This window comes from Salminus brasiliensis, chromosome 3 (genome assembly GCF_030463535.1).
Source record: "Salminus brasiliensis chromosome 3, fSalBra1.hap2, whole genome shotgun sequence".
In the NCBI taxonomy this organism is placed as follows: Eukaryota; Metazoa; Chordata; class Actinopteri; order Characiformes; family Bryconidae; genus Salminus; species Salminus brasiliensis.
Window position 1 is genome coordinate 21,675,074 of NC_132880.1, and position 63,250 is coordinate 21,738,323.

Genomic DNA, 63,250 nt, shown 5'->3' on the forward strand with positions numbered 1-63,250 from the left:
GCTGCTTGTTGAAATTACAGTTGGTTTTAACATATTATTCTTACCCCAAGTTGTGAAACCAACTGGTGGTGTTTTCTGGGCAATGCTGTATTTTACGATCTCTAAGTTTAAGGAATGAACCAGGGACTCCATAGTCAATACCCCAAAGTACTGGGTAAGTTGGGTATCATGATGGTAAATTCTTAGGAAATGTAACTAAATTAAACTGAAATCCCCAACAGGTACTAGATACTAAGCTGATAAGGGACATAGTAGTCAAGTCAAGTCAGATTTATTTGTATAGCGCTTTTTACAACTGTTGTCGTCACAAAGCAGCTTTACATAATTAGTAATTAATAAAAGACAGAGACAAAAAGAAGAAATAACGTAAGACATGAAGGATCAAAGACCCCCAGTGAGCAAGCCAACGGCAAAGTGGCAAGGAAAAACTCCCTCTTCCTCTGGTCAGAACTATTTAAACATTATTGATAAAAAATACCAAACCAGATACAACAGATAGTTAAAAGTGGTTAACATAGTAAAGGATATCATAATTTAATAATTAGAGATACAAAGTGTAATATTCAAACAAACTTGAAAGTACAAGTTGAAAGTACATCAGAAAAATCTCTACTGATCAGTAAGAACGTTACAGAACACTGAACATTAGTTTGAATTTGTTTGTATTTTTGGTTTGTATTGTTAAATAATTATCTATTCATGGGGTATTTTAGTTCATCCTAATGCCTAAAATTGCTGTAATACTGTTTAACTGTCTTAGCACAGTTCGTTTTGTTTCACTCAAAACAATTACACAGTTAGGAGTTTGTACCTGAATTTCAGTGCAATTGATGAATGACTGTGATTAAATGAATTGATCAACTGCTGCCAGTGTGTTACACTAAATACAAATGTATGTATTTAGATGAATATTGTGTGAATATGATTATATGATAAGTAATGCCCCTAAAATTATACTTAATGGCAGATAAATCTAGTGTACCTTTGCAATTCTTGTAGCTCCTTCTGAGTCATAATTTTGCTTCCCAGTATTTTTTCAGTACAGATCTTTCTCAGATTTTCCAACTTTCTGTGATAATCACAGAGACAAAAAGCTAGTAAGCACTGAAAAAGCATTAATTACATTGTGTTAACATTAAAGAGCATGCACTGTGATCTGCCTAAAAAGAACAAATAGAACATTTTCAGGTTAGTCAAGTTCATTTTAAGCAGTGTTGTAAGTAGATATCATTAAATGTCAGTTTTTGAATGTTTATACTGCATCCTTTTATAAAAGAATTTGTGTACAACAGAAACTATTCTTTTGTTTTTGTTTTTGTTTCATTAATTTTACAGCAACACATTTATTCAATGCTTTTAATTCTTGTAACATCTAGCTAACTAACCTGTAAATTTGTTCCGAGATGTTTGTGATTTTACTTACTTTGCAAGTTGTTGTTCATAACTATCATCAATATTTTGACTGATTAGTTGGTTTGAGTAGTTTGCCAGCAACCTCACACTGGCCCTGGTAATAAAAAGATTAAAGTTTAATCAACTTGAAACATCAGAGCTGTGAAAACAGTAGGTTTCTACAAGATTTTAGCTACCATGTAACATCTTACCTCACTTGTGGAAGCAAGAATATTGTTGTGTTCTCTCTCTCTTCTTTTATCACTCTATATGCCTCTTCCCTAAAAGGTCTCCAGTGTTTCATAACTTCTTTTCTGTAAGACAAAAAAGAATGACAATTTGTCTTTGATGTATAATAACATGTACATGTTGTGATGCTTTTAAAGATGGTGCAAAATGTCTTTTTTGTTTGTCACATTTATTGTCAATCTACATTATTAAATTAATGCTAAGAAAATAAAAAAGCATATGACCATTCAGTGGATGTGATTTATTAATTTATTTAATCATTTTTCAATGCTTGGCAGCTGTAACCTGTTTTACAACTCTGTGTGTACTTGTATTAAAAGACCACCTTAGCTGTCCATTAGGGATTGCTCCTTTTTTCTTTTTAGATTTGGACTTGAAATGTTTCCTTGTGTTAACATCTTTTACTTGCGGTTAATGTGCAGAATAAAAAGGCTAATGTTCTTGTATACTTATATTCTTTTGGAACTGTCAGGTAGCCAATCTTTGTTTTTTTAACTCTTAATGTTTGTTATTTTGTGCCTTGGTCTCCTGCAAGGCATTTTTCCTAAAAGTCTTGTCATTTTAACATTTTACTCATTATTGTTTTTAAAGGTTGATAAATGCTGATTCAGATTTTTTAAAAGACTGGAACTGTCATACCTGAATGCTTCAAACTCTTCTTCTCCGATAAAGACATATGCCATGTCCATAGATCTTAAAAACAATCTTTTGATTGTAGGAAACACATTCATTTCAAACAGCACTTTCCAAATAGGTGCGAAAACAAGAATGGCTACATTACTTAAAGCCCTGTAGAAGGAAAATAAATACATGAATACATGTTGTTGCATTTAGCGTTTTGCAATTCAAAGACATAACCAGGAAAATTAAGGGTTACAACTTTCCATAATATTCCAAAATGAGATTAATACTTTTCTCTCTCTACTGCAGCAACATCCAACACATTTAACATCTAGTTTTTTTTTATTCAGATACTTCAAAAACTTACTAGATTTAAACTGACTGCTTTGCCAGTGTAAATTTCAAGCCATGTCATTTATTATTGTCTTTTTCTGGGCTTATTAATGCAAACACTGGAAGGTCCAGCACTAACAATGTGTGAATCGTCATTAAAAACAATAGTTTCCCATTTTTGGATGTTGCACAATGCAACAGATCTGATTTGAGATGTACTTTAGTCTTACAGGCCAGGCTTTTACCTACTGTCAGAGTGTGTTTAGTTTTGTCACTCAACATTAGCCAAGAACTGCTGACTTTGACTGGAAACAGCCTTTTGACTCTCACACAAAACAAGCAATAACAGACCAGTGCTTTTGCAAATGAATGTCAAAATAGTGCTCACAAGAGCACTACAAACACAAAATCAGAGCAAGCAGAAGCACTATACACATGGACAGTGCAAATGTATAACCAATGAGGGGTAACTGATAAAATTGTTGAACCTTTTTTGTAACTTTTTTGAATACAATGTATAGTTTTGGTCTGCCTATGTGCATCTGTGGTGAGAGTGCTTGAGGCTGAGACCACCTAAGAAGCCCTAGTGATGCCACATTTGTGAACAGACAAAGCATGGGGTCAGCACCAGCTGAAGGCGGAATGGATAATAGCCCTGGGCATCGACATTGCTTTGCATCAGCAAAAAGAGTAAATGAGAATTCATTTTTATTGGATACATTGGTTAGTAATGTAGGCCACAACCTCTTCATGTATAAAGGCACCTACAGAATGGGGACATAGAGTAAGGAGCTGCACATCAAAAAGCTGCAAATGGTGAAAATATCAAAGATATTCTTTCTATTTTGGATCAGCTTTGAGTATGATAAAAACAGGACATATAATTGTAGCATGGTCTTGTTTTCATGACCAGAGCATGATTAGAATTAATAATTAGAATAAATACAAGCTTTGCAAAACCTTGTCTTACCTTTGAGTTTTCCATCTCCTCTCCTGACCAATAAACATAGTCTGTCGATCTGCCATATGTAAAACAGCCACGTAAATGTCTTCAAAATAATCCAAATGTAACCTTAAAAGAAATTCCAATATTATGGAAGAACAGGTGAGCACCATACTTTAACAGAATATTTAACAATATTGATGAGCAAGCAAATCACATGTATTTGAGAGGATTTTATTTTAAAACATATAAAAAATCCTTAAATTCTCATTAGAAACAATACTGAAAAACTACTGGTATTATATTTGTACACCAATGTCTTAAAAATTCCACACAACAGAATGTTTATTTTTTTTACAGGAAAGCTGTTATAAGTAGAGTGTTTTAGTAAAGAACTGTGTCATTGTTAAGAATCAGGCCATAAGACACAAAGTGAAACAGGCCCTTAAAAATGGCTATCGATCAGTTAACTTAAGTTTAAATGATTTACTAACAAAGCAAACACTAACTATTTGCATGTCTCCCTCACAGGTCACAAACTGTGAAAATCAAAGGGCATTCTGTACTACACTGAATAAGATATGTCAGAGAAAACAGAAAGAATTGCTATTTCTTTTGATGAAAAATAAATAAATAAATAAATCATTGGGTATGAACATATAAACTGTGCAATGAAAGATTCATCTTTTGCATAGTAACACAGATTTCACAATAAAACATATATTGTAGCTTTTGCAGAAAACAAAAGAAAACAATTTTGATCCAAACCAAGAAAATTTTAAATAATACTATATTTTGTTTAGAAATGTTAAGGTACTTACAATCTTATACAACAAAAGTGAATCATAAAAAAAACATTGATAAATTCTGTAAAGCACTTCTGACAACTTGGCAATGGTGCAAATGGTTTTAAAAAATATCACAGTTGTGGTTTTAAAAAGTTTTACTTCCATCAGATAAAGACAGGCTCAAAATCTGTGGCAACTTCCATAAGATATCAGACTGTTTGTCTAATAGAAGGCACTGTCCAAGGTTGAGACTACAGCTGTGTCCAAAAACACATGCTGTCGTGCTGAATAGTATGTGATATGCCCGTTTGTTTCCTTTGTTAGTTTCAGTGTTTGGTTTATTCCCTAGTTTGTAACTCTTTATTTTCTGTTTGATTGGTTTAGTTTTAACTATAATAAAAGCCTGTGTTTACATCCGCCTCCACTTCCAAGCTTCACTCTACCATGACAGTATGTAAAAGTAGTACACTACCATTTACATGTTTAGTTCAAAAATGGTAGTTATGGCAGACTGGATGTTGAGTGTAATTTCTTAATAATGTCTATTACATTGTGGTGTTTTTTTGTTCCCTCAATGTTTTATGCATAATTGTTTGTTTGTTTGTTTTTTTGAACCTGCAAGATCACTTAGTGTTTGAAACATGCACAAATTCAGGAATTCAGATTGGGGTACACTTTCAACATACTATATTTGAGAAGTCCTTACTGAACAGTTTCTCTAATGAAATCTGATTCCTGAAATGGCCGAATGATGCTTTGCATTCCACCCAATATTTCTGAAAATGATTCACCATCAAATGCCCTGTAAAAAGGAAAAGTTGTTAAACCAACATTTGGCATTAATGCATTTCTGAAAGAAGAGCAAAACATAAAATGCATTTTGTTCTAGGTACACCAATCATCCAATACATTTTATGGTCTTACTGGCTGTAGGCTCATGAAACTCATATAAATATAACTCTCTTCAGTGAGCAATACATACTTACCCATGCACCCTGTTCTACAACTGCTAAATGACAACTCAAGGTTCCCCATGAGAGAAAGGCCTTTTGCTGGTCTGCTTGATAAAGTTATTGTTCAGTGTTGGTTACCGCCACATAATCCCTCCATGCATTACTGGAACATCCTCTATATGAAACTACCATGAAATATTGCAATATTATGAATAATGTGAATTATGCTGTGCTGTATTTAAGAATAGATTTCAGTTGGTAATATGATATGTGGAAATGGTAGGAGAACAGGAATATTTATTCTTTTGTCATTTTGTAAATAAAAATATATTGACAAAAAAGAAAATAAACAGCCTGTCCCATAGTCTGCTGGCAAACGACTAGAGGATGTTTGAAAACTTGTGCATGGAGAAAAATTTGCTACAGCCTCTAATTTAAGGTGTACCAATACAAATTTGGTTCTTGTCTGCTGTTGTGCCTGATGCCTGGTTCAGTAGTTATAGTTAGTAACAGTAAACAAAGTTAGTTTAGATGTATGTATAATATTAGATGTAGAGTGTTATTTTGTACATTTACATTTAAAATGCATAAATCCACAAAATAGGAAATTAAGCATGTAAAAACATAATTAATTAACTTTACCACAATTGAATAGGATTTGAAGGTTGGTCAAAACTTGACTTTAAAAACTTTTGCAGGAGAAGATTTCAGTTAATTTAGGGTTAGCAGGAATTTAATCATCTGCATTCATGGAGGCAAAGGCTTTATACTGCAGCTGCTGTGAGAAATAAAAAATGTGAGTTTTACAGAGTTACCAGATTCATGGATTTTAATAGTTAGGGTTCAATTAACCCCTGACCCTGGCAATCCACACCCCATGGTTATAAGTGATCCCTAATTCAACACACCTAAACCAGCTCGTCAGCTGATTGTGGAGCCTTGTGATCTGGATCAGGTTTGGTGGGAGCAGAGAATATTGAAACTCCTGCTCTGCATCACCCAGAGCAAGTTTAAGAACACTGGCCTGAAGTACAATTAAACTTACCTCTCGGCCTGCCTAAGTTTTTGGAGAAACTCGGGTGATTGTGTGTATTCCAAGAATCTATCCCAGTAAAAAATACACACTTTGGCAGCAACTCTTAAAAAGAGAACACAATAATGAGTGAAATGCATGTGTTTGATAGCATTTCAAATAATATGTTATTATGCAAAAATAAAATACTGTTTAGCAGTACTCGGAAGTCTACATTACAGTACTAAAACAATGTAGACAGGGTTATCTTGATTCATTTTTATTGTGTATCTCACAGTGCTGGATCGCCATGTGAGTTATAACTTGGTAGGTGACAGAACACCAAATGAACTAGTAAGTCAGTAACAATTCCCTACTGTTGGCAGAAATGTGCACTTTGATATTTGGTTTCAGTTAATGGCATTTCACATGCTGTCAGTTGCATTCATTGTTCTAGTACCTAAAATATCTAGTTTATCTAATAACAAAAAATACAAATATTTGGAAAGAGGCTGGCTAGAGTATTTAAATCCTGTATTTACAGGAGAAATTATTAATACAATATTAGCAGTGACACAACCCCATCATATGGCCACAATTAAATGAAAAAAAAAAAAGTATTTATAGCTTCAAAGTATTCAAATGGAAAGATTGATCCCTTGTTTTTACTATAAACTGAGGATATTTGCGTTTGAGATCCAAAGATAACTATCAGATTCAGAATGGTCAATACATATTGGTCAATGACAAACACCTCTCACCTCATTAACACAAGTGAATCATCTTGTTCCTTTTTCTGTCTCTCCAAAGATTCAAATTCAGTTGCCTTTTCTCTTACTGAATCCACAGCACTCTGTAGCCTTAAAAAACATAAACATGTCTGATAGCATATTGTAAACTAAATTTTATTCATGGGGGATAGAGCAAACACATGGACTGTCTCAAGGTCCTTGAGGGCCAGTTTGAAAACCACTGCTCTGGGGAATCTATTCTCCCTGTCCACATCATTCTCACAAAATTCTTCTACAACTTGCTACAATGTCCAGTCTGTCCCTTCTTCACCCTAGCTTCAAATCAACCAAAACTACCACATTCTTTTTTCTTTTGATTTCCTAGATGACATCATTTAGTGACTGACATCCAGCAATCTTACCAGCTGACTTATAGACCCCATTTTATCTGCAATGCTATCACCCATGATCTGCTCTATTCATTATCCAATAACTACCTAAATAACCACTTATTTACTCTTGCCTTCAATTAATCCTCTCTGCCCTTTCTCCTCCACATGAAAATAGTCATCCACCTGGCAGATGCAACAACAGGAGAGAAGTAAACAAAGCTAGTCACAATCTAAAAATTCACACACATGCCTGCACAAAAACCTGCTAGACGCCCAGCAACAGTGGCTCTTCATCCTTCTCCATCAAATTAACATCAAATCATGTACTGTCCACTTATAAGACCAGTTGAGTGGTGCAAGTTGGGAAGCTTATGGTAGACAAGGTGCAGCTACATTAGTACTTACTACACTAGTCTAACTAGTATCTCATTTCAGTATCATCAGCTTGACCCACCATCATTCAAGTACAGAAGACAAGCATCATTCTCTGTACCATGTGGTGCAATGAACTTGCCCTGAAATTCCTTTGAATAATGACATATCACTTCAAATAAACATTCTAGTCTTATTTGCAGCTGCTCTGGATAAGAAGACGCTTTGGATAAGAACAATTGCTATATACTGAAAATGTTGTCATAATTACATAAAACAGTATGCATGCAGTTATCGTCAAACGGCTCTGAATACCACAAACACAGTTCATGAATATGCAATATGTTTCAGCCCGTACACATGTTCTCTTAGAAGATAGAAGCTGTTGGTTTAACTGTAAAACCATTTTTAACAAATGGATTTTTCTTCATTATGAATGGTTATATTTACAATTTAAATAGTGGTCTTACCTTTCTTGCAGTTTTTGAAAATCTGAATTTATAATTTCGGAAGTCACATTTGTGCCAATTTTAAGAATGTTCACAATGAATGTCTCCACAGTGCTAATGTAAAAAAAAAAAAATCATGAATAAAAATCATGTTAATACAACAAATACAATTACAAAATCTGATTATTGCAATCAAGCAAACACAAAAGTAGAATTTTATAATTAACTATTCATTATCTCATCAAACATTACATTACACATTACTAACATTTAATTTGGTTTTTGCCAATTTCCACTGTGAATTACTGTGTGCCAGTGTTTCACAAAATTAAGCTAGCCAAAATCTTTCAAAATGGGCATTACACTTTGTCTGAGCCCCAGCTCATTATTCAATGTTACAGAGGCCAACTACCAGTAAATACACATCTTAAATAAAGTCATATGAAAAAGCTAGGATACTCTAACCCACAGTCTTTTTTAACATATTTAACCTCTCTGCATTGCTCCGTTACACATCAGGGTTGTATGACTTGTTAGCTTTGTTACCATGTTGTGAAGGGGGTGAAAGGCACTGTCCAGAATTGCTAGTAGTTTTGTTAGCATTTTGTCCTCTACTACCTCCATCACTGTAAACAACTTGGATCCAATAGTAGACTCAGCCTTCTTTGCTCAGTCTTTTGCTTGTGATGCCTACTCCCCATCACACAGCATAACAGATGGTACTCAACAACAGACTGAGAATACATGTGGAGCATCTTGTTAAATACATAGAAGGATCTCCAAACTCCAATATTTTTTCCTCAATTTGAAATCAAGGCTGTGCAAAGGAGCAGCAATAAAATTAACTAAACTAAATCAATTTAATCAGTTTTCCCATAATATTTTCAGGTCACAAAAAAAGAAAAAGGGAGACAAATGTAAGACAAATGTAATTTTAGCTTTCAGTTTAAAAGTATTTTGTATTACTGCTTTGTTTAGTGGCCATATGTGGCCCAATGTGGTTTGAGTAATCCGATCAATCCGATGGATATCTTGACACAGTCTGTTTGTTACACATTAAAAACATTTTGTCGAATGGCTTAATCCACACACTCCATTCATGTGACACATGGCAGTTCAGTCTGTACAGTATGCACTGCAGATGTACAGTCATGCCCGAAAGTATTCATACCCCTGGCAAAGTTTGACTTAAATTTACTTTTATTTAACCAGAAGTTATATTTTTGCCTTGAAACGACACAGGCATCTCCCAGGAGATAACACGATGATGTACAAGAGGCATCATTGTGGGAAAAAGTATTTCTCAGCTTTTATACACATTTGAACAAAAAGTGGCATGTCCAAAATTATTCATACCCTTTGAAAACTGTCACAGTATATGGGAAAATCCAAAGTTCTATACCAAATAGTCCAAGCTGTTTTAAAGCATCCTAATTACCCTGATTCATTGGGAACAGCTGTTTTAATCAACTCAACAGGAGAAAAACAGCAGCTCTCTGCAGTTGGTTTGTGGACAGTCATGGCTAAGACAAAGGAGCTCACTAAGGACCTGCGGCTGTGCATTGTGGCCGCTCACAAGTCAGGAAAGGGCTATAAAGCCATATCAAAATGTTTTCAAGTTCCAGTGGCTACAGTGCAAAGTATTATTAAAAAATACAAGAAGTTCCGCACTGTGGAAAATCTCAGAAGATGTGGTCGGAAGCCAAAAGTGACACCTGTGCTGGCCAGGAGAATAGTGAGAGAGGTGAAGAAAAATCCAAGGATCACCACCAAGGCCATCCTGGTGAATCTGGACTCTGCTGGTGGCGACATCTCAAGGCAGACAGTTCAACGGACACTGCACACTGCTGGGTTCCACGGACGCAGGCCAAGGAGGACACCACTTCTCCAGAAAAGGCACACAAAAGCCCGCTTGACCTTTGCAAATGCTCATCTGGACAAAGAAGAAGACTTCTGGTGTTCTGTTTTATGGTCAGATGAAACAAAAATTGAATTGTTTGGCCACAATGATGTGTGCACCATTTGGCGTAAAAAAGGAGAAGCCTTCAACCCTAAGAACACCATCCCAAATGTCAAACATGGTGGTGGGAACCTAATGTTTTGGGGGTGTTTTTCAGCCAATGGACCAGGGAACTTGATCGCAGTAAATGGCACCATGAAAAAAGAGCAATACATCAAGATTCTCAACAACAACATCAGGCAGTCTGCAGAGAAACTTGGCCTTGGGAACCGGTGGACATTTCAGCTCGACAACGACCCAAAACACACAGCCAAAGTGGTGAAGAAATGGTTAGCAGACAAAAACATTAATGTTTTGCAGTGGCCCAGCCAGAGTCCGGACTCGAATCCAATTGAGAATCTGTGGAGGGAGCTAAAGATCAGGGTGATGGCAAGGAGACCCTCGAACCTCAAAGAGTTGGAGCTCATCGCTAAAGATGAATGGGCAAAAATACCAGTGGAGACATGCAAAAAGCTGGTCAGCAATTACAGGAAGCGTTTGATTGCTGTAATAGCCAATAAAGGCTTTTCTATTAATTATTGAGAAGGGTATGAATAATTTTGGACATGCCACTTTTTGTTCAAATGTGTATAAAAGCTGAGAAATATTTTTTCCCACAATGATGCCTCTTGTACATCATCGTGTTATCTCCTGGGAGATGCCTGTGTCATTTCCAGGCAAAAATATAATTTCTGGTTAAATAAAAGTAAATTTAAGTCAAACTTTGACAGGGGTATGAATACTTTCGGGCATGACTGTAGATTTAGGGAATTATTACTGTAAACAGTAACAGCAGCAGTAAAACTGTATTCCACACTGTTGTGCTTAAACTTTGGTGGTTCACTTGTGCCCGGAATCGTTACTAGTTAGCTCAACATGTGTGATGAATAATTTGGTCTTTTAGTTGACTTAGTTGAACTGATGGCTTTACCCCGGCCACAATAGTTGATCATTGCAGGTAAATCAGCTGATGGCGCGTGTACATAAAAATGCTGATGCCGTCTAAACTTGCTAGCATGACCTGACCTGGCCAAGTTGGCAGTTGTTTTAAATATTCAGATTTTTTTAGTCTGAGGCAGTAAAATTGCTGATTTCTAATTGTTTAAAGATCTTTTTAAACCCTTTTCTCATTCTCAGACTCATTGTGTGACTTCCAGGGCAAAGAGAATACCAGGAAAGGCTGATCTGAGGGCAACATATTAAAATATACATCTACAACCTACTTTCTGAAGGTCCCAAAAAGCTCTTTGGGTCTCGCCATGGCGACATGACCTACTTCAACAATCAAGAGCAAACCAAAATAAATGTTTGAGGTTCAAATGACAAAATCCTTCAAAATCCCCTCCAATCATGTTCTAATCATCTGCATCTAATGTAGTGCAGCTGATTCTAATTTTAGAGAAAGAAATCAAAGAAAACACATAATATACCAACATAAGCCCAATGTGGTTTGAGTAATCCGATCATAATCCAATCACAATGCATTACATGAGTGTTTTTCTTTTAAAAGTGAATCCGACCACCAATGACACCAAATCGTTAATGTCAGATGTAAATGCTAAATTATTTCTTTGAACTGTTCTTTTTTCTGATGCAGAATCTGTGTACAAATTGCATCTTTAACAAATAAAAGAAACATTAACGAGGGTCACAAGTTTAATTTTTGACAGGTTAACCTTCCTCTAGTGTTAGGGTCGTGAGCGACCCATTTGTAAGTTTAAATGCATAAAAATACTACATAAATGTGTTTATTGCATCAGTTTTTTGTTACTTTGTCTAGAACCTTTATTTAAACAAAATAAATAAATATAAATGTATTTCACTAAATTACAAAGTGCTCTTGATAAAATTATGACCTTTCTGTTGTTAAGGTCAATTTTGACCCAGGTATAATTTAAGGTTAGAAAACAGTAATAAATTCCAAAACTGAAATCATTAACACACTGTAAATTAACAACCCACAGCCAGCTCTACCTCCAAACACTTGAGGTTGAGTTAGGAGCTTCTGGACAGACATGCCCAGTAAGCCAGGCAAATACGAAATAAAAGTCTGGGCAGCCTGTGACGCAAAAACTAGCTATGCATGGAATTTACAGATTTACACAGGCAAGTCTGCAAGTGGCATACCTAAAAAAAACAAGGAAAACGTGTAGTCCTCGATATGACTTCTGGACTGCAGGGTCACAACATTACTTGTGATAATATTTTTACCAGGACAAGAACTTCTCAAAAGGAAACTCACCATGGTTGGCACTGTAAAAAAGAATAAACCTGAGCTGCCCCCTGAAATGTAGGTGCACCAATGCAGGTGGAGGACAGGGCTCCACTACTGTCCAAAAAATGACGGAATGTGATTCTGACGTCCACTCTTCACAAAGATGCAGCTGTGTCATCAGGAAGTGACAAAAAGCCCATAATTATCCTGGACTACAACATAAACAAAGGAGGAGTGGACAACCTGGACAAGCTGACTGCCACCTACACTTGCCAGCGAATGACCAGGAGATGGCCAATGGTTGTATTTTACAACATCCTCAATGTGTCTGCATACAATGCATTTGTGTTGTGGAACCAAATTCACCAAGGGTGGAACTCAAACAAAAAAAAAAAAACAAGCGGTGGATGTTTCTTAAGGCGCTAGGAAGATCTGTTGTCAAGTGCCCCGAGACCCAGCCGCTGCAGCCTTGGTCAGACAGCTGCAGAGCTCACCAAGCACTCCATCCACACCCACAGCAACACGAAGAGTATCAGCACCAGCATCCTCCTCAACCAGCCCTGCCTCAACATCAACCACAACAGCCACAACCCCAGTGAGACCATCTGATTCGAAAAGAAAGAGGTGTCAGGTCTGCCCTAGCAATAAGGACAGAAAGACAAACACATTGTGCTTCACCTGCAAAAAATATCTCTGCAAAGAACACACAAAAAGCATCACTTTTTGCCACACATGCAGGGTTTGATTTGCTTGATTGGCTGTTTGTTTGTGTGACATTGAAAATCTACATATTATTATTATTATTATTATTATTATTATTTAATACTAGTTATTTATTGTTTATTACCGGTTCCTTTTATGTTGTATTTGTATTAAAGTTCTATTTAAATAAAATATCTTTTATTAATATTTTTTGCCTTCTTCTTGAAGTAATTATATATGGGTCAAAATTGACCCGTAACACCATAGATGTTACTATAGTTAATAATAAAAATATATACATTTAGGAAATGTGTTCTAATGTCCTTAGGTAATAGTCAGGTACTATAACAACCTTTTTTTAATTTATATTATTCTCTTGAGGTTCATTTGACTATATTTTTATATTGAAGATGAGGGGTATTCTCTCAAAAGAAAGGCTTTAAATATTTAAACCAATCATTTCATGGATGAGGAAGCCTAACAAGGTAACTAAGAGGTAAGAAACAAATTGTAGGATAAATAATTGTTTTTAGGGTATCTGAAGGGTGATTTAAGACACGGGTCAAAACCGACCCGTTAACATAAGAAAGAGTAACAGAAAGTTAACACTAGAGGATGGTTAAACACAGTTACCATTACAAATACAGGTTACAAAAACTTCATATATGCATAAATAAATCTGGTTGGATATTCAATTGGTTTCCTGGCACAAAATTTACTTCTAGGAACAGTCCACTTATGTTCCATAGGGCTCAGGTCAGGACTTTAGGAAGGTCATACCGAAAGCTTAATATGAGTCTATGACACATCCATCTTTGATGTGGATCATTTTCTTGTTGCAAAACCTTACTGTGTTCAAGATTCAACTGTCTAGTTGATGGTTTGAGATTATGCTAAAGAATTCTGAGTCAACCAACACACTCATTTGTAACTGTCTTAATCATTTCCTATTTAATACTTTACAGCAGGAGTGTCAAACTTCTGAGGTAACAGTAAAAAATAAAAAAAAACCCAGCAAAACAGTTGCAGAAGAAAGAATGAAACGTTTTTACTCACTTCACAGCTACAGAATTGTTTTTTTAATTATTAAAAATAAATTAGACTAGAGAAATTGATATCCTTGGCAAATTGTTTTTCTCATCTTCTTGCCTCTGATCAGGAAAGATAAGAGAACAGAGTTTCTCCTTTTGGGGCCAAAAGCTACTGTTTCTGTTAAGTCTGACTGATTATTTTGCCATAACCGGCATTGTGCCTTATGTTTTACACCCCCTGCTTTACAGGGACACATTATCTTTAATATTGTAATCTTTCTAGATGTGTAGTGAAGAGATTGTTTGGAGGATGTTGTTTATATTTGTCAGGGGACTGAAATGTATATTTTTGACTTGTCTTCATGAAATAATTCTCCTTAGATCTGCACTGAGCTCATGTTACTGTGTGTTTGTCGGTGCAATTATACCAACTGTACTCAATCATGAGAAGTTGCACAAAGTTAAATGACCATATTCCCACTTTAAGCAAGAATGGATTTATTATAGACTCATTTATCATTTCTGATTTCTTATTATGACAAAAACGGAATGAGCCTTGTTGTAAACTGATCTCACATCCAGTATGAATTTGGCATTGCTTGGCATATCCTAAAGACCTGTTCAGTTAGATTTTACTTACTTAGTGGATAGAAGGTAGCAGAGGAGCTCCAAGGGATCATTTCTGATTGAGGGAGCTACAGGAAAGTACCTTGATTCCATAACTCTGTGAGAAACAAAAATAAATTATGCTTCTAAACTGACTGCATATTGTAGATTGCTAAAGTTAAAATGTAGTACAAGAAGAGAAGGGGGATTTTACAAAATACAATCGTGCCTACTCTTAATTGTCAGATAGTCAGTAGACTGGCCAACTGCAGTTTAAAAAAATAATGGCAAGAGAAACAAAATACTTACCCCCAGAGCTTATTCAGATTTTCTTTTTGAATTATCCCCTGCACCATGTTCACAGCTCTGTCAAATTACACGTATGACAGAACTTTAGCTATAAACCTGTTAGATATGGGCATCCTTTGAAAGAATAATCTGCAGTCATTACTGGCAAGGGCAATATATCAGAGCTGATTTTGCATTCAGCATTACAACTTACTTGATTTATATATTATGCAACACACATTGGTTTATATACTCCCCAATACCCTTACACTCAACATTGCATGCAAGTCATTGGTTGGGTGTTTCAAAATTCAAAATTTAAAACTGATCAAGCAAATAGAAAATATGCAGCAGGTATACAATTCTAAAGATTGCTGAAATGCCAAAGCTGCATTCTTAAATAACCATAACCTAAGAGATTCTATGGAATTTACTTTTTTTACCAAGAAAGAAACAAAAACAATTTGGCATCTTTATGGAAACAAGTATTAATCACTTTTATACCTACACATAACCACTTCCATTAGTGGAAATGTTGCACTTGTTTGATTACAATCTCATTTGTTAGGCTTTGTCTTCACAGAAGGACCCGCTGTTTTTGTCAAGTAGAGCTGACATTAACCTAAAGAGTCAGAGTAACTGAACAGTAAGAAAAAGGTCTTACGGTATATACAGCTGAATACCAGGGAAGGGAGAATGGAGAAACCTTCGTATGTCATCTCTGTAGAAAAGAATCAGTCTTCTGACAGTGCTGTGAATTATATAAATAAATATATTCAGATTTTTAAATTAAGTGTAAAATAATTAATTAACAAGTCTGGTTTTATGTTTTTCTTTTAGTAATGGTGAATATTTAGAGAACTGCAAAATGACCAGCGATAGACCATTTAGGTGTGTCTGCAATTAAAAGAAGTTCACTTTAAATAAAGTAGCACACATCAGTAAACACCAAGGATATTCAGTTTATTTGCAACTAATAGCTTCAAACTAATTTCAGGATTAACTTTGAAATAGCAGTGTGAACTTAATTGGTCAATTGGTGTCTCATTAAACCTATTAGAGTACTACTTTTTGTTATGCAAAGATGACCACTGTAACTAATGTCATTTAGTTTGACAACCAATTGCTTGTTTCCCCATCATCCTGCTAAAACTGAATCATGAAAAACAGCTAGAGAGTTTTTCCATGAGAGGTGAGACTCTGAGAGCTGTTGTGATTTTAACATAAACCTCACAGTAGACAGTACATCTGGGTAGAATGCCTGGGGCTCAAAGTACAACAAACACTACAGTAAAGTGCATACATCCTACCTAACACAACATATGCCACGGTTTGCAAATTACTTCTTAACAAAATACTTTTAATTGACAGAACACTTGTGGTTTGTTTTACTATAGTAATGATGTCTAGTAAACTAGTTGACTACATTTTCAATTACCAGTCAACAAGTAACAATGAATAGTCATGCAACCTGTCGTTGAATTAATCATAGATCGTAACTGATCAAAACTGGCTTTAAGTTTAAAATAAACTAGATTTTTACACTTTGAAAGGTGTTTTTCTTTCTTTATGTGACGAGGTTCACCAGGCACTTACCGTGCAGCTACAACCAAATCATCATCCACTCCTTTATCTTGTTCTTCTTTACTGATTCTGTTTGCTGTATCTTTAAATGAATTCCAGTGACCTTGAATTGCAATCCTGTTAAAACAATTTTAGGTTATTTCCCATGATGATCATCAAAATGCCTCTTTAAATAATGTAATTATTACCTTGCTCTTACCTGTTTGTACTTAGCTGGTTTTCTCTCACCATTCTCTCAGTTACATCTCTGATTTTGTCCAAGCAATTCAAAAATATTTGGACCCCCAATTCCACAATTTTTTCAATGTTTTCATAATCTTTCTCTGATATCTTGACACTTTCCACTCCTTCATACAAATGAATGCAATTTTTTAAATTAACAAACACAACACAAAATTAATGATTACATTATATTATTAATATAAATTAATACAATTAATTGAACAATGAGTTATGAGTTACAACAATGCCTTTAACATAACACTTACACAGGCAAGAAGATAAAACTAGCTATATCTGTGCTAAAACAGAATGAGTTTAACAACTATGTAGTAGAGAAATGTAATTTATTTTTCACCATGGCTTTGAAAGAGAAGGAAATTCCATAAAAAAAGGACTCATCAGTAGGTTAAGGAAAGTCAGGGAACCAAAAGGATGTCATACACTTTCTAGCGATAAACCAACATCCAAAAAGGAAAAAAAAATATTACATAAAGCATTTGTATTGTTAAAGTCTGATTTTCATTTTGTCACTTGTGCAGAAAGACAAATGGAAAGAAATGGAAACGCAGCTAAAACTTGTTAACAATTATATTCCACAGGATGGACAAAATGTATCAATGTATGTATAATCAGTACTTCTAATTTAGTTCAATAATAAGTCTAGTTTAATTAATATCATTGGACTTAATAAAATATAAATGGCTATTTGTCACATTTCCTTCTAGCAGCTGTAACAAAGTAATATATCAAAATGAATACATTGCAACTCACCATAAAAGAGAAGCATAGCGAGACTCACAACAGCGACAAGTTTGCCCATCTTAAAATAACTGCGTAGAAACCAGAAAAAAAAAAACTGTCATTAAGCAAATAGATTAATTAATTAAAAGCATCAAAGATATTTTAGAAATATGTTAAGTGGATACAACTTTAGCTTACTTATAACATTTATGATATTATAGTAGACACTGTTGCCAGTCAGTGTGCACTTACCTACTGACCCCTACAAAACAAGTAAACAACTTTGTGATAAGAATGTATGAGCAAAGTTCCATAGATGACTTGCGAAAGCAGTGCAGTGAAAATAAAATCAATACAAAATGGTACAAAAGTGAGAGTTGATAACGAAGATAATCAGGACTCTTTCTAAATTTCTTTGTAATTCAATTATTTAAAAAATTTAGAGTAGTTGAATGTAAAATGATGTAAAAAGTGCACTGGTTCCAGGGGATGCAGTGAAACAATGGCAGGTTCAGTTAGCATAAGTTTCAAATGACACATTTCCTGATTTTAAGATTGTTTAAATGTTCACCTTGCACAGTTTCAAAATAAATAACAAAAGGAAAAGGGACCTAAAGAAAATGTTTGTAGCCAGCTATGAGCTTGGATGTCTATCAACAGCCTTTTAGTCCTGGGGTAATTTCCCTTCTCACAGGGGCTACTCTTTTTTTTTTTTTTTTTAATTTTCATCTGAATCTGTCAGATCTGTCATGTCTGTGCTTTTTCCCCTTGTCCTCTGAGAAACGTATAGGTAGAATTCACCTACTGTTTTACTTTTTAGTTTGCTGATCACTTTCTGCCATTTACCTTATGTACAGTGGGGAAAAAAGTATTTAGTCAGTCACCAATTGTGCAAGTTCTCCCACTTAAAAATATGAGAGAGGCTTGTAATTGACATCATAGGTAGACCTCAACTATGAGAGACAAAATGAGAAAAAGAAATTCAGAAAATCACATTGTCTGATTTTTAAAGAATTTATTTGCAAATAACAGTGGAAAATAAGTATTTGGACAAAAGTTCATCTCAATACTTTGTTATATATCCTTTGTTGGCAATGACAGAGGTCAAATGTTTTCTGTAAGTCTTCACAAGGTTGGCATACACCGTTGCTGGTATGTTGGCCCATTCCTCCATGCAGATCTCCTCTAGAGCAGGGATGTTTTGGGGCTGTCGGCGGGCAACACGGACTTTCAACTCCCTCCAAAAGTTTTCTATGGGGTTGAGATCTGGAGACTGGCTAGGCCACTCCAGGACCTTGAAATGCTTCTTACAAAGGCACTCCTTTGTTGCCCTGGCAGTGTGCTTGGGATCACTGTCATGCTGAAAGACCCAGCCACGTTTCATCTTCAATGCCCTTGCTGATGGAAGGAGGTTTGCACTCAAAACCTCACAATACATGGCCCCATTCATTCTTTCATTGAGCACGGACCAGTCGTCCTAGTCCCTTTGCAGAGAAACAGCCCCAAAGCATGATGTTGCCACCCCCATGTTTCACAGTTGGTATGGTGTTCTTTGGATGCAACTCAGCATTCACTCTCCTCCAAACACAACGAGTTGTGTTTGTACCAAACAGTTCTACTTTGGTTTCATCTGACCATAAGACATTCTCCCAATTCTCTTCCAGAACATCCAAATGCTCTCTAGCAAACTTCAGACGCGCCCGGAGATGTACTGGCTTAAGCAGGGGAACACGTCTGGCACTGCAAGACCTGAGTCCCTGGTGGCGTAGTGTGTTACTGACGGTAGCCTTTGCAACGTTGGTCCCAGCTTTCTGCAGGTCATTCACTAGGTCCCCCGGTGTGATTCTGGGATTTTTGCTCACTGTTCTTGTGATCATTTCGACCCCACGGGCTGAGATCTTGCATGGAGCCCCTGATCGAGGGAGATTAGCAGTGGTCTTGTAGGTCTCCCATTTTCTGATTATTGCTCCCACAGTAGATTTCTTCACACCAAGCTGCTTGCCTATTGCAGATTCAGTCTTCCCAGCCTCATGCAGGTCTACAATTTTGTTTCTGGTGTCCTTCGACAGCTCTTTGGTCTTCACCATAGTGGAGTTTGGAGTGTGTCTTTTATACTGTTAACGAGTTCAAACAGGTGCCATTAATACAGGTAATGAGTGGAGGACAGAGAAGCCCCTTAAAGAAGAAGGTACAGGTCTGTGACAGCTAGAAATCTTGCTTGTTTGTAGGTGACCAAATACTTATTTTACACCATTATTTGCAAATAAATTCTTTAAAAATCAGACAATGTGATTTTCAGATTTTTTTCTCATTTTGTCTCATAGTTGAGGTCTACCTATGATGTCAATTACAGGCCTCTAATTTTTTCAATTTTTTCCCCACTGTATACATTATTTTGATTTCTGTGTAAAGAAATTATTTGCTCAGTATTAATGATGGTTGTAAAATTTACATTTAAGGCATTTAGCAGACGTTCCTATCCAAAGTGTCCAAAAGTGTTACCCAAGAATAACCTCAGCTAGTTTGAGTAGGCTAAAAATTAAAAAATACCTCTAAGTTTAGACACTACTAAACACAAGTCAGTAAGGTGACACTCTGCTATTCGCCCAAGTATTCTCTGAAGAGGTGGGTCTTCCGTCTGCATTTGAAGACAGCGAGTAACTCGCTCAAAGTTCGCATTCCCAGCCAATGCAGGGTATTGTCAACTTTTAAAATGTTCTACATCATAGGCTATTTTTTTTTAACATTCTTACTTTGTCAGACCATTGGAAGGTCTTCTAATATTTAAAACCATTTGGAGAAATGTTTACTTCAGCAGGAACACTCATATTTTGCTGTGTCAATAAAAAATGTTTGTGTTTTCAGTGCGAAACATTCCTAAAGTATGTTCATTAAAGCATTTATGCACCGCAGTTCCGAAGCCTAGTCAGGAAAGCAATGGTAGGTCAGTGAAAGTTCTTTCGCCTGGCATGTGGGGGAGCAGAAAGGTTTTTTAAAATCAGTACACCACATTTAAACAAAAACCTGCATGTAAGCAGTGGTAGAATTCTCGCCTGCCACGCGGGAGACCCGGGTCCGATTTCCGGCCAGTGTTACCCAAGAATAACCTCAGCTAGTTTGAGTAGGCTAAAAATTCAAAGATACCTCTAAGTTTAGACACTACTAAACACAAGTCAGTAAGGCTCTGCTATTCGCCCAAGTATTCTCTGAAGAGGTGGGTCTTCAGTCTGCATTTCAAGACCGCGAGTAACTCTGCTGTTCGGACACCCAGGAGAAGTTCGTTCCACCACCTTGCTGCCAGGACAGAAAAAAAAAGCCTTGACGCTTGTCTTCTGTGGATTTTGAGTGATGGTGGGTCGAGCTGAGCCGTACTTGAAGCTCCAAAGGCTCTTGCTGCAGATCAGCTTTTGACCATTGCAATCAAGTACGGAGGGGATGGTCCTTTCTGGACTTTGTAGGCTAGCATCAAGGTTTTGAATCTGATGCGGGCAGCTACTGGAAGCCAGTGAAGAGAATGCAGCAGTGGAGTGACATGGCTGAATTTAGGAACGTTGAAGACGACCCGTGCCGCTACATTCTGGATGAGTTGCAGGGACCTGATGGTGCGCAGAGGGAGACCAGCCAGAAGAGAGTTGCAGTAATCAAGTCTTGAAGTGACGAGAGACTGAAAGAGCACCTGGGCGGCCCCTCTAGAGAGAAGGGTCAAAATTCTCCGGATGCTAAAAAAGGAGAAATCTGCAGGACAAAGTTACGTTTGCAACATGACTTGAGAACGATCACTGATCATCCATGACTACACCAAGGCTTCAAGCTTCTGTAGAAGGAGTGACCAGTAAGTTCTCAAAGGATGATTCAAAAATTATTGAATGTTTAATATGATTCCCAATATGCTTTAAAATAGTTCCTGTCTTACAGACAAACATCTCTTACAATGAAAATTATCAGGCCATGCCACATCATTCCTAGCCAATTTGATCATTAGAGTAATGTTTATTGTTTTTTTAACCCAGAAGGTTGGCCAGTAATATTATGCCCACAGGGCATTGTAAATAGCATAATTTAACTGATTTAAATCTGCTGGCCTCCTTCTGTCCAGGAAGTACATTGCCCAACATCTGTGTGTATGACTTCGCAAGAGGTTTGGCAACACAAAACACTTTGCATGTTGTCAACAAACTGCCCTTCCAGCTGCAGGAAGGAAGACTGGCTGAACCAACAATTGAAAACTTTCGAGCAGCACAGCATCGCAAACTGCAGGTACGACTGCTATAGCTTCAAGAAAATGCAGAACATCCAGAGGACTATGCTCATTGCTGGATCCTCGCAATTTATAACAAATTTCATGGGGGAAAAACAAAAGGCCCATACAAAAGACATACTCATAAGGACTGAGCTTGTACCAGAGTTACTGGGTAGGTTAAACAGTCTAAGTTCAGCCATGTCACTCCTCTGCATATCTTTTTAATATGTGAAAAGTCACATATTGAGGAAACCAGGCACCACTCATCTCTTGGTTAATGCTAGCATTATGATCTGGGGATATTTTTCAGCAGTAGGGCCGGAGTGACTGGTCCTGACAGACGGAAATATAAATGCAGCAGAGTACGTAGAGATCCTTAAATAAAGCCTGCTCCAGAGTGCTCTGGACCTGAGACTGGGGTGAAGGTTTACCTTCCAATATGACAATGACCCAAAGCTGACAGCCAAGAGAACAAAGGCGTGACTTCAGAGATGTCTGTAAATGTCCTCGAATGGCCCAGCCAGGGCCCAGACTTCAATCCAATTGAACATCTGTGGAAGGAGCTGAAAAAGGCTGAGGCTCCCCTTCCAACCTGATGGAGCTTGCAAGGATATGCCAAGAGGAATAGGCAAACATGTCCAAGAAACACGTGTGCCAAGCTCTTTCAGCAATTCTTGGATGACTTACTAACCCAAAAAACAAGGGTAAATTAAGAAATCTCTCATTGCTGTTCAGACAGTAGAGAAGATTACCAAAAACATGTTTAAGTTAAATGCGTTTTACTACCCAAAATGTCCACCAGTTCAACACAGGTGTCTGGCATTTCTGCTAAATGATGAAGTGTATTTGTAAGGTAAGATTTTCTGTTCCTTTGTAATGATCTGCCTTTGTCCAAGTGATTGTTTCTTTTCCAAATAAATAAAAATCACATAATTTATTTTGAAAACTTGTAGGATCTTTATTAAATTTAGAACATCATAAATAAAAAAGGAGTAGAAAAAAAAAATTCACAGGTCACATTTTTATACAACTATATACACAAGGACACACACTGTGCTGAATAGCATGGATAAGTTCCTCATGTTAAATTAGGAAATCAACCCTTACTGTTCATGTTACAGAAAACTAAGCATTCTGTACAAAAGCACGAGGGAGGACCTGATGCTTAAAGAAATGTAACAATAATAATAATAATAATAATAATAAACATCTGCAGTTACACTGCATAAATTAAATGCTAGTATTGAACCGCAGCAAGTTTTTCGCTACTGTTCATCATATTTTACTATTATGGGGCATGAGCCACTGAGGTAGAAGGTCTGGTATGGTAGAAGTGTACCTGGTATGACTTGCTGTTGAAGAAATGGTAAAAGAAAGAAAGGGGGAAAAAAAAAGAAAGAAAGAAAAAACACATTATACACATTGTTTTTCCTCAGGTTATGTTTTAGATTTCTCTACATTACAATAGCTGTGTTTTAAAACAATGAGCTCTCTGGGACTAAGTGATTTGATGGCTTATGCTGGGTGGGAATTCTGAACAAGATATAAAAACTAGACAGATTTATTAAAACAAACAAGAAAGAAAGGAAAAGAAAAGCTGATCACATACAAAAATTAAACAATGCAGACCATCCACTCACACGAACAACCTTATCTGTACAAAAGTTTAGGTAAAAATAAAAATCTGTACAAGTACCCAAACTTGGAAAGCTGCAGGAAATCCAAACTTTGGGTGGATCAATCTCACAAATTGACTGCACAGTACTTGCAGGCGAAACAAAGCTGCCTGGAAGGTATAAAAGCAGCAGAAATAAACAAACAAAAAGTCTGGTGCCTTTATTAGCACCTTCATTTAAAATGTTCACTGAAGTACTCCAAGTTCACCAAAAATCACTGGAAGTCCCACAAACATGGTATAATAATCTCTGACCAATACAGAGTCATTTATAAGGTGCTAATTCAAGACTCTCCAGAAAACTCCTCAGAATCAGTAGCAAAAATGCAACAACACCCTTAAAACACACAATATTGGGTTTATACTCAGCGGCCCTTGTGAGCCAAAGTTACTGCACCATGGCTGTGAACAGCCATTTATGGGGGGGAAAAAAAAAAGCATTATACAAGCTAAAGGTAATCATCTTGCTGAGAAGTGGAAGGGCCCGTTTGCTTGTGATGTCCTAGTAAGAATGACATGGCTTGAAATTCAGTTTCTTGTCTTCAGCAACCCAAAAAGATTAAGTGGGGAATAACAGGAAACTAACAAAGTTTTAAGTAGAAGTCTGCTGTCAAAAAAATTCAACAGGTTCAGACATAAAAGGTTGTTCACCTAAGCTAAAATGCTTCCTTTCCATTATTTAATTTGCTTTCTATCTTGCCCTCAACCAATATGGGCCCACACCACTCAGCTTTAAGAGAAGTAGTAATCTTAGTTCAAAAAACGTCTACACCGCCTGGCTGCACAGTTACAGTGAAGCTTGTTGTTGGCATCTTCAATGGGGAATTTGTAATCGTAGGTAAGCTCCTCCCCACGGTAGATCTTTCTCAGAGCAAATATGACAATGTGCTTCCGGCCTTCGACGTTAATGACCCGCGAGTAACAGTTGGGTTCACAGGAGTGGTTAATAAAACGTGCTGCATTTCCATGCATTGTGGCATCCACTACATCGAAGTCATCGATGCGGAACATGTAGCAGCCAATGCCCTTGAGAGAGAGCAGGAGAGAAATTTTTTTTAAATTAATATATTAACATAAATAAAAGGACACATGGGATACATACTCAAAGTGCATTTTATTTTTATAAACACATACACACACACACACACACACACACACACACACACACACACACGTTTTGCTCCAATATGTGCACACTAACCAGCTTGTTTCTTTAGGTTTTGAACTATGAACTTGAAGGTAAAGCCTAACAGTTTGTTTTTAAATACTACAATTGTGGAATACTGTGGATAAAAATAGCAATATTGTACTTTGCAAATGCTTCTGGTGGGATGGTGCTCATAAAAGGTTGCAAATAAGGCAAAAAAATTTTTTAAATAACCACATTTCAGTTTCTGTTTTAATGAAATGTGGCATACTGTAGACTCCAAATGCAAATCACTGCGACAGGCTAAGCATACCCCGATGCATTGAAATATGCCGCAAACAGCCCTGTTTCCGACACACTGGCTTAGACCAGAACATCACTACTTTAAACAAATTCGGGAGGTGTTCATTTGAAGTAACGAACACCTAAAAACATTATTGCTCAACAGCAAAGATCAGACACTGATGAAAATTTGCCACGTAACTTACCTTACTGTCGTAATATTTCTCCCGCTTGTCAGTGAGAACTGAACGAATGACGTTACCAGCGTATTCAATTACCATCTCTCCAGCTTCTATGTTTCTCTTGCAGAAAAGACCACGTCCATGAATGGCAGATCTAAGACATGAAGAACAATAAACAAGTACACTGAGAATTGTGTGTAGTCTCTAAAAAACCCTACCAAATGTGACCGTGGTTGCAAAGGCCACAATACATTTCATACAGAATTTAGCAATACTCAGTTTGGCTTCTTTACCTGTAAACTCCTACAGCTTCTTTAGATGTTCTCTCAAGGTGTCGGAACCTCATTGCCATCGGCAATTCTGTACTGGTTGCACGTCTGAAAATGTATTATGTTAGAGGCATTATTTAGTAAAGCACAGAGTTTCAAGATTCCGTTGCTGGGAAAAAGACAAAACTGACATGTTCTACAGCACCATGACCTCAATACACCTAGACAGACCGGAAAAAGCCTTCACATCTGACCTGCTAGATTTGAGCTTAATGTCATCCTCATCTTCATCACATGGCCTGCTCTCAGGGAGCTGACGATGTTGGGAGGCCAGGAAGTTAAACATGTCGAATGTGGATTTTCTGCAAGACAAAGAACCAGAATTCTGTGGTAAGACTTGAATAGAATATTGTGTGTGTGTGTGTGTGTGTGTGTGTGTGTGTGTATATACACATTAAGTACATACTCTTCCACATCATGTTTAGGTGTGTACATTTCTGGTGCTAACCTTTCATAGACTTCAGCACGAGCACAGCCACTGGGGTTTACTGGCAGCTCTTTTTCTGGTTTCTCATGCTGGTGGAAACGAAAGCGGTGGTTCTGGCACTGGGCAGCCCCTTGCAGTTGCTCCAAAAGGAACAGCACAGCATCATGAAGGACACCCATTACTCTAGCACCACTCATTCTGCCTAGAGGCAACTGCTCAAGCCTATAAGCTATCCGTGCCTCCTGAACACCGTCAACCACTGCTCTCCACGCCACTGAAACATATAAGGCAGAAGATGAGGACGAGAATAAACATTACGTATACAATTTTGAACACAAATACCTTAGTGAACAGTGAACGTAAATTATGCACCACTACTTAGCATTATGCAGTCTAACCAAATACAGGCAATTCTATAAGGGTGTGCTCTACAACATGCTGATGTTAAGATGATTCTGACCCTCTATGCTGTCTGCTTCCACACTGAAGCCATCATCACTAGTGATTTTGAAGAGTAGATGAGGCTCATTTTGACTGCCACATTCATCTTGCTCCTGCTTAAAGGGTGATGGGGAATCCTCATCTGAACTCCAGTCTGAGGCAACAGAGATATAGAAAACAAAAATGCAACTCATTTACACTAAAAAATATATTTAGACAACAGATTGCATGCAAAATCTTTATCAAAGCAGGATTAACAAAAACAATAACAATCATCACTGTTGTCACTGCAATACCTGCACAAGGAGTCCAGTCAGAGAGTTCACCATTTTTGGAGCTGTCCCATGCATGAGCTTTGTCATGGGTACCCCGCTCTTTTTCCTGTGGGTCACTGGATTCAAATTCCATAAAAATATAAAAACAAAACACACTAAATTCAGTCTTATGCACACACATATACATATATAACCCCCCTCCCCCCCCTAACTAACACACCCACCCACACACACCCACACAGGTGTCTAACCTTTTTTTCTCATATTCTTTGGCTCCCTCCTTTGTCTTTGGGTTATCAAGATTTTCAACGACATGATCAAAATCCAGCACGTCCTTAACAGATGGAGCTTTAATGCGTACTTTGTTGAATCTACAAGTCAATAAAAACAAGATGTAGAGAAAATAGCACTACAAAGATATCAAAAATACCAGTTAAATTCACCTACGGTCTGACTAACCTGTTAAGGTCATCCAGAGAGCTCGAAACCGTCTGCTCCATTAAGTCAGTCTTGCATTTTTTCACACTAGTTCGCTCTGATGCCAAAGATACTCTCTTCATCCTGACCTGAGACTTTGAATGGGACAGAATCGCAGGCTGAGTCCGGTGGTGCAGTTTTGAAGACTGGTTAGCCACATCAGGAGAGTGGAGCTTACTAATATTTGGGCGGACCTGGAATTGGGACGAACTAAGCAAAGCACGGTTTGCCGTTTCGCGGTGGCTTGCCATGGCTCTTTCTATTATGGCTTGTGCATCATCTCTCTGGTTTACATCTAATACTGGAGAGACTGGTGTAGATGGATTGTTCAGCCTTACACTGCTTCCACTATTCATGTGCACTTCTGAAGATTTTTGAGGTAGCTTCCGGATGAAAACCTTCGTAGATGGCGCCGCTCCATTGCTATACGATACTACATGTGTAGTTGGACCTTGGCTGAGGCCTGCTTGAGACACAGGGGTTACCACAACCCTTGGTACAGTTCGCTGAACAAGATTAGTGCTGTGGATGATCTTAGCAATTTGGCTTATGTGGCTGTACGAAGGTGAATTAGCACTAGGCATCTGGTAAGTGTTTGTCTGTGGGTCTTTTATTAAAATCTGACCAGAGCGGTTAACTAGCAAAACCTGTGGGCTGGGTAACACATTAGTAACAGTTGGTTTTGTGGAGGCAGGAATGCGTATGGCCACAGTTCGGCCCCTTGTGGCTTCCTTACGAGAATCCAGACCATTGGCTACAACCTGAGAGGAAGCACCAGAAACTGCAGGTGATGTGGAAACCATGTTGATGGGTAAGGACAGAGGTAATGTGCCGGCAGGCACAGTCACCTTGACTATTCTGTGCTGTGGTACAGTCTGTGGAATGGTGAAAGTCCTATGAGGGAGTGGACCTGGACCAATGATTTGCACTTTCCCAGAACTGCTTAAAGAAGGAACTGATACTACCTTTACTTTAGACTCTGGCAAAATAATCTGCTCTGGTGATTTTGCGTCCTTATTTACTGAGTCGACCGAGGAGGAATCATGCATATGCACTATACTGCCATCTTTAGCAGAGACAAAATGACCGATCTCAGGATCCAACAACACCTCATTTAATTCTTCTACAGGTTCACTGTCCAATAGAACACCATCTTGTCCAGCAACAAGATCACTGCTTGGGTCAAAGACCAGAGAAGACTGCATGACATTTTGAATATCTGCCTCATGGGTCAGCTGCATTTCTTGCACAAACAAGTCGTCCTTAGACATACTGTCTTGTGCTGCAAATAAGTCAGTGGAGACATCCCAATTCCCATGTAAGGGCATTGATTCTTTGTCAGAACTTTGTTTTTCAGCAAGCTGATGCAAAACCTCTGGCTTAGCATTGATCAAAACTGATTCTGGCACAGATGACTCAACTAAGTTTGTGAAAACTACCTCCCTTCCAGAGTTGTGGGTGATATCCTTTGATGTCTCAGTATCATGACTAAGGTAACTAGTCCCTACTTCCTGAGTATCATCTTCTCCACTGGCTTCATTTCCATCGCTTTCTGAATCATTGTCTGCTCCATCCAGCTGAGAGATGGTCTGTGAGGTAGGAAGAACAGTTAGACCTGTCTGTGTAGAGTCCTTGACAGAATCACATACCACCACTGTGCGAGAAAAGTTGAGATAATGGTCAGAGTCTCCATCAACTGAGTCTATGTCCATTTGCCCATCAGGGTCTGCAAGGTCAGGCAATTCTTTTTCACCAGCACTGTATATACTGGTATCTTCATCTGACATCCTGCCTAGCAAACTGTTCTCCTCAATATGTGCTTGACTCTCCCCGATTTCCTGCCCTTCTGCTCCATTATTGTATGGTCCACAGTGCAGAGCCACATTCTCATTTAAGAGGGCCTCATCAAACTCCAGCTTGGCATTCAGCACAGAGGCCACTGCAACATCTGTGTCAGCATCAAAGGGTGTGGAGAGCAACTCTTGATCTGACGACAATGGTACAGCATTGCCATCAGCAATGACTGCAACTGTGCAGATGCCGTCCTCTGGCATTCCAGCAGCATCTTCTGGCTCTAAAGAGGCAGAGAAATCTTGAGGTACCTCTGCAGATTCATGTGGCGTTATCCTGAAGTGCTGCTGATTCCTTGGGGAGTGTCGTGGAGACAAGAAAACAGTCGAAGGAGTGCTGCCAATGCTTCCTTGCCGAGGGGAATATGCTGAGGTAGCACCAGAAGGGGAGGAAGGAGGACGACCCCTGCGACGAGGTGACGGAGAGGTCATGAGATTCTCAGTAGCACCAAGTGGAGAGACAGGTGAGCTAAATGAAAGCGATCTAGGGTGTGCAGTGCCTCCGGAGCGCAGTTTCATTGGTCCAGTGGGAGACTTCTGGGGAGGAGAAGCATTTCGGCGTAATGACAGTCTCTTGGAGCGGCGTGTGTCATCAAGATCACTAATGGTAAGGATGTGATGGGATGAGGAGGATGCAGTCCCTATTTAGGGAGAAAAAAGCAGTTATGAAACAGGCATATACCAAAAGTTACATCTAAATCATTTTACAGCTGTTTTTGAGGGAACACAAACCTGGGGAGGGCAATGGTCTAAATGTTCCACCAGCTGGTCTCCTATTCAGAAGGTGCCTTGGAGTTTTAGGTTCTACTCCCGAGTCAAGTTTGGAGTTAGGAGATGGGGTGCTGGGCAGTTGGTCAACACCAGGACTAGTCTCAGCATTAGGAGAGTCTGTATCCAAAAAAAAACAAAAAAACAAAAAAACACCACTATTAACTTTAAAAAAGTAAGAAATGTCAAGTTGATTATATACTAGTTAAAATAAGATGTTAATTTAAAATCACATTAATTTACATACATTGCTGACATACCTGAAACATGAGATTCATGTCATTCAAGAAAATATTTACTGCTAAACATACATCATAAAATAAAACATAACTCGCCTCGAGATTTTGGGCTATGCGCAATGGTGCAGTTCTCCTCTTGGTTTTGTGCTAAATTTGGACCCCTTATTGATGACGAAGGTTGCATATCCGTGACTCTGCAAGTGTATCGGCATCGTTTTCTTGGATCAACCGTGCTCCAATACCATCGTGTACATCTGAAATGAATAAATTATTAATTTGTAAAAAATATTCTTATGCTTCTCATCACTCCTTTTAAGGTGAACTATACTTTAAAAGATTCTTAATGGTTTTAATAATGGAACTAAACGCTTAATGCTTTGTATTAAAAACACACTGGTTCTATATTTATGTCAGTCAGTTGCATAGAAAGCATCACTCAAGCTCTTTTGGATAACTGATAGCTTTTTTCGCTATGTCTCAAGTCAAAATACAATACAAAAATACAAAGGAACATAAGGAAATATTTATTGCAGATAAAACATTTCTCCTGAACCTGTACACATCCCTTTTACTCACTGGTAGCCTACAGGATACAGTTTCCCTGCAACTTCAGACTGCTCTGTCAGCACTCCCAACTTGTTAATTTGTAAGGCGCCTGAACAGAAAGGGGGAAAGAAAACACCTCATTGATGGTCATAAAGGAACTGAAAGCACAAAACACAAAAACAAACAATAAATCAAATCCTGCTTTTGTTTTTATGCACTTAGGGAAGTGCTAAACAACTTTATGCTCTCTTTAGATGCACTAGCTAGCCCAGCACTGAAGACTAAAGCCTTCTTATGGTTGTTAAGGAAGATTTCTATCTGGTACCCAAGGGTAAAGGCTTTGTAATGGAACGCATGAGCATTTTTTCGCTCAAATTCCACGGCCCAAGGTCCATGCCTTGGCTTGGCTTTCATGGCAAACGCGAAACACTTAAACTTAGGTCCTTCGCCTCCAGTGGAGGCCTGTATTGCAACTGAAGTGGTTTCTATTGATGAGAGAGTACGCACTGATCATCAGTGACCAAGTACATAGCGTAGCTGAACTGACAATGCCAGAATCAAGGCAAAGTCTCACAACCGTGAGGTTGTCTAACGCTCTTGCACACTTATCTGTAAACATTACTGCCCAGTAGACACGGTATTTCTTAGAAGCTGAAAGGAGCTGCACTGCAGATGCTAGCTTACATTCCTAGGGACTTGGGCTGGGTAACAGACAGCCTTGTTCACGGTTCCTGCCAGGTACAGCTTGCCTAGTAGAGTAGCTTATCCAGATTTTTCCATGGCCATGTGAAGATCCTTGAACTGAGAGCAGTGCAGCCGGCTCTATAGTGTCTCAGTTTTGAAAAGCTGACATTTTCTAGTGCATACAGACAACCAGTTAACGGTATGCCACAAAGACCATTTTCATGGCACAAGACCCACTAGGAGTGGATTCCGAGCAATGGAGTCTTAACCTAAAAGTGATTTCAACCAATTTAGGGGACTTTCAGGGAGAAGACACAACTCATTGCCCCCTATGGTGTTCTGAACTTGAGAACAGCAGCCTGCTGGGACAGAATGCTCTCGCCCACAACTGGCTGTTCATTCTCCAATTCTGAATGAACATGCTCCGTCTACTCAAGCCCTATGTCAGCGTTTTCTTTCTAATTTTCCCAATCAGGTAATAAGCACTTAAGAAATGATGCATAAAAGAATCCAGCTCCGTAGTCAATAGAAAGGCAGAGCATCATGTATAATGCGTTAGCCTGAGACAGCCAGCACTTCCCCAAAGCAGTCTAAAACAGCCCGACTCTGCCTGTGTCTTATATACCATCCTTATCCTGATGCAGCCCCACGCATATTTTTTAGTCTCAATGCATATAGGTTGGATCCGCTTATGTCACATTTTAAAGAGTGCTGACACCTGCAGAGCTGATTGTGCTGACTCTCACAGAACTGAAAACTTGATTCCTTCCAAGCTGTTCACCTCTCCTTCACCCCATAGTGAGCCCCTCCTCATTTGATAAGGGCTTTGCACTAGTTTTAGTGTGGGACAGACTGGCTGTGTCACGCTAAGGCCTAGGGATACAATACATTTGTTTAACATATTTTAATGTAAATAACTATCACCTATATGTTGGTACATGGACAGCTTTTAAGCTTTGATGCAGTGATTTGTCAGTAAGGCTTAACCCAGCTTTCTGGTCCTATACGAAGGAGTTGGACACTATGTGGCAGTCATGAAAGACCTTCATCAAACTGATATGCTGTTCATGTGACTTGCTTAGTCACAGTTGGGCTCTCTTCTGTCCAAGCGGTCACTTTCTCACTAGGTTTGAGAAGTTATCCAAGGTGAACATCACAGAGCTACTTGCCCCGTGTAATCCTGTGCTATGGCGTATTCTGCAAGATGAATAGCAATGTTATGAGCTGCTGTAATAGGGGTTTCCTGGTTACTCATGTATGTGATTCAGACCTGCAGTGAATACCGGCTTAAGGCATGAACTAAGTTCATCCATGACTGATTGGTGTTCAAAATTCTTCTGTAGCAATAGCAGGGATCATTCACTTGGTAAGCTCCTCCCCTAGCTGTCATCCACTTCTCACAAACACAGTTACATTTGTAAGTAGCACTTACTACTACATTTACATAACTACCAATGGGTAACATACCAATCATCACGCTAACAGAATCCGGTTCCAAGCCAGTCAGAAACTTCCTGCGAAGGCTAATACCCTCAAAATCTACATAGACTCGTCTAAGGACCTCAAATCCATTCATCATCTACAAAGAAAGAAATAGAAATTATTTTTTTCATTGTTTGAAAATAAATATTTTCTCTTGTATGAAGAAAGGGGGAAAAAAAAAAAAATCTGTGCTCAACTCAACAAACCTTGTTGTTAAGAAGGTCACGGTGTTTGTTACAGTAGACCTTCTTATCGCTTTGAAAGACACAGTGGCTGGCACGAGCACACATGAAGTGGTAGTTACTCTGGCAAGTTGAGAGACAGCAACCAACTGTTGCTCCCACTTGGTTACACCGCTCACAGCGCTGTGAAGAGATGAGACGTTTCAAGTGTGACCAGTCAATGGACTAACACAGCCTTCTTTTTAAAGTTGCTTTTAGATTAAAGTGTCTATTAAATCACAGATTTCGCTAATCTTTATTAATTACACATCCATTACGAATAATTAAATTTTCATTTACCATGAATCGTCCCCTGGCTACAGCACTGTGGACATGTAGCAACGCTCCTTTGACTTCATGCACCTCAGCCGACCAGATGCAACAGTTTACATGAGCCCACTCATTTTGGCCCAGGTACAGCAGTCTGCCCGCCTCCTATGAATGCAATGAATTAAGTGATACGAATGCTGAATTCAGAAGTAATGGTAGCTAAGAAAGAGATACAGGAAACCAACTTACACTTGGTTTGGCATCACCATGTTGTTGGCAAAGAGAACACTGTCTTTGATCTACATCATAGTAATTGACATTCAGAGAATCTGTGACGCATTGGGGCACAAAAACAAAAAACCCTGTTACTTTAACTCATATCTTTAACCTATACATTGTGCAATAGTCAGTTTTGTGTGACCGCACTTTCACTGCAAAATTACAGAAACAAACTAATTACATCTGGATTTTCTTACCATGTGCTTTTAAATGACAGTTTTCTTGAGTCTCCTTTGCTCTGGTAATGGCACGGTCTTGCTCTTCCAGCCACTGTGCATAATTGTGCTCGTCAGAGGGTGGAATTATTGCTTCTGGGAGCATCCCACTGCGGAACAAAGAAACTTTGATTAGTGATCAGAGCACCTTTGTACATGTGACTTAAGAACAGTATGCCTACGACCAAGACCTTAGCCAACAGACATGGAGAAGAACTTTCATTGCGACTTGTGTCCTCTTTAACATCATGGGCATATTGAATATGAGTATGAAATATATCCACCCAAACCAATTCCCTAGACGTATTATTATTATTAAATACATAAATAACAAAACAGAGGGAGGTAAACACCTTGGAAATTCTTTTGAAACAGGTTTCCATGTGGCAGGGTCCTGACTGTCAAACCAATTAAAAGTCTGCTCCAGCAACTGTAAAGAGAACATGGCAATGGGTTAAAATAAATTTGCACTCGATTAAAAAAAATAATTCTGCAATTCTGAATTCTGCAATTCCAAAATTCTTAAATTCTCAAAACACTTTGTCCAAAAATGGAAAACAAATTTGGTACTTTATTACAGAATGAATAATCTAACTAATCAACTTAACCACATCATAGCATAATGGCAGTTTGCTGGAAGATTCCAGCATAATTTTCCTCACCACACAGTAGCAGTCCTCACATATTTGCAATCACTTATTACTAAAGCTTTGTTGGCTTTAGAGCAAATGCTTTGTTGTATCTTACTATACCAGCAAATTGAATTGCCCATCATGAAGTCATAATATGGCCCATATGTATCTAATTATCTTAACTTCAACAGTTCAGCCTACCCTTAGATAGCAGATTCTGGCTTGGGCAGTGGGCCTCTGCTCCTCTGGAAGACATCGTTCATCATGAAGATTCTTTACCAACAATCTTACCACATCCTCATGAAACATTTTCTGTTCAGAAAAAAAAAGAAAAAAAAGAGAGAGAATAATTCTAAATAAACACCAGATGATTTCATACAATGCAATGTCAGCATGAAAAAATAGAACATAAGGCCTGGAGAACAAGAGCCCAAATTTAAGTTAATTCATTGAAATCATAAGATTACATAGTATCTTGAACCATGAAAAGTGTTTCAGAGTCAGTTTTTGGTACTTTTCTGCAGGCATCAACTAAATAATCTTCCTCACCAGTGAAGTATACAGTCCATCTGCAAGCTTCCTCTCCACAGAACGAAGACCACAGACTGTCTTTCTGTCCTTTATACACTCAGCCTCTTGGTAAGTCTCACACTATTTAGAAGCAGGCAAAACATTAATAGATTAATACAAGCTATAGCTAAAAGAGTAAGAAAAAAAAAAACATATGAACTAAAAATGCAGAAATGCATACCAGAAAAAGTAGATAAATTTACCTGGGAGCAGGTCTGAAGGTGACCAGTGGTAGGAGAGTTTTGCAAGCCGCTCATGACTTTCTCCAGACCGTTCCTTAGCACATCCTGTACTACCTCCTGCCAGCCACTTGGGTAACTCTTACTGCAGGCTGCACAACTGAACACTAAACTCTTCCCCCGTAATCTGCTTAGTATCTCGTACAAATCATCTAAGACATGGAGCAATAGATAAAGCGAGTTAGAGAAGAGGAGTATACACTAATCAAGAACATCCAAACAACTCTCTCAAGATATTAATTAAATTTGCCAGTTAATAGGAAAATATTAATGGATGACAGTTTGTAGTGTAGTGACTACTGTAGGGGGCCTGTATTTTAATAAGAGACTTTGGGAACAAGCTCATCTAAAAATCACTGACAGTTGAACATTGAAATAGAATGACAAAATATATAACCCTTCCAAGTTCATTGCACACTGCATCATTACAGGCAATGGATCTGAATCCATTGAACCCCTATGGAAGGTGGCAAAACAGGAAATTCATAGCATGAAAAGTGCTCATAAAAATCTACAGGAACTGCAAGACACCGTCAACAAGAAGTAATTCTCAAAAGATTTCTAAGAACCTCAGAGAAGATTTAGTGAAATCCATGCCACAAAGAACTGAAGTAGTTTTGAGAGTAAAGGAAGGCTAACCCAGTAATAGTATAGTGTTTCTAAGTGCCTGGTAATTATACTAATGTTGAATGCTAAAGCATTTTTTCTGAAACACAAACAGGTACATAGATACATACCTGTAAGTCCCTCACACTTAGGATGAACCCAATGGGCACATCGCGCACACTGCATCATGTTGCTGTCAAATTCATGCTCCTGGTAGCACTTGAGACATACTGTGCAGAAGTTACCTGCAAAATCACATAAGAATAGTCAAATATTAACATCATAAAAAACTGCAAATAACTACTTCTAAAAATAGGTACATACATAAGCAAGAGATGTAACAAATCATTGTTCAGTTTTAAAGAGAAATCATGTATATTCATTAGCTAAGTAGTGACACTTATGGTTCCATCAACGTTCCTGACCATCAGTTCCACTTACAGTGGGGAAAAAAGTATTTAGTCAGTCACCAATTGTGCAAGTTCTCCCACTTAAAAATATGAGAGAGGCTTGTAATTGACATCATAGGTAGACCTCAACTATGAGAGACAAAATGAGAAAGAAAATTTCAGAAAATCACATTGTCTGATTTGTAAAGAATTTATTTGCAAATAATGGTGGAAAATAAGTATTTGTTCAATAACAAAAGTTCATCTCTATACTTTGTTATATATCCTTTGTTGGCAATGACAGAGGTCAAACTTTTTCTGCAAGTCTTCACAAGGTTGGCATACACCGTTGCTGGTATGTTGGCCCATTCCTCCATGCAGATCTCCTCTAGAGCAGTGATATTTTGGGGCTGTCGGCGGGCAACACAGACTTTCAACTCCCTCCAAAGGTTTTCTATGGGGTTGAGATCTGGAGACTGGCTAGGCCACTCCAGGACCTTAAAATGCTTCTTACGAAGCCGCTCCTTTGTTGCCCTGGCAGTGTGCTTGGGATCATTGTCATGCTGAAAGACCCAGCCACGTTTCATCTTCAATGCCCTTGCTGATGGAAGGAGGTTTGCACTCAAAATCTCACAATACATGGCCCCATTCATTCTTTCATGTACACGGACCAGTCGTCCTAGTCCCTTTGCAGAGAAACAGCCCCAAAGCATGATGTTGCCACCCCCATGCTTCACAGTTGGTATGGTGTTCTTTGGATGCAACTCAGCATTCACTCTCCTCCAAACACAACGAGTTGTGTTTGTACCAAACAGTTCTACTTTGGTTTCATCTGACCATAAGACTTTCTCCCAATACTCTTCCGGAACATCCAAATGCTCCCTAGCAAACTTCAGACGTGCCCGGATATGTACTGGCTTAAGCAGGGCAACACATCTGACACTGCAAGATCTGAGTCCCTGGCGGCGTAGTGTGTTACTGACGGTAGCCTTTGTAACGTTGGTCCCAGCTTTCTGCAGGTCATTCATTAGGTCCCCCTGTGTGGTTCTGGGATTTTTGCTCACCGTTCTTGTGATCATTTTGACCCCACAGGCTGAGATCTTGCATGGAGCCCCTGATCGAGGGAGATTAGCAGTGGTCTTGTAGGTCTCCCATTTTCTGATTATTGCTCCCACAGTAGATTTCATCACACCAAGCTGCTTGCCTATTTCAGATTTAGTCTTCCCAGCCTGGTGCAGTTCTACAATTTTGTTTCTGGTGTCCTTCGAACTTGCACAATTGGTGACTGACTAAATACTTTTTTCCCCCACTGTACCTGGAAAATAAAACAGTAGCATTGTTTTTGTTGTGCTTTTTTAAACTGCAATACAAGGTAGTACCTTGGCCATGGAGGTTGCTGCAGTCAGGACAAAGATTCAGCTCATGATTCCAGGCCATATCCCAGGACTTCCCCGGAGTTACCCCACAGCTCTTGCACCGAATACACATCATACAAACCTAAACAAAAGCATGCAACAATGTAGTACATGACAATCCAATTTTACCAATAAGAAAATTTGTGTACAAAAGTATCTGAAAGCGAATAGCAGAGCAACTGAAACTTACCCAAGATGTGTTACACTTGACTGGTTTGGGGTAGGTGGGTCCTAAACAGGATGGATGGTAGCAGTACAAACACCTTTTGCATTGTAAAACCGGCTACAGAAAAAAAGAGAGTCAAATTAGAAGGAGCATTCTCAGCATTTGAGAAAATGGAAAAAGTGCCTCAAAACCATGTACCAGTGCTCAAAATGCCTTCCAAATGCCTTCGCACTGCTGCACCAGTTCTGATTTTGTACCACAACCACTGTTCTAAGATCATTGTTCAAATTCATGATTTTTTTTAGCAAAACATTTGCCTATTAGCTTAAAAACTACTAAACCGAATAGCATTTTAAGTAGTGATGAGCAGACTTAAACAGCAACATCTTTTTAGAAGACAGACTATATTATTTTCAATTTTGCATGTGCCATTTTGCATGAGCCATTTTGCATGAGCCAAAAAAGGTCTCCATCACCAGGGTCAGTAAAAAGTGCACTGTAGAAGTGTAGTGAAGAGTCAAATATAGTGTGCCATCTGCTCTTCAACTGTTGTTTAGTTTAGCAGATGCAACAAGTGCTGCTGAGCTACATTTTTATCTTAAGTGCACAGAAAGTCTACTCATTGGTCCTTAAGGCTGCTAATGCTTATAGTCCACATGGATAAGATTACATATTAAATACATCCAGATTTATAGCTTATGTTTTAAGACAATTAAGATGGTCTCCAGGGTATAGATTTTTAAAAGTCTGTTTTTGTATTTTTATGTACATGGGTGTTTCTAAATAAAAGCTGTGGCTATTTCTCGTGTGATGAGCTGCTTTATGATTTGAACCTGATGTTGAGGACCTGCTGAGTATGTATTTCGGCAAATACGATTTAAATTATATATGATTGGTCTGCTTTCTTGTTAAGAGAAATGTGTTTAGGGATATTCTAAGTAAGCTGCAGCCATAATTAATGTTACTTTACAGTCTTCATCCTGACCAAACTAAAAACAAAGACGGCATCAGATGAAATGAAATGTATTAACCAATAATGTGAGGTCATACTGGTCATACCTTTCCCTGTTTGCTTTTACGGCCACAGACATGGCAGAATTTGCAGCGCCTACAACACCAGTTTTCCTTGTTGTCTTTCTGTGGGCGATCGTCCACCGGAAGACAGAAGCGATGAAATGGCTCACAGCACATCTGACAAAATATCATCTGCAAAACAGTGAAATGCATTTCTCATATGCTCATTCTAGATGACATTCAACTGGCTCTGCCTCTTGCTCTCAATGTACCATCAACCATCTTAATTCCTAGGCTGTTCAATTGCTCTTACGTCATGATGGCCTTTACTAGCGCAGAGTAGACACACACACTCTGGTGTGATTGGTACCGATGTGAGAATACTTAGTCCACCCATCGCCCAAACATTCTGAATGGTGCAGTCCTCCTGAAAAGAGTAAAAGCAAGGGAGGGGGAATAGGAGTGTTAAAAGACAGGGGCAAACAAATACTAACTTCCGCATGGTGCAATATTTTAATAATCTTGTTAATGGGAATGTCACATTCAATATCTTCAAGTGTAGGTTGATTATCTAGTTCCTAGGATGAATGACCCAGAATCTGTTATGAAACTACTGCATAATGTATGTAATTGTATTCACCAATAGGACATCTTGCTATAATATGCAAATGTAATTCAGAAAATATTTAAAAACAATGACTTTCAAAGATTAAGTGAATTATCTGCCAATTTGACTCCTACCCCAGATTAATGGATGCATTTAATTCCAGTCAAGTTTTAAAGAGGAATAGTGCTCCAAAGGGAACACTATGCAAATGCTTCTTTTTGTACATAGTACTTTTATATTTGAATTTACATCTATTCTAAAGGGCAAACCCAAAAAGGGTAAAACAATGGTTCCAAAGCCTACACAAATAAAAGTGTAAAATATATTCCAAGTATAAACAAAAATGTATAGCAAAGCTTAGAATTGGCATTTCTAACAATTAGGCTTTTGTCTTCAGTCATAATGAGGACCTGTAAGAGTTAATATAACATATAATGAAAAGACTGTTTGGCTGCCAGCCTTGCTCTGACCTTAAAGTCCACCCGGATTTTGTGCACCAATTCTTGTGCCTGCGGCTCCCGCTGGGCAAAACCATTGGCCAGTGCGGCCAGAACACTACGCGGCGTGTGCTCCACTGAGCTCTGGGAACGAGTAAGACAGTGGAAGTCAGTAAGGGCCTGGTCCTGCACTCCTTCCTTTTCCACCTGCTCCCCTCCATCCGCCTTCTTGTCCTGTGCTCTTTTGGCATCAAGTTGGCACAACGCAGCAGTCACAGACAACTCTGCTGCATGCACCAGGCTAAGTGGCAGTCTCTGCAACCGTATCTGGAGCTTCAGTTTGAGCTTTAGCGACGGGCTCCCAATAAGCATGGGGGAACTGCAAGATGTGGGGGGGTCTTGAGGTGATGGTTCTCTGGGCTTCAGAGTCTGTGAGGGAGGGCAATGCTGAAGCTAGGAGAGTAGGACAACGAGGGGGAAAAGGGGGGAGGTAGGGGGCGTTATAGGAACACTGCAAGATGATCACAGCAAAGGAGCAATGCAGATTAGGCGAGCAGGTGAGGAAAAGAAAGAGGCACTTTTTTCAGAAGGCGAAAGGAAAGTGTAGGTCAAAGATGTCCAGCTGCCCAAAGAAAATTAAGTCACGGTTAATAAAGATGCCATGCTAACAGATTACATGCAGGGTTAGACTGAAGCTGTAGGAAATAAAAAAAAAAACGGGAAAAATATTAATGCCTTCTACAAAGATCTCATGCTATAAGAGCATCTAGGCCTACATGCATTCTCAAGAGACACATATGGTAGAAGCACCCCAGTGAACAAATCCAGGCACTTTTCCACACTCAGAACCACATATGGTGCTACAATTTTTTTTATTGTTTTTGTCCTCAAAACCATTTTAGTAGTAAGTAAACACTCATCATAGAGTTTTGTTTAAGGATGTCTCAATCCAGTATTTTGCCCTACAATTTGCCCTCCAAAATGCTGAGTATCAGCTGACATTGATCTGATCTTGTGTTTAAAAATAGTTTTTAGAGAATACTTAGAGAATATTTATTTAGAGTTTATTTATATTTATTTATTTTTATTTTCCACTGTATACGTTTCACACTTCTGGGAGACTCCTTACTACTGCAGGCAGTAAATAATGTCCATTGATTAGAGCAGTAAAAAAGATTAGGCTTAAAATAGTCAATCTATTTAAATATGCCTGGATTAGCCCTGATCCGAATCCATTGGGTCAGATTGGGACATCCATAATTTTCTATGAACAACTAAGGTGATTGTTATACTTTACAATAAAAGCAATGGCTAAATTATGTCCTCTTTTCTAATAGATCAAGACCCCATGTCCAATTAAAAACATCTGGAACATATCAGATACCAACATAGCAAACTGTATTATGCTTAAGTCACTAAGCTACAATAGAGACAATATATTTATTAATAGAAATTAAACAAATTAAATTAATGTATTTAGTTTGTTGTTTCGACAAATGCAGACACATTAAAGTACACAAACTTTAGAATGAATGGATCAAACCATGGAAAAGCTGATGCATGTGTTAGTGAGGAAAGCCCAAAGCTGCTCCCATGTATTCAGAGCCAGTCAAAGTTTCTAGAAATAAATGAACTGAATGACATACATGAAAATGTACTAGAACTGAGTGCAGCTGCTAAAAACATTGTGTGTTTATTTTTTTTGTGAACAAATTAGTCATAACCCAACATCGATTGGGGGGGGTGGGGGGTGGTACCTTATATTGGAGTACCTTATCAATTCGACGACGAGCCCACATCCCTCTCGGCATGCCAGGCTTCCGTGGCTTTACCACCTCGTATTGAGCATTTGCAGGTACAGAAGTACCTACAAGAAGGAGAGGGGACAAAAACATTTAAAAAAAAAAAATCACACCATTAAGATCATTGATTCATAAAAGCTGAAATCTATTTGGTGTCAATGTAATAAACAGTAAATAATACTAATTTTTAACAAGTAAAACTAATTATTTTTGGTATAACAATTTTGTTTTCCTTTGTTATTTATCATTATTCTATATTTCATATTTGTCTATATTTTTCTATATTGTCTGTTTCTTATTGTTACTATTGTTTTATTATTATTTTCCATTTTTTAACACTTTGCTCTAGGGAACAGGGTGGGATTTCTGTTACAGTCACGTGGAAAGGTTAGGACACCCCTTTGACTAAAAGATTTTTTAAACATATGGACATGTGAACAATATTTATTTTAACAATATTGGATAGATGGCAGTAATATAACTGAACACATACAACTGAGGAAAGTCTTCTCGCCTAGCTTTAGTGTGTGACCTCACAAATGCTATTCTGGATAAGGTAATGTAGGTAGGAAAGACTGAGCTCACGGAATGAACTAAGTTAAGACAGGCTGACATGTCCATAACCATCTATTCTAGCTTGTTCACAAATACTGAATTCATACCATTGGACTGATTAGCTGGTGCGATACTGTCTTGCTCCTTTCCTGCATCTTCGCTGGGTTCTTCCGTGTCAGTGGAATCAGACTCTAGTAGACTGCTGTAGCATCGGGGAGTGACACGTCGCCGAGGCTGTCTCCTAGTGGGGCTGAGTGCATTAGTGGGGTGCGCTTGGCTCAACTCGTCCTCTCTTGCACCGCTTCTCTCGCCCTCTTCCTCTCCGCTGCTGCATGGGTAAGGAGCCGCAGAAATCTGACGTCGCTTCATCTGAACTGCGGAAAAGAGAATTGGTCAAATAAAAGGTCAAAAGTAGAGGCAGGGGAGAGGAGTACAATGATCTTTATTTTAAATTTCACATAGTGCAGTGCAGGAAATCCACACCCACATGACTAATTATGACCAAGAACTGCAATAAAAAGCTAGTTTGAGACATCTTAATTAGAACACAAGGAAACCTGGGACACAAAGTGCTAGAAATAATAATTACTCATTTAGTGAATGCTCCCAGAATAATTAAAAGCTCCCTCTTTTGAGGCACATAAACTTATTTCAAACAGTAACCAAGCTTTAAACACTTTTCTCCCTCTCAATATTCAAAATATAAGTCACTTGGAGGTAAATAGCCATACCTTTCAGTCGCTTCATTTTGTTCTCTTCAATCTTCGCACACTTTTTATAACTGAAAAAGACAAACAGATCAGCTGTATTTTGCTTAGCATACAACTAATTAGATAACCACTACTCAGCCTTTCATTTGTGTTGAATCTTCAGAAGTAACCGTTGCAAAGTTTGCATCCACACATTTTATGTAAAAAGCTTTATGGTAAAACCAGGAATCAAATAATCTAAATCAAAAGTAACAAGCGCATTTGCTTTCAGGCAATGGCAACTCAAAACGGGAAATAAAGGGTGTCTTCGGAGACATACATGACTTACAGCAGGACTGTATGCTGCATTGATGGGTATAGTTCTATAATTAACTGATATAAAGCAATAGATCTCTGTCTTAAGAAGATGTTGAGCATTACAGCTTATAAATAGACTACATAGCATGCAAGGAGTTAATTTACTCTACTAAGTTAATTTCCAGCTGAACATTAGATTAATTCCAGCAATTGCAAGCATCATTATTTGAATATCACATAATAAATAATAACAATAATAATAATAACAACAATAATACTACTACACTGTGAACGGTAACCTGGCCAATTTTACACTGACTGCCCTTGAACCACTGAAGTGGTTCTCAGGCATATTCCCTTAACATAACCCTGGCTGGTAGCCTGCAGGTCTCTTTCACTTACATGCAGCTCTGGCGTTTCTTATTAGGTCCTCCATATTTAGGTTTATCCAGACAAAACACACATCTCCCACAGTCTTCTTCCCGGCAGCATCCCTTGCAGCGAAAGCAACGTCTCTGCCGCAAACCCAACGTCTTTCTATTGGGCACTGGCTTTTGCTCAACAGAACCAGTGCTCTCAGGTTCTGAGTAAGAGCCTACATCTTAAAGAGAAAGGGGAGAACTTATATCCACAAATAAAAAATAAACGAATAGTAAATTAAAAACAAAATACACAAAAACACATTTAAACCATTTATATCTGCAATTATATCTGCTAATATTCAAGTCACAGTCAAGACTTTATCCCTCTTGACTACAGACCACAGATGAATTACAGACTACTTACATTTACATGACAAAAACATGCAGAAGACATTCAACAGAAATTTTTTTATTTAACTAAAAGCTGAATTCTGAAGGAACGTATAACAAGTTGTCAGTGCAATTAACAAGGAAAATGAGAAATCTGCGTACCCTCTACGTTAGGTGACTGTGCAATACCCTCTCTCTCATGCAGAGGCAAGGCACTAAGCCTGGGTATATCGTCTGGCACCATGGCTCGAGGCTGACCCAGTGCTACAGCTGCTGCTCGGCACACATGTTTTATCCGTGGACCTCCTACTGGATGCTCCTAAACTCGACAAGGGCAAACAACAAAACAGCAATGTGTGAGGATAATGTGTCAATACACAGCCAAATCTACAGCATGAAAACTTTATTCATTCATTTGTTTATTACACCCCCTCATGAGTAAGTTTTATTCTAGTGCCTAACCAAGAGCAATCACTTGTAAATAAAAGCAAAGAGGCAAGAGGGTCTAGTTTCATCTTTGCTTGTTTTATTTAGTCAGGTTTTGTTATTATAGCTTTCACAGCTCTCACTGCGGTCCGAAAAGCCTCGGTTTCAACTTTCTAAATTTGTTTTGAAGCCATTTTTATTGACTATTGTTGCCAAATGAAATCAGTGTCATTTTTTGCAGTGAAAGTTTCAGAGATGCGTTGGAATAGAATGCATATTCCTGATCTCCTGCCTCCTGTTTTCCCTGTGTTTATGGTGTCTCCACATCCACTTACCATAATATCACGCATATACAGGCATTGGGATTTAAAGCATAGATGGCTAAACCGTAAGTTCTTACAGCATGTACAGCTAGGGCCTGTTTACAACAGGCATTAACATGCGCTTTGTATCTAGATCGGGAGTATGACACGTACATCGTTTCTGTTATACTTCATGTAAATAACAGTTTCTCTTCGAAATTGCCTTGTCCCAGGAGAGTTTAGAGAACTGTGGGTACAATGCACTGGAATAGATGGTCTCTCACATTCCAGCAAAAACAATGGACTATTCAAACCACAAAGGAACAAACTCAACTCTGCTTTCATTTACCAGTAAAAAACGCATTCCGTTTACATTTGTATTAAATGTGGATGTCTCTGACCACCTCCAAATGTGGTTTGAGGGAGATGATCGTAATTCGAACACACTGCGTCGTAGGGGTGTTAACACCTGCCTTTTCATGCTAATTCGGTTGTAATCTGATCATCAAAAACGCTTGCTAATGGCAGGCATAAACAAGGTCCAAGACTCCTGTGTGTCAGCACCCAATAAGGCAGAGAATTCTGCAACTCAATTAAAGCTTCACAAGTGTGAAAGCAGAAACCCCACTCGCCTTATTGAGACTGAACTGAATTGAGCCCAAACTTGCATGCGAGTGGAAAATTTTACATTCAAACATAGGATTACATTCTCCTATTGCATATTACATTTTAATGTTGATACTGATATGCTTCCATACAGATATAGCACATATTTGAGAGTAAGAAAATATAACTGAACGTTTAAGTGAAAATGTAAATTATCATAGTAAAAATCATAACTTCCATCACACACACACACACACACACACAGACAGACAGACAGACAGACAGACAGACAGACAGACAGACAGACAGACAGACAGACAGACAGACAGACAGAGACAGTACCTGAGGAGCTGCTTCTATGTTTGCCCTGTCCATTTCCCTTCTCCTCCTCTCCCCAACTTCAACCACACCAGACAACAGCTGTAAGAGAATAGCATTCAGTACAATTCAGTTTTGTTCTGGCCATCTACAAGGTTTTAGTTAAATTGAGGAGCTAGCCTGGAGTTAACCCTGCCCTTTCCCACACTCAAAACCTGCCAAATTGCCCCAAGGCTTAAAAAGCAAGTCAATATCAAAAGGATTCTCTAATTGTTGGTCTCATCATCACCAGACCAAGAGTTCGATGCTCTGCAATGCCACAGACATCGGTGTCCGGGTGTTTGAAACTAAACATCTAGGAAAGCCATCCCTCTCTCTTACTTGTAAGAGTCTGCTAGTGGAAATGACTGAATTGTCCCCAAGTAGTTTCCTTCAGTGACACTGGATGAAGGGCAGTTTAAAAATAAAAGATAAGGTACTGCTTCAATTACCTTGGAGGATTCATAAGCTAGCCTTCACAGTTGTCACAGTTGGTTTCACACCACAGTTTGGGCCTTAAGGGCCACATGAATACTTAGCATGTAGGAATATTGGTGACAATGGCAAGATTAGCCAACACACTTCACTCCTATTTTGCCTCACATAGTTTGAAAACATCATAGCATGGTATTGGGGGAAAAGAAAAAGGGAAAAAATAGCTACACACGTGGACAAAATTGTTGGTACCCTAATAAACAAATGTTTTGAAAATTAACCAATGAAAGTCAGCCATTGCTTTTGAACCATGCTTCAACAGAATTATTTAAAAAATATATACTCATGAAACAGGCCTGGACAGAAATTATGGTACCCTTAACTTAATATTTTATGGCACAACCTTTTGAGGCAATCACTGCAATGAAATGATTCCTGTAACAGTCAATGAGACTTCTGCACCTCTCAGCAGGTATTTTGGCCCACTCTTCATGAGCAAACTGCTCCAGTTGTCTCAGGTTTGAAGGGTGCATTTTCTAAACGGCACGTTTCAGCTCCTTCCAAAGATGCTCAATATCAGGGTTCATAAAAGGCCACTTCAGAATAGTCTAATGTTTTCCTCTTAGCCGTTCTGGGTGTTTTTAGCTGTGTTTTGGGTCATTATTTTTTTGCAAGACCTATGACCTGCGACTGAGACCAAGCTTTCTGACACTGGGCAGCACATTTCTCTCTAGAACCCCTTAATAGTCTTGAGATTTCATTGTGCCAGATGCAGCAAAGCAGCACCAGAACATAACAGACCCTCCTCCATGTTTCACAGTAGAGACAGTGTTCTTTTCTTGATAGGCTTCATTTTTCCATCTGTGAACAAAGAGCTTAAGTGCCTTGGTAAAAAGTTCAATTTTTTCCACAGGACATTCTCCCAGAAGCTTTGGGCTTGTCAACATGTAGTTTGGCAATTCCAGTCTGTTTTTTTATGATTTGTTTTCAACAATGGAGTCCTCCTTGGTCGTCTCCCATGAAGTCCACTTTGGATCAAACAACGACGGCTGGTGCGATCGGACACTGATGTTCCTTAAGCTTGAAGTTCACCTGTAATCTCTTTAGAAGTTTTTCTGGGCTCTTTTGTTACTATTCGTAGGTCATCAATTTTCCTCCTGCGGCCACATCCAGGGAGGTTGGCTACAGTCCCATGGATTTTAAAATTCCTGAATAATATGTGCAACTGTAGTCACAGGAACATCAAGCTGCTTGGAGATGGCCTTATAACCTTTCCCTTTAACATGCTTGTCTATAATTTTCTTTCTAATCTCCTGAGACAACTCATTCCTTCTCTTCCTCTGGTCCATGTTGAGTGTGGTACACACCATGTCACCAAACAGCACAGTGACTACCTGTAGCCCTATACATAGGCCCACTGACTGATTACAAGATTGTAGACACATGTAATGCTAATTTGTGGACAAACCTTAACATGTCCCTTTGGTCACATTATTTTCAGGGGTACCATCATTTTTGTCCAGGCCTGTTTAATGAGTGTATTTTTTTTAATAATTCTGTTTAAAAATCCAGTTCAAAATCCATAGTCAGATTTTCATTTGTTCATTTTCATAGGATTTTTATTTATTATTACGTTTGTCATATTCAAGTTATTTCTGTGACCATTGTGGGTTTTTCTTTTATTAACCAAGGGGTACCAACAATTTTGTCCATGTGTGTAAAATCCGAGTGTGCTTTGCTGCAGAATTTGAGTCATATGGAAAATGTCAGTTGGTAGCTGATTTAAGATGGTCTAATCTGGTCGAAAAGCTGCATCCCACAAGAAAACAGTTTTGGCAATAATCATGGTTTGGTACTAATCTATGTAACATTACACCCCTACCTCTAAATCTAATCTTGTTAAAATCTTCTGAAGCAGTAGAAATACTACAGAATTCTCTACAATAAACAGGAAAAAAATTGCTCCCTCAAAAGAAGTGTAGCAACTGACGTACTAAGACACTGATGACAATGTTTGATTTAGTAACACCCTACCTGAGCAGACTTTAGCTGTTTCTGCTGGTCAATTTTAATCAGCTGGACCTTAGCCCTCTTCAACAAGTGAAGCATCTTCTTGTTGGCACCAGAGAGGTTGATCTTATGGATGGGACTGATCTGCTCCTCTAAAACCGGAGAAGCATTTGCATCCTGGCTTTGTTCATCAGTGCCCTCCAGGCTGGTACTCTCTGCTAAAAGAAAATGATCACATGAAAATAGTTTGAATAGCAGGGACCTCCCTCTTCAGTCCAAAGGGTCAGGGCTGTCTACAATTCACTTATATTTTAAAAGACTGAGTTTCAGATTATACTGGAATATTGTTTTTGGTATTCTGTTCATTCCACCACTAAAGTGGAGGTATAATCCACACCAAGTAGGCATTTGCTGAATGAAAAAAGAGAAAAGTGATCTCTATAAACATCCAATCACTTTTCATAGGATGAAATACCACAATATCAATACATTAAAATAAGAAAAAGGAAAGCCACTTGCTTGCTTGTTTTCCATGTTATTTTAATAATACATGTAATTAATGTTTTATAGTAATGTCATTTTTGTAATCCAGTTACTTTTACAGTCACATTGTTTACTGCATCTCTAGTGCCCAGAACACCACCACAGTTCAGACATTAAAAACTATATCTGCAGTACACCATCAAAGCTGAAACCACATTTCTAATGTCAGTCATGCAAGTGTATTTCCTGTAGCTAAATTATCTGCCTTCTGGTTAAAACTATAAAACTAGTTGCATGCAAAACCCTACCCTCTGTTACACTTCTGAAACGAGCAGAAACACATTTTTGTGAAAACTATCAAAAATATATGATGTACATATAAGGTTATCATAAATGCCTAACCACAATTCCTTTGGGATGAAGTCAACATAATCCTTACCGTTTTCTTTTGCTACATCTTGAGCTGGTTCAACAGCGGAGAGTGCTGATTGACCATCTGCATCAATATGTACAGCTAATTTACGCACTACTCCTGGAGAGTTCACGTCCTCCATCTTTATATCAGAGGTCTTTCGTCTCCCTCCATCTCTAGAATCTATGAATCCTTCTGTATTCTGATGCTCCCCTTCTAGCTTTTCACAATCATTTTTGTAACTGGCCATTCGCTTCTGTCTTCGCAGAGCCAAGCTCGCCGTGAGCTTCTTCAGCCTCTCATAAATTTTAAGATGGGTGGAATCGTAAGCCAACCTTCCCACCTTCTTTCGAGGAACATCAGAGAGTTCTGAGGAACATCTGGGTTTCCTGCCACGCGCTAATTTGCCATTATTAAGGTTCAGCAGTTTTGCACTCTTTTTCCTGCTTTTAAAGTCCTTGGTTTGGGTCTGGGTGGTACCAGTTTGCTCTGATTCAAAGCAAGGCTCATTTGGTAAGACCTCCATTTGACCAGGGTCTTTTATACGCTGTCCAGACATGCCTTCATCATCCATGAACCTCTTAGGTACCCTGATCACTCTGGATGGCCGAGCACTAGCCGCACAGACTTGAGATAGTCCTTGTCGACTTGCCACACCCGTGTTCTCTGCTTTTTCATGCAGCTCCTGCTGGTGATCCTGGCTCACTTGGGAGTCCACTGCTTCATAAGTGTAGTAGACAAGACGCCGTCTTTTCCTGGGCATCTTACCCTCAACGTGAGGCTGAGACTCACAGGTCTTCCGCATCATGTCCTGGTCTGTCTGCTTCCTTCGATAACCAAATAAAGACTTGCGCCGCTTTAAGCCAGGGGGGGATTTTTTAGGAGAATTTAAAGAGCTGTCCTTCAATGATTTTCCTGCACTTCCAGTAGGAGAAACTGCTCTCTCCTGCCCTGTCTCTGTCCCAACTTCTGGAGAGGCACTTGTGGCCTTGTGGATTTTTCTCCGTTTCCCAGTAGTTTTGGGAGATATAGAAACCTCTTTGTCAGTAGTCTGTACATCATTGGACTTTCCGTTGGTCTGGTCTATTTTAGCACTCTCAGTATTTCTCCTACCAGAGTTCTGACGAAAATTTTCAGCCATTTTCTTTTGGGAGGTTTTTCCTTTCCCCTTAACCATCATTAAAGTCCATACCAATTTCCTCTGCTTTCGTCGCCTTCCTGGCACACCAGCATGACTTTGCCTCTTTCCCTTTCGTTCATCTTTGAGAGATGCCACTGTGCCTTCATTGCCGGATCCATCAAGCACTTCATCTTCCAGATCTTCATTTTCTTCTTCTTGTAAATTTTTAAGTCCTTTCTGAGTCGTTTTCTCTCCAACCCTGCTCAGAGGAGCCTTCAACTGTTGTCTAACTGACGCACTGTTCTTGTTCACCTTTTTGCTACCCAGTTTGACAATTAGCTTGGTCCTCTCAGTATTGTGGACAGTTCTGAGACCTTTTCCGCATTTCCTCTCAGACTCCTCAGTTTCCATGGTGGCCCTTGAGGTTTTGATTGTCGCGGTGGTGCTTCTACCGCTTGCAGATGGGGCAGTGGCCAGAGGAGGCTTCTTTTTCGATGGCGATGAAGAGGCTTTATAAAGACTGCCTAGAGTAAAGACGACCGAAAGAAAGAAATTTCACTGTAGAACTAACTCAAGATCAGACTCTCCACCACAAATGAAGTGTAATTCAATCAGTAATTCACGCTGTGAAATACCTTGTCCAGCACGCAAGGACCACCGACCATCTGCCTGGAACCCTGTGAAATCTCTCTCCTGTAACACAGAAAGTGAGGCATTTTAGGTTGTTGTGCGACGCCATACTCTTTCTGTTGGGTTTATATTCAAAAGCACACAAAAAAGGGAAAAAAAGTGCCATGTTTTATACTCAACAGTAATACGTCAGTTGCTCGATCACATGCCAGTCTAAACATATGCATAATTATGCAGAGACTAATCTGATCTCAAATCAAATTACTTTTGTATGTGGTCCTAGATCACATGCAGATCAAACTTATGGCCAGGTGAACTTTGAGAATGCAGCAAATAAATTAGTGTAATGTGGCAGCAGTAACTAAGCAATAACTGTCATGAGAAGTAACTAATCATGAATGGCTCCCGACTCCATAGGTCACATAAGTTACGAAATAGCGGGCAGGAAGTAAAAAAACAAAAACAAATAAAAACTAAAAAATAGGAATTAAGCAAGAAGGCATGCAATGTTAACTCACATGCCTATTTGACTCACATGGGAGTTTGATTCAGGGTTTAAACACTACTCAAAATTTTAACATTCTTTATTATTGCAAAACTGTTTATTTTAGAGCTGCAAAAATAACATTATTCATATGAATATCAACAAGTAACTGATTTAAAAAAAAAAAAAAGCAATAGCAATCGAGCAAGGCCATAACCACAGTTCTGCGGTACACATCTCAGAGAGGCCATAGATTCCACTATTTATGCAATAACCTACGCTAAATTTTTAATAAACACAGTAAGTCATACATTAACTTGTGAAGAGATGTGCTTTATTCACAGGCCATTTATTGGTTTAAATAACTGGCCTGTCAAAGCCTGTCTTCTTGGTATGTGGGTGTAAGCTAAAGATATTGGATAAAGCCTAGGTGTTCATGTATGTACAGTGTCATTCCTGTAAAAACAGTAGCAAACCATAAATACATTAAAAAAAAAAAAGAAGACACATTCGCTGGCTACTTTCAACCAGATTGCACGTTTGCAGATTGTACGTTTCCCCAAAGTTAGCCAGCACTCTTGCCCTTGGTCTGAGTTAGCTTGTGCTGCTGCACTCCCTGCCTCTATATCGGGGGGACTAATCCTAAAATGTATTAATGAGGTTCTGCAGAAGGCAAGATGTAGGTTGTCAGAAGCTTGGTTATAGAAGTGATGGATTTCAAAATGATGTTGAAATATGTTTTTTAAAAACAGCCTGAAAGGAGGTTTTGCTTAAATAAAAAGATACACTAACTGCACTGAAAAAGGTTAATGTCATACACAGTTATCATCTTTAGGTCCAAAAAAGAGGCTGAGAACAAGCATAATAAGCAGATGAGGTAATCATTTGAACAAATCGCTTTTGAAGATCATACAGACCTGTGAAATTACTTCTGAAGGTACTAGCCCAGACAATATTACAGTAAACAGGTACGGCTAGGTAATTGTATAACAGACTGTGAAGAAAATAATGAGATGATATATATAAATGTCATTTTCTGCTGACTCCTATATTTGTAGCAATTTTTTGTGAGATTACTGAATGTGATCTTTCCATCTGAGTTTCTCATAAATAACTACATCAAGAAAATGGGACAGTGATCACAGAATATTTTGTTCTTAGACATAGATACTGATGGTAGGGTATCCTAGGAAATTCCTTTTTGTTTCTTGGAGTAAAAAGAAGAAAAAGCTTTTCTATATGTTAACAGATACAAATTAGAAAGTAGTGTCCAGCATGGTGTCCACAGAATAAAATAAACAATAAGGGTTTCAGTACTGATTCTTGAGCAACATTTAATAGTCCTCAGATCAGAGCTGAACAAATTTTGTATTATGGATGCCACAGTAATGAAGTATCTGTAATATTTTATAGTTAACCACCAAATGCTTTAGATAAATATATGAAAATTCCTAATCCATTATTGTCAAAGGTCTTTCAATTTTCTTCAATTTGTAGAATTAGCCTTAGAGTGTTTACCTCTGAATCAATATTGGTTTTGGCAAAACAGATTGCTGTTTTTTTTGTTTTGTTTTTATTTTTAGATGAGTAATTCATGAATAAGGAATACTTTAGCCAATTTGTCAGTAGTTAAAGTGGTTAAAGAGGTGAAGTAAAGGCTCACAGATCTATCAGACATTTCTTGAGAATATCTGGTCTTAGCTCATCAAGTCCTACTGAGGTGGTCTTGAGGTTGTTCATTATGTCGCCCACCTCCTCTAAAGTTCCCTGCTGTGACAAAGGAATTTACAACTGGACGGGACGTTGACATAGCTACCTGCTTTTGATTTTTAAATATCATTTCCTTTGGTAAGGTGTTTCAATTGTGCACTTAATTTTAATTCAGTAAAAACATGGTTCCATGACAGCATATAGCAGAGCAACTTACAAAAATGCTTTACTGTTTACTCCCTTAGCTAGTTGGCTAGTTTGTAAAGACTAGGATCCTAAAGATACCTCTTAGCTTGGATACATACATTTAGCTGATACAGTTGAGATATGGTTAACGGATCTCTTTATTACTAAAATACCTTTTCATGTAAATGTTACTGTCAATTAATATTAATGGTTAAAGTGTTTCTAGTTTACTCTGCAGTAGAAGGATCCTGTAAGACATATGCTGCTTTGGACAGACAGATCTGTGAAGTGCCACCTGCAGTCGATAATGTTAATATGAGCTTTTTTTTTTTTTACTACAAAGTATATTCACTACAAATAAAGAAAAGGGTGATCAAGATGCAGACAGTCTTAGCATTTTATAATTGCATCACAACTGTAATGTAATCAAATCATAAGGTGCCTAGAGATTCTCACTCTTATGCAAAGCCCTACAGAATTTCTGAGAAAAGGCAAAATGTTGAGATTAAGACACTATTATTTTCAGTCAACAGAACTGACAGTCACATTTTCATCAGGAGCAAATTAGTAAATTGCAGTACAGTGAGAGAAACACTTAGGAGATTCAGCCTTACACAAAGCATGACTAAATACAACACATCCAATACATGCATGCCTATTTTACCTCTTGCAAATACCATTTCACCCCAACAGCTGCATTTCTCCCAACTGCCACTAGGCTGTAGTGTTCAGGTTTACAACAAGAAATATGTACAAGCACATCATACCTGCAGTGCTAAAGATTACAGACTAAAGATTACTGAAGGTAAAGCATCTCATGCAAATCATATTTCATGAAAGTGCTCTGTAATAAAGAAATTGCACAATGATAATCATCTGACATAGCCGTTTCACAAACATGTAAAACCCATACAAAATACAAAAATGTATATATAAACGCATGTCTGAGCCTTTTGAGCAAGGAAAGGCTGACACTGGCAAGAAAAAAAAAACATGAGAGGAAACAAGACTCAGAAGGGGAAACCCATCCTGCTCTGGTTGACACCGAATAGCACAACAAATAAAAAATAAAAAAATCCACATACGTAAAAGAAAAGTCTCATCATAAGGTCTTAAAACATTTGTGAAACACTACAGCACAAAGCAAATTCACAAGAACCAGATCAACAGAAGCGAAATCATACATACACACCCCCTTGAAAAGGTCAGTAAGGCTGACCAGTGGCATCTTAAGCATATTATTTCTTCCTTGTGCAAATATCCTCCAGTGTGATCACTGTGGCTCAACCTTACATTACGGTCAGTCAGATTGCATCAGTTCAGCAGTATGATGCTGATGTCACACAGCTCAGCCAAATCCAGCACCTAGCCCAAGTAGAACTGAGAGTGAAACCAGATTAAAACTGTACTGCTATACATCACTTTGTCAACCTTTGCCTGAAAGTGTTACTGCATAAACCTGGCCAGGCTCTCATCCTCAAAGTTTAGAAAAAACATTATTGCGAGCAGGTGCACCGAGCCACGCTTTGTCAACTGTGACGGCAGAGAGTGTAGACCAAATGTGCATCAATGCATGCAGTTAAGCCTATTTTGCACAGGTGAGCTGGGCATGCATAAACACACCAGTCTCTTTCTATAACCAAGATAATCAAGCTATATAAACATGCCATTTCCCAAGAAACTTACATAAAAAAAAAAAAAAAAACTAACAATAATGCCCCCTTACTCCCGCCAAGGGGTTTGGAGTCTTACGTTTGCAAATTTAGTTCTGGGGGGTCAATTTTTTTTTTTAACAGATATAGACTTGTATATAGACTGTGGCTCCTCCAGTGCAAAACTAAAGATACTTTAGACACCAAATATTCCTTTAATAGCTAGTATAAAGCTATGCAGCCATTGCCTTAAAACAGGAAAGCCTTGCAAAGGCTTAGTAAAAATACAGATTTGCATTTTGATGGTCTGAATGACTCTACCAGAAAATGTTTCCAACCTTAATAGGATAATTATGATAGCACAATTCACCATAACAGAAGATAAAGGTAAAATATCTGTGGGAAACACTGGATTTAATTTAATATGCACACTTTCGGATTACTCAACCAAATAACACATCAAACAGTTTGTTTAGCTAATATACCAGAACAGCATAAATATCATTAACATTACAAAACACAGCTGTTCTACTATGTGAATGATGCACTGTGCATCATGAGGAGTGCAGTAATCCTCGGTTGGGACAAACTGATACAACACCTGTTCAGGCTGGATGGCTTAAAAAAAAAACAAACAAAAAAAAAATACAACACTGTGTTACATACACTAACTACCAGACACTGACAGACGGCGCAAGTCACAGCATGATTTTCATTTTTTAGATTTTTAAACTTTCCCACATTTTATAGACAATATGGTATGATCAGGAGTACTGGGCCGAGTTTTTCAAGCAAGTGAAGGCTGTTATGCGGAGCAAACATTTGACTGACTACAGACAGCTATTAGCACTGTGACGTTACAGTTCCTCCGTCACTTCTTCAGATCGATGTTTTTAACAGATGACAGTTTATCCAAAGAAGAGTCCTCAGCATCAGTGACGTCAGTTTCATAAGAGCGACATGGGTTCTGCCTGAGACTGGGTTGTGCTTGATCTGCGTACGTTAGTTGGGTCTAGTGAGTAAGTCCTCAGTTAACACTAGCTAGTTGTGTCTTAACTAGTAACAACTAAGGCACTCTCTACGAGCGAGGTAAACATGGCTGCTTTTACATGATCGCAACCCGCAGGTGTATATATTTACATGTACCTTTTTATTTTCAAAGCTGAACCAACTGTTAACCAACCATACATCAGTTTGCGATGTTGCAATGTAGCTACACCTGCACACTTGGGGAAGAGCTCCGTTTAAATACTGCCCGTCTCTTCACGCCCGACGTCGCAAGAGACGGGCAGTATGACGACGCTTAAGAACCCTGAAGGCTAACACAGAGAGAATGAGGAGGAGCTTCTTTCCACAAGCCATCCGTGCCTTGAATGGGGACAGGGACTTAGGACACTAAATCAAAGTATCTACATACACAAACTGGACCCTCACTCACTACAATACACAACCATGGCTCACGGAAAACACACTACGGACAATAATGAAAATATTTCTTTTTAACTCACACATACACTCACATACAGATAAATATGTACATATGTATATGTATGTATATATACACACACACACACACACACAGACACGCACTATTTCATCTCTGTATATATATTTGTATATTTGTATTCTGTACTTTTTTTTTTGCTTCTATTTTTTAACTTAAATGTAACTTATTCTATTTTTATTTTCTTCATTTTTATTTTATTTTTCTTTTGAACTTTACTTCATTAAGTTAAGGTTTCGTTAAGTTTAAATGTAGATTTTTATTGTATAGCTTGATGTGAGCAGACTGTCAAAAAAAGCATTTCACTGCAAGTTATACTGTGTATGACTATGTATGTGACAAATAAAATTTGATTTGATTTGATTTGATTTGAAGTTACACCTGCTCAGCTGCTCACCTACGTAGCGTTAACTACATGCTAGCTAGTTTGTGTGCTACCTACCGTCGGTTTTTAATTAGGTACCCTACCGCGCAAACCTGAACTTCTGAAACTAGCCTACGTTTAAGCTTAAGCACAGCTGGAGCAGCCGGGACCTGTACTGCAGTAACGCTACACCTAATCCACAGCCCTCCGTCCGTCACCCGTTCATTCATTGCCGTCAACCGCTTCTTTTGAACGTTTTTACAGCGCTAATACAGGACTAGAACATCTCCAGACTGAGTTAGATAGCCAGCTATCTATCTATCTATCTAACTGAGGGACATTCACTAGCACATTTCTGCCTGCCTGTCTGTCTGTTAGCTCCATTTTTGGTCAAAGCAGTATCTAGTACTGAATTCTCCTACTGTAATACTAGCTAGCTAGCTGCGTTACCGACACTATTTCCGAAGTACTGCGCAGTTAACGTAGCCTAGCTAGCTAACTCAGGAAGCTAGCGCTAGGATAACGTTAGCTAGCTAGCTTTGAAATGTGGGACCGGGCTTGACAACCTGCTAGCTACAAATCTGACGTTAACGTTGCAGTTCCAATTAGCTAGCTAGCTAGCTAGCTAGCTGTCTGGCTAACTAGCTAGCCTTAACTCACATGTCCTGAAACATGGTCTTAGTGTCGACTGAGAAGTTATAGCCAGCTAACAGAATCAAACAGGTCACTCTGGACCAGTATGAGAGAAAGCTGGAAATCCAGAAATGACTGGCAACCAGCCCGACAGTAGCTAGCTATCTAGCTAGCGGTAATACTGGGGGGTGTCAGAGCTGTGGGGTGAATATCGTTAGATACAGCCCGCCAAGAGAGCAGGGAGCCCGGGAAAGATAGATAGATAGATAGCTAGCTAACAGCGCCAGCTCCGTAAGCGCCCGGTTACTACGTTAGTTAGCTAGCTAGCTAGCTGACCTAGCTAGCCTACTTAGCTAGCTAGTCTGAACACAGCCCGCCACACTCCGAGCTCTGCTAAAAATGAAGCCAGTTCCGCACAGGCTCCATGACAGTACCAAGTACGAGGCGATGCTGCCTTGTCGACTCTTTCCCTTCCCCCCCCAGCCGTTTCTCGACCCGGGCTTTTTTCGCAAACTAACCTCATCGCTGTCGCTGGTGCAGAAACCGGCCTCACTCTGATGCCCGAGTTTGTCAGCCAGTCCCAGCAGGCACAGCAAGCACGGGTCCTCTCGTAGCGTAGCGCCAACGTTGACGGGCCTCGGCCCCCCGGAGCCAGTCGCTGCGTCTTCGGCCCCCAGTCGACCCACCCGTAGACGCTTTTCCCTCTTCAGGTGACTCCGAAAAGTCAATGGCCGGCCTGGGAAGCGGCAGCGCACTGTGGCCGATGGGTTTGCGCCTGCAACGACAACCGAGGCTGATAATCCGCCTCCAGCTGCCGCCATTATTATCTACCACAACAACAACGGTGGTGTTGCTGCGCTTTGGGGAGGAACAAGATGGAAAGGCGCGAGATTGTCGCGGGGCATGGTGGGAAACTGAGTTTCTTTTGAACGCTGAGTTTGCATTATGGCCGACGTCTTCTTTATCGACTGTTTGAGATCGCAAACAAATAAACATTGCGTAGAAATCCTTGTAATTATTATTTTTTATTTCTTATTCAGGGCTTCGCTGACATCATTATGTGATGCTATTATGGGCAGGGATGGATGGGTTACTTTTAGTGAATAAGTAATCCATACTTTATTAAAAAAAAGTAATGAGATCTGATAACTTTCACGTTTTGGATCACTTGCATTTATAAAGCCATACATTCAAATTTGAATGAAAAAAATAGCGCATTACACCAACAGCTATCCATTGCAGTCAAGAGATCAGCACCTACATTTGAGATCGTTCCACAGCTTCTTCAGCCAGCTGCCACCTGCCCTGCCTGCACTTCCCCTTTACCCCCTTAACACACAAACATTGGATCCTGCACACAAAAACACACTCAGCTCAATACATATGCTTTATTTATACATTTTATAAGTACATTGCTAAATATGCCACTTCTGATGTCAATGTCAGGGATCTATTCCTTTATACGAACACTTTATACTCTTACATTCATACTAAATACTAGAATACTATTTATATGTATATTTATATGTATATAAATGTTTATTGAAATGTTTATCGTTGCACCATGGGTCTGAGAATAGTGTAATTTTCATCCTGTGTATGGCATTTACATATTGCAGTTTATGACAATAAAGCTTTGACTTTGACTTAATCTATACTTTATATATCATTAACCAAATGTATGACCCTTTGGCCTATATATTTATTTATCCTTTCCTCCTCATTGGTTATGAGGCCGACGGTCGCTGAGTCATCAGAGAACTTCTGGAGGTGACAGGTCAGTGAGCTGTACATGAAGTCAGCAGTGTACAAGGTGAAGAGGAACGGTGCCAAGACGGTTCCTTGAGGGGCCCCTGTGCTGCTGCCCTCACATACTGTGGTCGGTTGGTGAGGTAGTCCAGTATCCAGTTCGACAGGTGACTGTCCACTCCACAATGTCCCAGCTTGTCCTTTAGGAGCCCTGGCTGTATGGTGTTAAAAGCACTGGAGAAATCAAAGAAGGTGATCCTCACAGTGCTGCCGGGCTTCTCCAGGTGAGAAAGAGCTCTGTGTAGAAGATAGATGACAACATCATCCACCCCGACACCAGACTATAGATACTGTGATGATTAATTCCTATTTAAAAACCGGAGCAGACTGATGGTGAACTTTTTGGATTTCGGAAAGGTATCCACCTTAATGTCATGTAATGTCATTATTAACCCATGTATATACAACTTGCCCTACATATTTTATTAAAGCTTATGACATATCACTCAATCCAACTTGATTTTATTCTATGATAATATTTAAGCAGATCTATGGTGGACATTTTTGGAAAAGTAATGTATACTGTGATTATTCATTATTAAACATATACACCTGAGCGTATGTTTTTTGAAGTTTATATCACTAACTCTAACTTAATCCTATACTACAGTATCATGCAGCATCAAGTGTCCACCAAACGCTGAAGCTGATCTATGGTAGAAATGTTGGTTTTGGAAAGGTAACCACCATATTATATAATGTCACTATTGATGAATGTATGTCCACTTTGGCTTATATGTTTATCTGTCATAATAAGAGACAGATTGTGACAGAATGGTTGCAGTAAGCCACCAAAGCAAAAGGACTTTATTAGGGCTAAGGCAAAACTCATGGTCAGGACATGCAGGGAGCACCAGCACCAGCACCAGCACCAGCACCAGCACCAGCACCAGCACCAGCACCAGCACCAGCACCAGCACCAGCACCAGCACCAGCACCAGCCACTTGGGTTGTGGCATGGGTACAACTCCACACCTGTGCACAAAACAGGGGGCTTAAGTGGAGTCCTAATCAGTACTGAAATGAACTACACCTGTGTACCTGAGCCTCAGGTGAGAGGCGGAGCCCAGGCACAAGGCCAGCAGAGGGAGACATTACACAAATACTGCACTTTTGACTGATAGTAAGATTAGCATAGACGTGACCTGCGACCATATTCAAGACTAATCATGCTTTATTTCATGTATAGCTGCTGCTGGACAGATAAGGTAAACATTAAAAATTATTTAGATATGTTTGGTCATTATTTTAAATTCAATATGGAATACTTTTTCCAGTCTTGTTTAAACATTTTAGAAATAATACTAATTTTATAAGATACAGCATGCAAAGGCAATCCTTGTAGATAGGAATTATTTAATGAGCATAGCTTTTATATATATTACTATCAACTCCAGGCTACGATTTACTGAGGTCCCACATAACAAGTACTGATTTGGGTGAGCAGCAGATTGCTTGAGTAGAAATACAAATGTGACAAGTGGTTGTAGTCACTCTCTCTGAAGGGGTTAGAGAAAGGAGCTTTGTTCTCTTGTTCCCCTCCGTAACTTCCCGTGGTCTGACACTTGGTGGCTGAGTTGTTGTGGTTACTAAACAGAGGTTGCAACTATGTCATCCTATTCCAATCTACTCGACTTCTGTGGAGTCTTTAGAACCACCCATTCGTATTTGTTTTTTTACTAATGTTTGTAAAGTCAGACTGCATGGCAAGGTTTGATTGAGGTGCTTGATTTTAAACACCTGTGGTAATTGGCCTGCATGCATTTTAATGGGACTGAAACACCTGAATTCATGCATTGAGAGGTGTGTCCCAGTGCTTTTGTTCATGCAGAGTACTTGCACAATTAAAAATGTGGTTGATGTGTCAAGAATGTAGAATAAAGTAAAAAAAATCTAGTGGGCTAGCAGTACCAGTAAATGCATCAAAAGATCCAACTGTTAATAACCACAAAGGTCATATTGTGTTTTACCAGTTTGCTTATAAAAAACTTATCTCCAAAAAGACAGCTTTTTAACTTTCAATGGAAGTCAGTGTAAGAAGATTGTGTTCCTTTGGAGCATTTCCATTGGCTCATTAATAAGTCATTTTTGATGCAGTGTAAAGAATAGCAGCCAGATTAAAATGTAATGATATAACATGGTCAAGTCAGTGGCCAAACCTAGTGTTGGCATGTATTAAATGATTAATTATTGTCAGGTTTTAATGTAATAAGTGTAAAACTAACTTGTTTCTGAATGTGTTATTACAGAACAGCTCTGCAAGAATGTTTCTGAGCTTGAAGACTAAATGTCATCTTGCAAGTTATTGATTAGAATTATATAACATTACCATGAAGGGTCAAAGTCTTAGTAAATCACTTCTATTGCACCCTGTCAAACATTTTCTTAACCTGATGCGTATATATTGCTCATTGGGATATTACGTCCTGAATATATATTGTTTAGCAGTTAAAATATGAAGTGTTACAAGCATGCTTACACTACAGTGTAGTGAATTTAACACTGCCAACGTTGCCAAAATACCCACACAAGCCAGCAAACTTGCACCAAATGTTATCACTTTGGCAGTAATAGGCTTTCATGAGATGTAATATCAGTGCGTCAGACTCTTAGCATTGCTGATTTCAAAGAAAGGTGGCCAGCTCTCTTTTCTGAACATAAGGGCAGTCCATGTTGTGTTGATATACTATTTTTTAAGGTTTAAGAGGATGGCCTTTTGAATGTTGAATGTAATTTTCTTTGGAGACAAGGTCCGTTTCTAACATATGCTAAGTAACATTAATTCAATGTATTATTGTGCAGTATAATAATATTAAATTTAATTTTATTTCTATAGTGCTTTTTACAACAGATGATGTCACAAAGCAGCTTTACAGAGATACAGGTCCAAGCCTCTTTTGAGCAAGCTAGTGGAGAAGAAAGTACCTACCTGATTCACCTAAAGTGAGGGACTGTATGTATGGTTTAAGAAGTTCCCCAAGATATTGTGGGGCCAAACTGTTTAGTGACTTATAAGTCAGAAGGAGGGTTTATTATTATTATTATTATTATTATTAGAAGAAGTATTTTGTTATCAATCTGGAATTTAACTGGTAACCAGTGCAGGGATCAGAGAATGGGACTAATGGTAAATTTCCAAGACCTAGTGAGCACTATAGCTTTTTGAACTTCCAACCAGAAGGGCATTACAGTAATTCAATCTTGAAGTAATTAATGCATGCACCTGCATCATGTAAAGAGAGGACATTACGCATTTTGGCAATATAACGTAGGTGGAAGAAGGCCGTTTTAACCATGTAACAGATGTATGCATTAAACAAGAGAACAGAGTCAAAAACAACTCCTACAAGTGCTACTGGGTATGGCTGAGAATCCATCTAAATCTACAGCAATATTTGCATTTTTTGATTCCATATTTGGATCAATAAGTAAGACCTCAGTTTTTTCTGGGTTTAGCAAAAGAAAGTTGGAAGTCATCCATTTCTTTATGTCTTTTATTAAGATGGTCTGTTAAGACGATTGTTCTAATTTTGTTCAGCAGATAAGTAGAGCTGGGTGGTATCAGCATAGCAATGTAAGTCCATTGTTTATGGATTGAATTTTGCTGGCAGCATATGAAGAGTAAATAGGTCATGTTAGAATGGAACCTGCAAGCTCGATAATCCACAGATGGGCGCTGTTATCCAGTTAGTCCATATGGCATAATTTCAAAACTTCATTCCTTGCCAAGCTTTCTAGTGAGAATATGTTCCTGTACATGATTTAAAGAACATGTCCTTACTCAGTTATCATTAATCAGTCTTATGTTGTCTAGTTTTGCAAATAAAAAATGGGTGAATTTGCATGTAAAAGTATATTCACATGTCATGGGTTCTTGAATCATATCGGATGTGTACCTTCCACCATTTTTTTTTTTTTACCAAAGGGCAGTGCAGTGAAGATATGCACTTACATACGTATTTGATGCCAAGTAACATAAAATTGCATACAACATTTATTCAACAAGCATTAGTTGTACAAACTGCTTTTGTCAATTTTTAGTATATGACAAGTAAATGACAAAAACATAATTTGGGATAGGTTAAGGTCAGTATATGCGCACACTGCACACACTGTTTATTTGTTTATATTACTGCGCTGAACAAAACTTGTGTGGATAATTACAGGGCCCTCCATAATGTTTGGGGGAAAACACATTTTTCCTCGAAATGCCTCTCTGCTCCACAGTTTAAAATAGCACATCAAGCATAAAGTGCATATTTAATATTAACACATTAAATTTAA

General features: G+C 38.7%; 1 protein-coding gene across 5 annotated transcripts; it reads right to left on the reverse strand.

Moving 5' to 3' along the window:
- Positions 1-22,796: 22,796 nt before the first annotated feature.
- On the reverse strand, positions 22,797-58,007 carry kmt2ba (lysine (K)-specific methyltransferase 2Ba). Of its 5 annotated transcripts, none has more exons than XM_072675577.1 (37): positions 57,676-58,007; positions 50,630-50,687; positions 48,902-50,518; positions 48,004-48,194; positions 45,520-45,597; positions 44,006-44,162; positions 43,494-43,692; positions 42,816-42,865; positions 42,192-42,458; positions 41,485-41,594; positions 39,761-40,180; positions 38,997-39,110; positions 38,729-38,875; positions 37,694-37,786; positions 37,468-37,585; positions 35,831-35,944; positions 35,058-35,245; positions 34,834-34,935; positions 34,486-34,596; positions 34,006-34,082; positions 33,635-33,762; positions 33,408-33,487; positions 33,189-33,323; positions 32,874-33,032; positions 32,653-32,764; positions 30,532-30,610; positions 30,052-30,209; positions 29,681-29,836; positions 27,081-29,589; positions 26,873-26,992; positions 26,643-26,737; positions 26,366-26,500; positions 25,927-26,179; positions 25,673-25,780; positions 25,443-25,526; positions 25,174-25,303; positions 22,797-24,564 (listed from the first exon to the last, which is right to left on the reverse strand). In XM_072675577.1, exons 1-37 carry the CDS (start codon positions 57,976-57,978, stop codon positions 24,289-24,291), a joined length of 9,231 nt encoding a protein of 3,076 aa, XP_072531678.1. In that variant the 5' UTR covers positions 57,979-58,007; the 3' UTR covers positions 22,797-24,288. The 5 variants fall into 5 exon arrangements, with proteins under 5 accessions (XP_072531678.1, XP_072531682.1, XP_072531679.1 ...); XM_072675581.1 differs by having other exon boundaries at positions 39,761-39,871; positions 41,500-41,594; positions 48,004-48,197; XM_072675578.1 differs by having other exon boundaries at positions 41,500-41,594; positions 48,004-48,197.
- Between the last annotated feature and the right edge of the window lie 5,243 nt (positions 58,008-63,250).

Coding starts and splice junctions, on each gene's coding strand:
- kmt2ba (XM_072675576.1), bottom strand. CDS start 57,978: ATGGCGGCAGCTGGAGGCGGATTATCAGCCTCGGTTGTCGTTGCAGGC. Junction 34,083..34,485: donor CCAGAATCTGCTATCTAAGG/GTAGGCTGAACT, acceptor TTCTCTTTACAG/TTGCTGGAGCAGACTTTTAA. Junction 25,781..25,926: donor CGTGCTGAAGTCTATGAAAG/GTTAGCACCAGA, acceptor TTTGTCTTGCAG/AAAATCCACATTCGACATGT.